Source organism: Bacillus rossius, chromosome 5 (genome assembly GCF_032445375.1).
Source record: "Bacillus rossius redtenbacheri isolate Brsri chromosome 5, Brsri_v3, whole genome shotgun sequence".
NCBI lineage: Eukaryota > Metazoa > Arthropoda > Insecta > Phasmatodea > Bacillidae > Bacillus > Bacillus rossius.
This window is the reverse complement of record NC_086333.1, coordinates 79,927,471-79,978,900: the sequence shown is the minus strand read 5'-3', so window position 1 is coordinate 79,978,900 and position 51,430 is coordinate 79,927,471. Positions and strand designations below refer to the sequence as shown.

The window sequence follows — 51,430 nt, the reverse complement described above, 5'->3', positions numbered from 1 at the left end:
TTTTGCTTTGCAGTAAGGTTTAAAATAATATTAAGATGGGAACTGTATTTTTCTTTCAAAAAAATAATTTACCGCTGGAATAAACTTTTCTGTGCTCTGCAAAAACGAAGTGTTTTGAGCACGCATGCATGTGCTGGTCTTGTTTGAATATTTTTTCCTCCGTAATTTAAAACATTCTGTTTTCCGGAAAGGTTTAAAATTTGCTTGTCTGTAAAGTCGGTTTACAAACGATAGTTTAACGTGACAACGTCATAACAAAACATTCATGAAATGATTGCATACTTTTATGAATAAAATTGAATCATTTTTATTTTAATAATAAAAGAATAAATACTTAAAATTATACTAGTAATCATATTTTTAAAATGCAAGAATAATTAATCTTTATCGCCGAAATTGTTGTTGTAATAAGCAATGAAAACTACATTAACTATTCACTTCACTTTATAAACAGTCGACGAAACAGTTCACGTGTAGATGACTTGTCACTAATTTTAAAAACTGGCGTTTAGCTATATAAAGTTTAAATATAATTATGAACAAGTATTGATATAAATAAACTGTAATCAAATATCTTTGATCAATTATATGAATCACCATAATTTTTTAGTCAATTGTAACATAACATATTATTACTGCACTCGCCGACAGCGTAACGGAACAATGAGCGTAACGGGACACAGCGTAACGGAACAATGTGCGTAACGGGACACTTTTTCGTGCGTGCAGCCGGCGTTCATCTATTTATTAGACGTTGTCACGTCAAAATCTATTAAATTTTGTCACCTTATTTTTATGGACATAAATAAAACTATTCGAAAGGGTGGCCACACACTTACACTGGATTTTGATCTTGTGGTGGATGTTTATAGTCTTTCGTGGTTTGTTTTGCTAGATAAGTTGACAATTCTGATTTAATTTGTTTCGAAAATAGAAAATGAGCCTAACATATGTTGGTACGAGTGATCATTGTGGGAAAAATATATGTAAGAAAATGCAGTCCTGCATGGCCGTAAATATTTTATTTTTATTTTTGAGAATACTGATGTAAAATGTATTTTGAGAAAATGAAGACACAAAATATTTAACACGAATTTATTATTTGTTGGCATTAGTAAGCAGGATATAGACACTACTACAGATTGTACGTATTATTTAATGGTTTTGTTTCTTGTCTGTATTGACTGGTGTTGGTACGAATACAGACACCTTCCACCCGCCCACCTGGCACAAGAGAATATCCCACAAGGAAATATCACTGAAATGTGACGTCTGTATCTGCTGCTCACTCACGTGACACGGTCTGTGATGCTGTGTGGCCGCAAACTCCTGTTCAAGTCAGTTAACGGCTCTAAAAGTCAGTCGTTTGAAAAAAAAAACGTATTTATTGAGATACAAAAAATAAAATGAAATGTGAGCAAGTCATTCAGAGTTCCTCGGTAACGAGCAAATTTTTGTGTTCTCACTTTGCAAAAAAAAACTTTTAATACCAAATTCAGGCACGAAATTTAACGTAGAATTCTTTAAAATAATCCCGAGCGTGATGAATATACGCAAATTCGCGTTTTCAACTGCATTTCTTGACGCGAATCACACGTAGTTCCCGCAAACCGCCGCGAGAATTCGCTGCCGCAGCAGCTGCGTCGATTATCGAATCATTCAAACTGCAAAGAGAAATTTTTAAACGGCTCCCATAAAGAGAGAGAAAAAAAGAGTTGTCTGTAAAGTCGGTTTACGGACGATAATTTTACGTGATAACGTCATAAGAAAACATTGATGAAAAATTGCATACTTTTTAATTTTCAAATATTATTTACAGTTTTTGCAAAATTAATGTAATTTAAATAATTTGTTTAAATATAATCACGAACAATTAGTTAAAAGAAAAGCCCGCCTTAACCTGTTTGATATTATAGAAGATTTTCTCGCACGGTGGTTGGCCGGTTCTTGCACGCTCGGCTCAGGCGGAACGTGACAATTTTTTTTCGTGCGTGCAGCCGGCGTTCATCGATTTGTTAGACGTTATCACGTCAAAATAATTAATACACCCCGCCTTCGGACCTAAATTTACGACAAGGAGTTTTGTTAAAATAGTGACCGTCTTGTTAAAAATTCGTTAAACAGTTAATACTTTAAAGTTTCCCTTTGGCTTTGTGAACTCTGGTTCGCGCCACCCGCCGCAGATGGCAGCACCGCTCCGTCCAGGAGAGGGAATACTTTTCACAGACGATGGAGCCAAACGACTCGACCGTGCATCTTCGGTTTTTTTTGTTCATTGTAAATAAATATGGCGGTGTTGATAAAAGGATGCTAATGGTAAATTAGGTTAGGTTAGCTACATTATAAATACTTTAAAACATTGTGGACGGTTGATTTGGTTAGGATAGCTACATTAAAGATACGGAAAAAAAGCATGAACTTCGGGGAACTTCGGGCTTTGACTCCCGCCGAATGCCGAACGCCGCGAGCAAAGACGGCGTGTACCACGTGATGCGCGTCACTAACTCACGGGAGCAGCGCTGCGGCGGACAGCTTCATAATTAATGCCGTGTACAATGGGCGGGTCGTCAGGCGTGGTTTCCGGGCCGCCGGGCGCTGCCAAACAACCCCCCTCCCCCCACACGGTGCTGACTGCGGGAGTGTGGCGTCTCTCAGCAGGGGCAGGTGGTTTCCGCGCGCCGCACTTGTGGAACTCACTGCTTAGGTACAGCAAACATAATGATCTTTGGCTGAAGTCGCATATCAAAACAAATATGTATGCAAGTATGCGAGCGCTAAATTACGCTGTTGCGCAAGTATGCGAGTGTGCAAGTATGCGAGTGTGCAAGTGTACAAGTGAACAAATTAAAATTAACAATTTTATATATATATATATATATATATATATACTAGCTGCCCGACCCGGCTTCGCACGGCTATACTAATGGAAAAAAAATTAAGCCACATCTCCCATTTACAGTAATGGTAAATAAAGAAATATCTGTGAAAATATATTACAATGCTGTATAATGTACCGGAGAGAAAATGAATAGCACCGATGGTTTCCCGACTCGTGCAAGCAACGTACAACTGATGTACCCGTACTTCGCTACGGCAGTCTACAGGCAGATCACTCTTGCGCCGCTCATTATACATGCCCCTCCTTGTGGGTACGCCACTGCCGCGTGATGCCCGTTGTCATGGAGACGCAGAAGGCATGAACAATGCAAAATCCTGTTCTCATGCAGACAAAGTACCCACTGTTGCCTGGTTTTAACCACCCATGGGATCTAATTTTCGGAAAATGTCATCCTGCGTAACATAAGGAACATTACTGTGAAGTTTCAAGTCTGTAAAATATATATACTTGAAAAAAAGGGCAATAAAAACAAATTAAACACAGAGAGAGTAAAAAAAAAATAGTTTAGGTTTGCGATTTAAAGTGATAAAAAGTATTTAAATACTAATTGAACTCTTATGAGGGTACTGATTGCTTCGTTGTTAATATCACACGGGTGTTTTTTTACTTTTATGGGAAAATTAAGAATGATAAGGCATCTAGTGCGTGGCAACAATGTTAATAGGCAATAGGAAATAAACTTCTAGCGCCTGCGGCATTGTCAACACACACTTCGTACGTGTACTGCATGTTGTATCTAACCCCCTCCAACGCATTTGATTCTAAATTGGATTTTTAGTAAGGATCCCTAATGTTATTGATAATATAATAAAGCCTATAGCCTTCCTCGATAAATGTACTATCCAACACTGAAATAATTTTTCAAATCGGACCAGTGGTTCCTGAGATTAGCGCGTTCAAACAAACAAACAAATTCTTCAGCTTTATAATATCAGTATATATATATAAGTAAGGACAGGTAAAATTCGCGGGTTCAATGACCTCCAGGATGAACTCCATAGTTCTGCGTACACTCGGTCAAATGCCACCCACTCATTGGCTGCTGTCTTGTGAGACCTCCCAGCGTAGCAGCCTGTGATTTGATAAAGCTTTGGTTGGGTGTTTCTCATTGGCCCAGCGTCATCCAGGTGAGTAGTTAGCCAATAGCAGAGGCAGCATTGAGGTATAACTATTTGTATTTTAGCCTATCGCGATATGAATCCGCGAATTTTTCCGGTCTATATATATATAAGTCTTTGTTTGCATGTGTCTGTTTCCTCGTCCCGATGTTTATTTTTTTTTTGTGCTTCCGACTTGATTCCTTTTGATAATTCTGTATGTTTTTAAATACAAATATTGTTTGTAATTTCCTTTTGGTTCAATTGATTGAAGGTTATATCCTGAGCTTGTAACCACACACAGCATAACCCTTCACTGGCAAATCCATGTAAAAAAAAATTGTTCAAAGAGCTAACTGCAGACCCTCTCGTGTTTGAGGATACTTTTGCGAAGCAGATTATTAAAGCTCTATGAATGATCACGAGTTTAACAACCAGAGGGGAAAAATAACGTGGGTAAAACATAATGATAAATACTGAATGCTAATTCATTTCGAACGAAGAACGAGAGCCTCGAAAAAGAAATTTCAAATTGCTTACATAAAAATTAATGTAGCTAGAATTTAAGTATGAACGCTGCAGCGTTTTTTTTTTTTTAAATTTCACTGTCGTGCTTTAGAAAAATAAAATTTTTGCGTGTACGAAGTTAGTCTCTTGAAAATTGTAAGGAACTTTAACGTATCACATTGAGACACTGGTGGCTTTTATTCTGCTCTTAGAAAAAAAAAACAGCCATACGAAGTCATTAACTCAACCTCTAAATGGTCCCTTTATACAGCTGACTCGGCTAGAAGGCAGCTTTTGAGCTCGGAAGAAATTAAAGGCAAAGAAAACGTTTACAAAACATTCGACTGAGAGCCGCCACGCGAAAGCTGCTTGAAAGGGGCGGATACCGAAATGCTTTTCAACTCCGCGAACTTGCGAGACCGTGGACGATGGAGACGGTAAACAGCCGTCAAGCTGTCCGCGCATGCGCACGGCACAGACACCAACTCCATACAGAGGCGGAAACAACCGTTAAGCCCTTCACTGCACGCACGAGAACCCCGGAGCTTTTAACAGGATTACGTGGCCAGAATGAAACAACTGCCGATCTTGTACAAGTTTGTGGTAGTAGATACTCGTTGTTAGCTCAGAATCCAGAATTCGGAATAATGCAACGCATAAAGTTGCTTGGCTTCTGGGTTTCTGTCCGCGTCGGAGGCTAAGTTTTCATCGACGTTTCGTTGAGCCTTGCAGTCACCATCTTCAGGGTAGCATTTACCTACCCTGAAGCAAAGTAACTTCAAACAATGGCCTTTAAAGCCTGCGATCCTTATTAGTGTAACATATCCTTGCAAACACTCTCGAAACACTCTCCATTGTCTCTAAAGCAACATAATTTGCTCTATGTCATTTAGCAGTTTAACTAGTTGCATTGAATTTTGTCAGTTCCTGAGATGTAACTAATTTTAAAATTGTTATTGTAACCAAATTATTTATTTAATTTTTGTGTGGTTATAATCTTACGCTATAATTATGATACTGTATAATTATTTTATAGTAATTAAACGAATTAAAATAAAATGCATTGTTCCAAAGCCCTAGAATATGATGTCCACTAGAATGTAGGTACATTTTAACACACACATTCAAGGTTTGATAAGTTCCATGTATCATCGCTACTAATATAATAAATGCGAAAGTTTGATTGTCTGTTTTTTTCTTCTTCCACGCAGCAAATTATGAAATTCCATCCATAAGGGAGTGAAAAAAGAGGTAAATTCAGTTTTATAATAGAAAATCACGGGACGTAGGTCATAGACTCACAAATAGTGAGTCTGTGTCAATTCTCTATGTCCACCACACGGTCATATAGTAAGATCTGGAAACTTCCTATTCTTCTACCTGGCGAAACCTACTCGCTTAATGAAGCTCGCGGCTGCTAGTGAACTAAAGGCGCTAACAACAGTTTATTTCAAAACTTCGTCAATGATGGCGTTGCCTGGAATAAGTAACGCTCTATTGTTTGGTGTGTCCGTCACTTTCTTTCCTATAAAATGAAGCTGAAGATTGGCGTCCCGGTTTTGTTGATGCGTAGCCTTGATGCACCGAGATTGTGCAATCAATGGGACTTTAAAATTAAAATTTCCCGTTTTTCAAGTGAATGTCCTACAGACTTGAAGTTCGGTAGTGATGTTACTTGTACCATGATTATGACGCCCCCGCAAGCCCCTAGGGAACGTCGTGAACCGCGTAAAATTGCCGGGAATTACCTGGTATAGTGTATCGCCATCCGACATATCAGCAAAATAAGTTACGGCACACAATTCACCCAAACCTCTCGGCATTCAACGCGGGTATAGAAAATATCAGGGCTTAATTTAAACAACAAAAGAAAGGAATTTGCTTGAGAAAGCACAACTTTTGCGGCAAATACGACAAGACAATATTTATTAATCTGAAAGTCTGACATCAAACTATTACAAGCATAAAAAAATATAAGCATTCGCCGGTACCTATTAATTAAATCGGGCCCGATGCTATAAATTATATATATATATATATATATATTCATACCCAACACATGATAAGGAAATATAAAAATACCCTAATCTTAACATCAGTTACCAAGACACTTTATATTTATTTAAAATCTCAAATAAACCAAGTTCCAGTTAGTAAAGGCCTTCCTGGTTACGCGACGTGCTCAAGTGTTCGGGGGACAGGTACCCTTAAAACGTTCAACGCGAGTCTCTACCATTTGAATTTTATCAATTATTTACTTCACGTGTCCATATCCGAAAATTGTTACATGTAACTGGGGGAAAAACAGACCTCCGATGTAAAATGACACTCTCAGGCTTGATGTAATTATTTCTGCCACCAATCTCTTGCAGTATAACTCCGTGGCACAAGGGGAATCACAAGGGAAGTCACTCACGTATCGGCTCGGCGTCTCCGTATGGTTAGCAAATCCTCGCTAAACCCCACTGGTCCTCAGGCCAGTCGGTGCTGACGGCTATACCAGCTGGAAGGAGCCTCGTTCCGCCGCGATAGAACAGCGGCTATCATCTTCCCCAGCTTTACAGCTACTCTTCCACACACATATCAACGAGTTATTTGCCGCCCAAGCCGGCCCCACACTCGCCAAAATCATTTTTAGCGAGGCCCCTGGCGCGAACCGAATCACACTCGCCGGCCCGTCGTACAGAACAGCTGATCGCCTGCCATTCCCCTCTCCTCCTTCAACCAAGGGAGAGGAAAAAAGTCTGTCCCTCACGCGCATGCGCGCCGTGCTCGTGAATTGTTTCATTTTACCCCGATCACAATTTGTCCAACTTTGCTCTGTCGCCTTAATAATTAAAATACTTTTATACAAATGCAAATATATAACTACATTATAACTATAGCTAATAAACACAATTATTTAATGATATTCAAACTAACTGTTACCAGGTGCTCCCAGGCGACACTAGCGCTGAAAAACGTTACCAACATTTCAAAAATACCGCCGTACGGATAACACCAATACTCAATATAAACTATACTAAAGGAAAACTATACTATAAACTTCCTTTTAATTTTCTAGTAAAACAGTACCCCGAGAAAAGGGGTACAATTAGAGACCTGAAAAATTCGCGGATTCATTTCATGAAACGCTACAATTCAAATAATTATACCTTAGTGCTGCTTCCGACATTGGTTCACTGTTAATCTGGAGGACTGAGGGCCAATTAGAGACCCCTCACTCATAGAAGTATCGAATCACAGGCCACCCAGTCGAGACAACTCACAAGTCAACAGCCAATGAACAGTTGGCATTTGCCCGGGTGTGTAGAGTGTAGTGGAGTCTATCCTGGAGGTAATTGAACCCGCGAATTTTTCCGGTCTTTAACCATTATGCGTTTAGCCCGGGCAGCGCCGGGTACTTCAGCTAGTTGAGATATAAATAAATGTCCACTTCAGTGGAAGAACGTGCTGAAAGGGTTCAGTGGTCGACTTAAAACACAAACATACTAAAGCTCGTTTGCGAGCTGCTTACATTAGTTGAGGCACGAGGTTGTCTCGTTTCCTCGGGCGGCGGGGCGGACACAGAACAACAACCTCCCCAGAAGCGCATGAGAAGACAGCCAGCACACATGGACGTTTGTCAGCTGTCAGTATGCTCTAGTGGCTCGAGTGTTCGTCGATAGCAGACCACCCGTCACTAGGGACCGGACAACAGTTTCGCGGATTCATTTTGTTTCAACTATTAATTTTGTTTGATCCGTCATGTTCTAATGCACGCCGCTGTCAGCCCGCCAATCACGGGCCTTCCAGCGCGGGAGCAGGCGTGTTCTGAGTGGCCCGGCCGAGCGGCCGATCGCAATAACAGCTGCGTGTCGTTATTCGCGCCCTAGCTGCCAGCCTGTCCGCGCCGAAGGAAGTGGAGGAGGGGGGGGGGATAAACTCGGTCACAAGCACCCAGAGCAGGAGGCAGACCTCGGCGGTGCAGCACTCTCGTCACCCACATGCCGGCGGCCTTCCGCACCGAGGTCACGTGGAAGCGACGCCGTGGCAGACCGCGGCGACGGAGATCCGGAGCCACAGCTGCTCGAGGACGGCCAGTGTGCAGACAGCCGCGGCGCGCCCCGCTAATTGCGCCAATCAGCGCCCGTCTCGCAGCCGCCATGCCAGGCCCCAGCCCACCGGGTGAGTGAGCACGTCTAGTCGGCTCTGCGTCGCTGCAGAACAAGTGTCCGCGGTCACACTCAGGGCCGCTTGCAGGGTCAGGTGAGTCAAGAAACACTTGGCAGGTTAATCAAACGGAAGAATACTCCACTTCGTCTCAAGTCACGACTGTGCAAGCCGGCCTTAGAGACTTGAAAAATTCGCGGATTCATTCCGTGAAGCGCTACAATTCAAATAATTAAACCTTAGTGCTGCTTCCGACATTGGTTCACTGTTAATCTGGAGTGATGAGGGCCAATTAGAGACCCTCACTCATAGAAGTGTCGAATCAGAGGCCACCCAGTCGAGACGACTCACAAGTCAACAGCCAATGAACAGTTGGCATTTGCCCGAGTGTGTAGAGTGTATAGTGGAGTCCATCCTGGAGGTCATTGAACCCGCGAATTTTTCCGGTCTACTACTACTAATACTGGGCTCGGGTTCCTACCCGGGCATTGTTGCTTTGTGTTGTCCCACTACCTTGCAACAGTTCAAGTCATTTTTAAACCATTCCCTGAATAGCTTTCCAGGTTAAATGCTCACATTAATGAGTATATAAGGTCAAATTACGAATATTCAATTATCTTTTCTATGGTTTCCAAATAGTATGCTTAAATGACAACATAAAATTATTTTTAAAAAATTAATGCTCGTTTTTCATACGACATACTCAGTATTTTCTCGTAAACCTTATATCATAGGTGCAAAAATAACCATAGTCATGTGTTGTACAAAGTTGCAATATCTTTCTTGTAGTATTGCAAGCTATTTCTTGGCAACTGGTTCCCCAGGGATTCTTTTTTGTAAAAGTACAGTTCCTGTGCTTTGATTGGATGGCTTCACCGCTATTATACAGAAAATTGCTCTAGTACTAACATATTGAGGCGCGACTAATAGAGCAACCAACTGTGCATGAGTAGCGACTTTTCAAGCGACTACGCGCAGCCACGTGATAGCACAGGTCAGTAGTGACATGGATACTGAAGAAGTTGCAGTTATAATGCTGCAACTCATCCGTCGTCGATGGAAAACAAACAAAAACTACGGTATTTCGTGTGAGGAATCCCTACACCGGCAAATATTACACGCCATGAGTAGGGACCGGAAAAATTCGCGGGTTCAATGACCTGTAGGAATGAACTCCATAGTTCTACATACACTCGGTCAAATGCCACCCACTCATTGGCTGCTGTCTTGTGAGACATCCCAACGTAGCAGCCTGTGATTTCATAAAGCTTTGGTCGGGTGTTTCTCATTGGCCCAGAGTCATTCAGGTGAGTTGTAACCCAATAGCAGAGGCAGCACTGAGGTATAACTATTTGTATTTTATTTAGCCTATCGCGAAATGAATTCGCAAAATTTTCCGGTCTCTAGCCATGAGATATCGCAAGAAATACGAGACATTCAATGTCCCACCGAGATTTATTTCCTCAGTAATTTTTTTTTTGTTTGCGCAAGGCAGGTATCGTGACAAAATAAATACACAAGAATAAAAGTATATTTTGACACATAACCAAGCTTAATTAGTCTTCCATCGCCAGATCCTGTCACGCTCTCCAGATCCTCTCTTGCTATTTTCTCCCATTTTTTCTTCCCTTTTCTTTTCTGTAATTTGTTTTCCGTGTATTCTTACTGCTGTCTCATATTGCTGGTTGGTACTCAACACCCACAATACCACTCTCGGACATTGCCATGTCGAACATAACCCTTCTCCAGGACCCGTCAGGCACGAGTTTCGTGCGCGGTTTGCAGCAGCGACGTCAGGGAGTGACACGTCACATAGACCAACACAACTAATGGCCACGCGCAAGTCAGTGGGCTATGAGCCTTGCCTCTGAAAAGATTAAGTACTCCATCCATGAGTACGTATGACACAAGAGGAGCAAGGCTTGGCTTCCACCCAGTCGACTTGGCGGCTAGTCAGGGGCAGTTTCACGTCTCAACATGCTAGTGTTGGAACAAGTGCCATCTTCTCGATTGGTTGACTCTGAAAACCTATGACATTTACTGCACCAGGATCCTGAGTGAGTGTTGCATTGCTGTGTCTGCGAGGACCTAGCAGTTGCTTTGAGAAGCTGAGTACGGGTGTATCTTACAAGACAAGAGTCGTTCGGGTATGCCTCTTTATCTTCCAATTGAATTTGTTTTGCAGGTCATCAATCATTGTTCTTCTTACTTCTTCCTTTGCAAAGTATGCATTAGTATCCATAGGTGCATTTCTTATCACTACATAGTATAAAACAAAGTTTCTTCCCGCTGTCTGTCCCTATGAATGCTTAGATCTTTAAAACTATGCAACAGATTTTGATGCAGTTTTTTTAATAGATAGAGTGATTCAAGAGGAAGGTTTTTATGTATAATACATGCATAATATAGTAGAGAAACACTGATAATTTTAGAGGTTTCTAATGTGATGTCGTAAATAAACACAATTTTTTTGCGCTTACATTGCAAATGCTGAACCCTACGAGATAGATCAAAATAATGTACTACAGTATTGTACACCTTAAAAAGGTCTACAAAAAAGTCCGCGATGGTATATGTCTATCTCTTAGGGATAACCCACAATAACCATTTTTTATCCTTTACTTTTACGAGGAATAGTGTGGTACCGGAGAAGATGTGTTGATCCCCGAATTCCTCTGATATCAGCGGATTAACCATTACAATTTAAACGCCTACAATTTCCGGTAAAGATATATTTGGCAATGACCATTAATAAATTGCAGGGTCAAACTTTCAACGTTGCAGGCTTAGATTTGAGCGTTGAGTGTTTTTCACATGGCCAATTATATGTCGCTCTTTCAAGAGTAACCTCTAAAGAAACATGTTTGTGTTGTCTAATGACAAAAAAAAGCTGTGAACGTTGTATATAAAGATATTCTGTAGTATATTTAGTATCAGCATTGCACCCGTGCGAAGCCGGGGCGGGTCGCTAGTACATAAAGTGTACCCGAGGTGTATGTTTGTCGGTGCCACAGCGGAGAGTTGGCGCGGCTTCACCCGCGCGGTGTTGGCGAGCCTGCTCCTGACCCTGGCGCGCGCCTCGAGCCTCGACGACGCCCTGGTCAGCATCCTGGTGGAAGACGCCGCGGACCGTCACGGCTACTGGCGAGCCAGCGTCGCCGACCTGGAGGTGCGTCAGGGTGTAAACCATTTGTCCGAGTGTCCACTTCTCCGAATGACCACTTGTCCGAGCTCCTTTTGTTCGAAGGACCACTTGTCCGAGCGGCCACTTGTCCGAGCGGCCAACTCTCCGAGCTCTGAGGGGCGGATGGTGTCTCCCACCCGCTCGACCTTGCCCCGCCCTGCCTCCTCCTTGACAGCCAATCCCAGCACGGCCGATAGGCCGCCAATCAGCAATAGTCATACCTCGCCGCTCCAGCCCGGCTCAGCTACTCTGGGCCTTCACGCACAAATGGGGCCGTGCGGCATTGCTCACTCCCTATTGGACTCCCCCAGAGGTTGTCCACTCCCTCAGGCACACCTCAGGTACATATCGACCCATTCGGGAGGTCACTCAAGTTCCTGGCAGCAGTGGGCTGGTACTTGCTTGGAAGGCGTGTTCATGCTTGATCAAAACTGTGTAGTAGTGGTGCTTGCCACGCGAACTAATAGTCATCTTGGAGATGTGGTACAACGATCATACTAGAATCTTGGCGCTGAGAGCTATTTAGGTCTCTTAAGGCTATCGAATGTGGTGTAGGGAATGTTGAGTGCTTAATAATGGGGCAGCAGCAAGGAAAACCTAGTTTTAACATATCCCAATGATTCTTTAAGACATTCATGAACTATTTCCTCAGTAAAAGCTACGTGCGTCAAGTAAATACCAGTAGCTCACACGTTACTCTTTTTAAATGCAAAATTGGTATGTAATCCGCGAAAAAATGTACACTGTGCCAAGTGGCGTCGCGTCGACATCAGGACTTTCGGGAGAAAACTGCACGAATAGTCTGTTCTCACATGAAGTTAACACCAACTGCATAAGAGCAATACATGGGCTCATATCCTAGTCTGAGAACCAATTTACAGTCATCAGCAAACACCTGCGCTCTTTTACATTTGAACAAAGCTTTTAAATTTTGTTGTAACCACAAAAAAAAACACCCTACAGATCCTAGTTTTAGACATATGATAACTTCGAAAATTTTGACTTCATAGCTTTGCACAAAGGCCAGATATTCAACTGTAGTTTGGCGGCCATGGCTAGTGTAAGGCATCTCCACTTTCCAATTGTGACTAGGCTACATAAAATGCAGAGCATCCCTACTAATATTATAAACGCGAAAGTGTTTATCTCTTTGTCCTTCTTTCACGCAGCAACGGAGCAACGGATTGACATGTATAAATATATATATTGCATATAGAAAGTTTATGGGCCCGACAGTGACATAGACTACATATAAATATGAAATTCCCTCCCTAAGGGAGTATAAAAGGAGTAAATTCAGTTTTATAATAAAAAAAATAATAGGAGGTAGGTCATAGATACACAGAAAGTTTGCGTGATTTCTCTATGTTCGCTACACTGTCTGGCAACTTCTTTACTACCTCCTTGGCGAAATTCATCCTCTTAGTGTAGCTCGCGGCTGCTAGCGAACTAAAGAAGCTAATTATGTTTTAGTTCAAAACTTTGTCAATAGATGGCATTGTCTTGAATTTGTAATGGTAGTGATATTATCTTTGAAAGATTTGTGCAATGGGAGTGCATGACTTGATGTAGGCTTTTGGACATACGCCATTGCTTAGCACATGTATGTCTGTAGAAGAAAACTACAAAAAAACACAAATGACAAAAATCACAAATTAAGCAAAAATTGCTGCTGTCAGGATTTAACGCCACACAATATTCCACAACAGGAATATGGTCAACAAACAAGGAAAAAACAAAGAAAAATGGACTAACAGAACGAAAAAAAAACCCACAAATGATGACAGCACAAAAAATATTGAACCCAAAAAATTCAGCACAACAGTCAAAACGAGACAAAAACACGACCAAACGAAAAGACGAAACAAACACAACAGTTTTCTAAAATAGTTTTTTGGAAAAATATTGTGTTTGTTTCGTATTTTCGTTTTGCTGGGTTTTTTGTCTCGTTTCAACTGTTGTGTTGAATTTTTTTTTGGGTTCGGAATTTTTGTGCTGTCATCATTTGAGGTTTTTTTTTCGTTCTGTTAGTCCATTTTTCTTTGTTTTTTCCTTGTTTGTTGACCATATTCCTGTTGTGGAATATTGTGTGGCGTTAAATCCTGACAACAGCAATTTTTGCTTAATTTGTGTTTTTTGTCATTTGTGTTTTTTTTTTGTAGTTTTCTTCTGCATACATACATGTGCTAAGCAATGGCGTATGTCCAAAAGCCTACATCAAGTCAATGGTAGTGATGTTCCTTACATTATGTGTTCAGCCCCTGCAACGTCGAGTTATTCAGCTAGTTGGTTAATAATTATATACCACAGTCACAACATTTTCAACTGAACCATTATATACACACAAGTAATAAAAATGAATGTGTTTCAAATACAGCAAGGGGATAAAAGGGTCTGCGGCATGAACCTTTGAAAGGCATATATTGTTGCAGATGAGCCTGGAGTTCCGGCCCGAGAGAGAGGGAGGCTCCAGCTCTGGCACGTGGAGGGCCTTGCTGGAGCACTGCGTGGACACCCCTGCATCAGTGGACACCCCCGACAGCCCTCCGCCACCCACCTTGCTCCCCGCGGTCCCAGGTGGGCCACCACGTAGTGCCATGCACCTCTGACGTTTCACCGGGACACCTCAGCGTAATCTTACTCCGCAGCATGCTGCGATCCACAGTCGCACCTGGACTTGATGACACCTAGTAAACACCCCTGTATTCATCCCACGAGATTAGTGTCAAGTTTACGTGGTGGGGCGACATCAGACAATTTGCGCTCAGAAACTGTTGATTAAGAAGTTATTCTCTAGGAACTGACCGTAGTGATGAAAGATGCCGCCAATGGTGGGTGCAGGGCCATCGAAGGCACCCAAGTTCCTTCCTATTACGTAATGTACAACTTTCCAAACTCCACAACTTTAAAATATTTAAATAACTCGTAACTGTAAATGTGACCTGCACATATTGCATAACTTGAAAGGTTGTCTATGAATTCTGTTAGCAAACTCAAAAAAAATGGTTCTGGGTGGACACCAGAATTCATACAAGATTCTCTTGACAAGGTCGTCACCCTGTGATTTGTCGTTATCTTCTCCGGCATGAAAGTGTGGAGACAACATAACAACTAGTCGTGAGTCTTGGTAAGGAAACTCTGTCCAACTTGACTAGCCTATAACCTGACCAAGAAAAGGGCCCTTAGATATTTGGCCTAGTAGCCAAAGGTCTTCGCTGTTAGACTAAGTTTAATCGTGGGCGGAACCCATGTTAAAAATTACTGAGTGGTCATTTATGAAATTCCCTACCCGTTGTAAACTCTGCCATATCATTTTCTTAAGCCTTCCTCTGTACAACTGTTAGATAAAATTCCTATATTTGTTCCACATGGAACTAGTGTTTTACCGAACAATGAGAAGTACATCTGAACTTGAGCCAATTAGAAGCCCATCATATTTAAAAGTGACATTTGATAATGCCTTAGGATAAAGTACGAACAAGTTGTAATACCAAATTGAAAAATAAAATGAAGCATTTTCTAGTCTGTGAATAATTTTTAGTAATTATCAGATCACTTTTCATCCACATTAAAAAATCATATTGCGATTTTCGCTGCCATGATTCACTAACGATACTTACTAGTTAGGAAAATAAAGGTTGGTAATGATATTTAAAATGCATAACTGTGCAAAAATTGCACGAAACAAATTAATCATGGAAGTGCCTGTAGTGAATAAAGTTAACCTGAATTTCTCTAAATTATTTCCCACAAAAATAGGCTGTATTTTGGACTACAGAGGCCAGGGGTTTGTTTCATGAATTTCCATCGTGCTGAACGGGAATGTTGTGTATGAAATAAATAAAAGAATTTAATAAAATTGAATTTGCTTTATTTTTGGACGAGAATTCGATGAATGTTTTACTTGATGTGTCTGTCGGGCGGCCATGCTAGAAAAATTACGACACCAAAAATTGTGACCCCATACCGCAACCAAATCAGCTCATCGTTCACAACCACTTTCTCAACTGACTCCATTTCAACATCAGAGAGCGTATCCACGTCCATTACCAAACAATTGTCTGCATTCCCTGTCACTTCTCGCGAGGTAGATGGCTGAGGCTCGCTCGAGCGCAAATTTCGCGTCACGTTCGGGGGCTCGTTTTGCCCCACTGACTCATTTCTTTCGGTTCCTTTTTGCCTCATTCGATACCTACGGCACTTTTCTGTATTTATAGCTGCTGCTGTTTGGGCGAATGCGCTTGTTTTCTTTTTCTCTCTCCGACATAGCCCGTTTTCGCGCAGCCATTTTGAGATTAAAGGTTCCAAAACCAAAGTTAGTATATTTATTGTTATTCCAATCAACTAGCACCTCTCAGTGGTCACTCACGAGCAATTTAAAGTTTAAATCATGCAGTCTATTACTTTTGGAGTTACAGGTCTCACTGGTTTCAATTCGACACTCCCCACCAACTCTCATTACGTCATCACTACAAATGTTTACCGGGTGAGTCATACGTAAAGACCACGAGCAAAGGCTGCTCTTCTAAGATATATTTACTTCAACTCTGTAGCTTTCATAGTTAACGAGTTTTAAGTAGTATTGAATCATCAGCGGAAGTGACACCCATTAGAGACATTCACATTCCTGTCGGAAATTCATGTCAACAATTTTAACAAAAAAAATTGTTTCGGCCTTCCTCCTATTATAGAGTCAATAACCAAATAACGGATTTTAATAAAAAAAAAACATGCATAAAATATCAGTCGTAAAACTCCTTACGTGAGCCATGCTTTTCTAAATCTATTTGTAGATTCTCATGGTCGTATGTGTTACTGCAGAAGGGATCATTCATATGTATTCACGTGTTGATGTCACGAAAATTTCCCTTAGCTTTTGCACTTCAGTAACCGGATCATTCTAACAAAACGTTGGGGAATGTGGCAGTGTTCCTAAATGCTTGCGGAAACGACTCGAGGCGTGTTCCACAAGCGGAGGCAATACTTCGCTAAGCCTGTACTTTTCCGCGACGTTGCGCTGCCCATCAGAGCGCACAACTTCACCGGTGGTTGCACGGGGGAGGGTTGCAGCGAGAGAGGGCGCATTTGGGAACAGGTGTCGGCGCTCTTGCATTGATCGAAACTGAGAGTTTCGAACAATGCATAAGCCCTTCGTCACTGCTGCTGCTGCTGCTGGTCGATGCATTGCCTCCGAGCTGCTTGTTCACGGGAGAGCAATAAACCACGTATGCCGAAACCCTAAGCTAATAGTACGTGCAGGAGTCACAGGATTGCAGCGTGTTTCAAGAATTGGTACATCTCAATGAAATTTTTCTCTTTTTTTTAAAAATCCGAAGTCAGCTAAGCATCCTAGAATTTTTAGTAACAGGCATCTTCGTACAGGCAGCGAGATGACAATGCTGTTGAATGGTGTACTTCCTACTTCATTACCACCTGTCGCCTCGAAACACAATATGAGCTAAGCCAACTCCAATAGTTCACTTGCCAGTCGAATTACTGCTCCCTCCACCCCCTTCCAAACAGAAATTCTAAAAAGAAAACTATCATTCTCACCAACAAATAGGATTATAAAGCTTGCCACATGGTTGGGTCTATTACCCCCCTCCAACCACAATGTGTATTTTACTGAAAATTATGTTGTTTTTACATGAAACAACATATTGTGTTCATGATCTGTTAATGCTGCTTAAACGTCTAGTTCGTTGGTCTTGAGCCTCATCAGGCATTATTAACATGAAAAAATATTTACATTAAAAATATTTTGTTTTAAGCCTGGTTCAAATGAGACATAATTAACTTCTTTATTTCAAACTCTTTTTACAAAAAAATACCATTTTATTAAGGAGATAGATCAAAGCCTATGCGCATTAAAAATATGATCACTGTTTATCTAAAAGATTAAGTATGGAAATATGTGTTTATGTTTATATAATTATGTTGAGGATATAATTAACAACATTATACTTCACTCTAAAAATTATATGTAAAAAGTTGCTTGTCTGAGTAAATTAAAATTCTTGTACACCACTATACTTTGGCCATTTCTGTTTACTTAAAAAATGTTTAACAACAAACTTAATTTTAAAAATATCCTATTACAGAATTTTAACTTCCATTCAGCACATGCAAATAAACATAAAGGCCTGAACTAAAATATGCTAAAAGTTCATATACATTCAATTATTTCCATGTGTAAAAATTTATACATATAACTTAATAAACATATTTTATCCATTGTGTACTGTGTGAAGTGTCTGAAGTGAACTATCAGCTGCTGTTTGTGTTTATTAAATGGGATTTTAAAAGGCAAGGTGGAGTGCAGCACAGTGACTGGCTACGTCTGGTATGGTTCTTGTTGGTGTGGTTGTCCACCTGAACCATTTCTCAGCTGGGAAACTAGGCGGGTGTAAGTCTCATGTTACAGTTACTGTAAGTGCTGGTGATAAGGTAGTTGGCTGTGTGGTAGCAGAGAAGAGCAGTGGCAGTCCAGTAGTTGGCAAAACAATGTCACTGGGATGGTTCATGCTGGTCCATAGCTCAGCTGGGCAACTAGACATGTGTAAGTCTCATGTTACAGTCACTGTAAGTGCCGGTGTTAAGGTAGTTGACTGTGTGGTAGCAGAGCGGGGCAGTGGCAGTCCGGTGGTGAGATATACCTGGTCGCTGGGATGGTTCACACTGGTGCATATAGCTCAGCATGGCAACTAGGTGGGTGTAAGTCTCATGTTACAGTCACTGTAAGTGCTGGTGATAAGGTAGTTGGCTGTGTGGTAGCAGAGCGGGGCAGTGGCAGTCCGGTGGTGAGCTATACCTTGTCGCTGGGACGGTTCACGCTGGTGAGGCTGCCCGCCCTGAACCTCAGCTTCGCCAGGCAGCACTGCGAGAGGGAAGGTGGCCGAGTAGCAGTCATCATCGGGCAAGAAGGCTTGCCGCAGCTGAGAGACCTCATGGACATGTACCCTGCAGACCAGGACGTCGAGCAGCATGATGCCTTTCTCGATATGGCTGGTTAGTGTACTTGATGCAAGATTCACTAAGCATTTGGATGCCTTGTAATTAAATGCTACTGTCACTTCAAGCATAGTATTCATTATCATGTATTAGCTAAAGTACTTGTTAACATTTTAATGGCTGCCATCACTCTTATAGGTAATTTCATAATTGATTTTTGCCATAATTAACTGAGATAATTGATTGATAATTTCTAGTCACTACTAAAAATATTCTAGTTCATGTAAAATAAATAATGCCCCAATAATACAAGTATGATGATAATATATTTCTTGGAATTTAAGGTCCGAAGATAATACTAGAGCAATTGTTATGGTTTCTATAGATGCATTGCAATTTAATTTTTTTCGGTCTTTATGTTCCTTTAAAAAATATCTTTCAATAGCTTCAAGTCAACATTAGTCTTACCTTTATCCGTTTATCGATATGAAAGTAATGTGGAAGCCTTTATATTTATATCAACTAGATAAGTGTTGTGGAAACTACTCGCTTCACGAGTGAGTGACCACAATCCCGACACCCCACTGGAAGTAACTGCTATGAGTTTTAAAACTAAATTATTTATGTCCAATAACTAAAGGTGTTAAATATCTCGAAATAATGTTGACGAAGTAGTAAAAAAAAATGGTTAGTAGTTGTTAATTCAATAATTGTATTTTCGATTACTAAACAAACCAATTATACAATGAAATAGCTTCATAAGATGGGAAAATATTACGATATAAAAATCGTATAAACTTACTGTTACATAAAATGTGGACATCCACTAAATGACTAAATAAAAATCTACAAACAATAATACAATTTTTTGTAAAAACAAAATTAATAAATCAATCATTCTTGCATGCTGCTTAAATATAGCTATGTAAAATAAAAAAACTAATTAAGTAATAGATCTTTTTTTTCGGGCATACAGTCCAACTTCTAGTACATTCTATCTTCTGTCGGTGAACCAAATGTCAATTGAAACTTATGTAGTATGATTCCTCAAAATTTTTTAGTTCAGTTGAATTTGGAGGGATTCCACAACAGTTGCGACTGTTTCAAAAATACAGGCATTAAAAAATTGACCATTTTAATTTTCCACAAACATTTCCGTCACAAAGTAGCGGACCACATGCAAAGTTAATCAAGACATAGGTGAGCGAAAGTACTTCACTTAATAAAAAAGAAGGTATTTTATGACGTGGCGAAAGAACACAAAATTAAGATGAAAACAGAGTGGTTGTCAGGCGGCTAATGCTCCCAGGTTAACGTAACTTACTTGGCGTCTAGTTGCTGACGTTCAAAATGTGTGCCACCAAAGAGCACACACACAATTACATGTGCCCTCCTGCACACGAAGTAGGGGCTAAGATCGCATAGCGCAGCACACACTTGTAGCCCGTAAGGCCCGTTGCACACACAGCGGATTTATCCGAGCGGACACCCCACCGTCGCTTATGGTCGGATATTTTACCGTCGCTAATGGTCGGATATTTCACCGCCGGCAATGGACGGAAAAATTTACGTCGGTACCAGCAGTTGTAGTTCTGGAACCAATTTCAGTTCAGTTGTGTAGTCTGAAATGAACCAAGACCAGCTCCTAGCATTGTTGTTATTCCGTCGTCGAATGAGAAGACGAAGATAATTTCGACTGTTTTGGGTTCATCCAATTAATGAACGAAGAAATGAGGTTTGCGCATTCTACACATTGTTCGAATAGTTGAGGAAAGATGACAAGAAATTCTATAACTATTTCAGGATGTCAATGACTTCCTTTGACGAACTACATGGTCGGTTAAAAGATACCATTCAGCGCAGAAATACAAAAATGAGAAACTGTAATCAACCAGTAGAAAGCTGGCTATAACACTAAGGGAAGTGAAAATAACTCTTTAATGTGAAAGTTGAAAATAATACATGGTAATATAATATAAAAAATCTGTGCCAGAGACTGTATAAACTGTTGTAATAAAAAAACATACAGTATAATATAAAGACTAAATATGTAAGTATAAATTATATAAAAGTACATCAATTTACAATTAGAAATTTATGTCCATTGTATTTGAAGAAAGTTAACTTGGTGTAGAACATCTTCCACAATCTTCATCGCCAACGATCTCGGCAAAATGTTCAGCTGCTGAGGCTTGTGGTTTGTGCTGTTGTGATGGGTAGGGAGCCAGATCTGTGATAGTTCGAGATGTTTGTCTCGGCTGGCATGGTGGTTTAGGTGGTTCGTCTTGTGGGGGAATTAATGATGGAACGTAAGGTGGCACTTGTGGAGGATGGGAATATTGTGGGTTCATTTAAAAAATGTGGCTGAGTTGGCTGTGGAAATGTCTGCGGTTGGGGATCATAGTGTGGTGGGCGGATATGATGCTGCTGGTGAGAAAAGCGTTGCGTAGAGAATCCCTGATAGTAAGGCGTGGCAAAGTTTTGATTTTTAATATTGGAAATCAGACGAAGAACCTCCACTTGGAATTGAAGCCACTCATTGCTATTGAAAGTTTGTGTGAGGTGAAGTAGACTATTAATGGACATTTAGTGGTCAGGTTGTTCTTTTTTCTATAAAATCTTCAAAATTTTCAAATCTACTTCATCCGTCTTTTTTTTTTTTTTTTCGTGGTTGACAAGGAGTAGCGGATTCTGATGCTGTAATTCCGCATTCTTGTACAGTACTTTCAGTTTGCAACGTACCGTCGGTGTCATCATTGTTCTGTTCTTCAATAAAACTCTCTGCTGTGTCTGCATTAGTGTATATTTTCTTCAGGAACTGAAGTTCGTCATTAAATATGTATTTTCTTTTCTTGGTAGCTCCGGAACCGGCGATTTTGTTTTCTTTAATATTCTTCTCGGCTTTGGCAAAAGCATCACGTACATTTGTTTCCAACGCTTCATCACTTCCTTTCCTGGGGAAAAAGCAAAAAAAAATTACTGTCTCTGTTGTACATAATAATTTGGTACCTAGCAAAATTTGAGTGACTTTTGTTTGCGCATGTGCAGCAACTACTAATGTTTCTATTAGGTTAGAATTCATAAACGAATTCCAGGCTTTTTTACTTTCGGAAGTGACAAAGAAAAAATAACACTCTAATTTATTTATAGTACATGTATGTATTCTTAAATAATATATACTATGCTTTTGTGAGATTTTTGTGTGTTTTTCAGGTATCTAGCAAGTGTATGTACTTTCACCTATATTCATTATTCCTTCAGAGTAGGAATCTCAACAGCAAGAGTGTTAGTTAGAGATGTTTGTCAAGCAGTGTGGAGGGACATGAAAAGTGAGTGCATACCATCCCCTACAAAACAAATGTGGGAATCAGTAGCAGACAGATTCGAACATTGGGGCAGTAGATGGAAAACACGTCCGCATCGTGAGTCCAATAGAAAGTGGATCTATGTATTTTAACTATAAAGACTATAATTCAATTGTGTTGATGGGCATTGCAGATAGTAAGTACCGATTTATTTTTGTGTATGTTGGTAGTTATAGTAAGGACTGTGACTCGTCAATTTTCAAACAGACTCAGCTGTGTAAATCAATAGAAAGCAGTTCAAAAATGTTACCTGATGAGAAGGGTCTACCAGGTACAGGAAGTCCGAAAGTGCCATATTATTTTTTGTTGGTGATGCAGCATTTGGGCTACACAAACACCTGTTAAGGCCATTTGCTGGGAAACATTTAACAGAGGAAAAGAGAATCTTTAACTATCGAGTTTGTCGAGCAAGAAGGTACATAGAGTGTGCTTTTGGTATTCTCAGCAACAAAATGAGAATATTCCATTGACCTTTAAATGTTCAACCACAATTAGCTAATGATATTGTTAAAGCCTGCATTGTTCTTCACAATTATGTTAGGGATAGAGATGGTTACATTGTTGAGGATGCAACATTAATTGTAGGGATGGAAGAAATACCAGGACAGAACACGATAAGAGGAGGCCTGATAGCTAACAATGTGAGAAACATTCTCTGTAAATATTTTGTTTCAAGTGTAGGAAGGGTTTCCTGGCAGATGTCCAAAGTAAAAATTGTTTGAACATTTTTCTTGTCACACTGTGTCTAATTTGTGAAATGTTTTAATAATGTAAGATTTTCAATAAAAAAAAAGGTAAAATATTACTTCACTTTTTTTCCAATTAAATATCTTCAATTCCATTCCAAAATGATAGACAGGCACAAATAATTAATGAATTGAATTATAGAAGGAATATGGACTTGACTTATCAAAATTGTTCCTTTCATTTTCTGGCATCTGGTCGAAATCACTTCGTAATTCCACACACACAGCATGCCAAGCGATTTTCGTGGCGTTTCGGTCCTTAAATATGTCTATAGTTTTATCCCATAGCACAAACTTTGCTTCCACTAATGAAATAAGGATTTCATTATCAATTTCGTCACTAATGATAACAAAACACGGGGGAGAGGATACACGATGCGGAAACAGAAACAGTACGGTGCGTGCAGGAGAGTTCAAACCATACTGCCCAAAACAAGACGGTACAATCCGCTGTGTGTGCAAACGTGCATTTGATCACGTAGGCCGCTACTTCGAAGCGACGGTAAAACTTCCGTCGGCTCCAGTGGCACCGGGCGGCTGCACAGCTAACGCCGACGCTAGACTTGCCGATCTTTTTTTTTTCCGTCGAATGTGCAAGCTCCAATGTACTACAGTGGGCTACTAGTGGAACGGCGGCGACGGTAAAACATCCGCTCGGAAAAATCCGCTGTGTGTGCAACGGGCCTAACACTTCACTCTCGCAATTTTTTAGTTCCGCGCGCGGATTTGTTTGCACGCTGTCCGTTGCCCGTCTAGACCAACACCCCCAGCCTTATTTACTTCTCTACTAATAAAATTAAGAGTCTGATGTATGTCTTTAGTTCGTATCTAAACCAACGCTGCCCACTATTGGTTAACGAAGACCCCCAATCTGCCAGATACGACGTAAGTACCAGACGAGCTACTAGGCGATCTCTTCTGTTAGGATTAGTGCAGAAGCAGTGTTCTGTATCAGAGACTACACACTCAATAACACGGAATATATCTAATTTATTTGTCTGTTGAAACAATATTAAACAAAGGTTCAAGAATATAAAAAATTATTTCAAAGCTATATATTGTTCACAATAAATACGTGCTAAAAGTGTAATTAACAGGTGCACGGGGGGGGGCGGGGTATGCGAAGGCAACGATACTTCATTCAGATGTATATTGCGCGACCTCAAATTACTGAAAGGTTTACTCTAGGTTAATTCATCGTTTTACATTTACACGGGATTATGCGATTATACAAAGGCCTGAACAAATATTAAGCTAGCTTATAACACAATGACTAAAAAAGGAAAAACACAATAAATACGATATCTGAGGATCCAGGGAAAGATAAAAATTAGAAATAAAAATAGGGCCAAGAAAGACACAATCAGGATCACTTGCTCTACAGTGGAGGGGAGGAAAGGAGCATGGAGAAGGGAAACTAGATAATTTAACTGATGAAGAGATGGCTTTAGTATTTGAGTAAGTTATATTTATTGTTATAACTCTGTACCTGTACTTTACTTAAATACTAATTTTTATTTAATTATATTTTCATTTATTCATGTAACAATGTTATAATGTATACGTTTTTTTGTTTATACATTATATTGAATTTTAATAAATTGCTCTTTCTAACTTTCATCTTTATAAAACCAATGTAAGGTTTCTTATGTTATATTTTATACATTTATTTCTCAGTTATTATACATTTACAAATGTTTACATTTATCAAAATACCGCATTTAATTTTAATTGACTAGATGTACTCACACACAAGCTGGCTTTCGTGAGTGCTAAATTTCCTGGTTAATTAAATGAATATTGTTAACAAAGTGTAAAAAAATTAATGAATAATAATTATTATTATTATTATTATAAACGAGTGCCAAAACGAAGAAGTCCGACTATCGCCGAAGCAACCCGGGCAGCACTAGCGCTCAGCAACGTGCAGTGAAGTGCGGAGGCAGCGGGTACTAGAACCGTGAAGCTTGGCACGTGTGTTCTCCATGAAGGGATTCGTTTGTAACTCGAAGAGCTTTTTTTTCAAAATTCGATTAAGTTTTTTAACTTAATTTTATCCAGAGATTTCCGATCACATTTTTTCCCCCCAATAATCTGGACGGTAACTGGCATTGCATTGATGATAATGCTTTCTTCATCTGGCAACATACATTGCACTACTGACACTCTCTTCGTCTCTTGGCATTAGCTAACATTGTTAACGCTTATTTACCATTAGCATCTTAACCAAAACTTTCTATAATAATATTTATCATCATATTGACACAGTTTTAGTTTAATAAATGCAATTTAAAATGCGATGTAAAAACAAGATAGCATTTTCTGTTTATTTTTCCTCCGTCCTCTTAGTTCCAACAATGGTTTTGCTCCATAAATTGATTTTAAAAATTATATTTGGTTGTATACCCCATTCGAGGCGTGGCAATGGCGTACACGCGAGGAGGGCCAAGTATGATGAGCAGTGTTCTGCCTGGAGCGAAGCAGCTTGTGGTTGGATGTCTGTAGGGATAGGACTGGTGTTCGCAGACGGAACAGGACTGCCCATTGAATGGAGGGCGGACGAGCTGGGGGGAAGCGCCTGCCTCGCCATGAGCCGTGGAGGGGACCTGGTTCTGCGGTCCTGCTCGCAGCGGCTAGCCTTCTTCTGCGAGCGGCCAGAGGAGCCGCCAGCCGCCGGGTGGGTTCCGATATGTGCTGGTCACGACTTTGCAGTTCCAGAGTGTTCCCGAGTGTTCCCGAGTGTTCCCGAGTGTTCCCGAGTGTTCCCGAGGCTGGTGCATGAGTGTGAGGTGTGGAGGTACCTGGTGCTGCGGTCCTGCTCGCAGCGGCTAGCCTTCTTCTGCGAGCGGCCAGAGGAGCCGCCAGCCGCCGGGTGGGTTCCGATATGTGCTGGTCACGACTTTGCAGTTCCAGAGTGTTCCCGAGTGTTCCCGAGTGTTCCCGAGGCTGGTGCATGAGTGTGAGGCGTGGAGGGGACCTGGTTCTGCGGTCCTGCTCGCTGCGGCTAGCCTTCTTCTGCGAGCGGCCAGAGGAGCCGCCAGCCGCCGGGTGGGTTCCGAGATGAGCTGGTCGCGATTGTGCAGTTCCCGAGTGTTCCCGAGTGTTGCCGAGTGTTCCCGAGGCTGGTGCATGAGTGTGAGGTGTGGAGGGACCTGGTGCTGCGGTCCAGCTCGCTGCGGCTAGCCTTCTTCTGCGAGCGGCCAGAGGAGCCGCCAGCCGCCGGGTGGGTTCCGAGATGTGCTGGTCGCGACTGTGCAGTTCCCGAGTGTTCCCGAGTGTCCCCGAGGCTGGTTCATGAGAGTGAGCTGTGGAGGGGACCTGGTGCTGCGGTCCTGCTCGCAGCGGCTCGCCTTCTTCTGCGAGCGGCCAGAGGAGCCGCCAGCCGCCGGGTGGGTTCCGAGATGAGCTGGTCGCGATTGTGCAGTTCCCGAGTGTTCCCGAGTGTTCCCGAGTGTTCCCGAGGCTGGAGCATGAGTGTGAGGCGTGGAGGGGACCTGGTGCTGCGGTCCTGCTCGCAGCGGCTAGCCTTCTTCTGCGAGCGGCCAGAGGAGCCGCCAGCCGCCGGGTGGGTTCCGATATGTGCTGGACGCGACTGTGCAGTTCCCGAGTGTTCCCGAGTGTTCCCGAGAGTTCCCGAGTGTTCCCGAGGCTGGTGCATGAGTGTGAGGTGTGGAGGTACCTGGTGCTGCGGTCCTGCTCGCAGCGGCTCGCCTTCTTCTGCGAGCGGCCAGAGGAGCCGCCAGCCGCCGGGTGGGTTCCGATATGTGCTGGACGCGACTGTGCAGTTCCCGAGTGTTCACGAACTTACCCGAGTGTTCCCGAGGCTTGCGAATGTGTGTGAAACGCAGCCCACGCCAATGCACGTGACTGTCAGCTGTACGCTACTCCAGTAAAGTGCACATTAGTATACGACTTGCTGTCAACAGATGGTGCTAGCAGTAAAAGAATTCGGATACTAGCCGTTGTTGCTCTATTTTCTAAGGGATGTAGGGATATGTGTGTGTTAAGGACGCATCCCTCGCTCTGCTGCTGACTGCCTGGTCCGACACATGGAGGCTCCTGTGTTCGGCCAGAGACCGAGAAGCTATTGTTAGCTGTCGGACCGCGACACGAACAGCAGCACAGACAAAGTCTTTGCACTTTTGCAACAATTTACTATGTAAACCAGCTGCCAAGAAATAGTTTGCTATAATGAAAGTAAAATACTGTTAATTTGGTACAAAACATTGTTAGTGGAATTAAGTATTTTATAACAATGTGGAAACAATATTGACTACTTCTTGCCGTCACGCTTACGAATATTTGGGGCATAATTTGAATTTTTGATTGTTTATTATACAAGCAAAATGTTTTAAGCCATTAAAAGGACATGGAATATATATAACAAATGGACTACATTTAGTGTTGTTACGCTTATATATGTTCCCAGGAAATACTTTGCTTTCATGAAAATTTAAAAAAAAATTCTTCGAATTATACAAACATCTATCACTTTATATAATTATTTCAGTGGAATTTAAAAAATAAAAAATAATAATTTTTACTGTGAAGCGACACAGGTAGTATTTGTGCAACAAACACATGTTTCTCAGTCCGCGAATAGAGCTCTGAATGCCACTAACTAAGAGTACGTGTATGCAGTAACGCGCAATACACTTCGGCATTTGTATTGCTTCCACTGTGAGAAAAGTTTTGAATAATGTATTGTGTTGTATATATTTTTCTTTTTGTGCCCTTCTCAAAGTGTGAGGAATTTATATGTTCAAGATACGTCACTTTGTAGAATTTTTTTTTTCCATCATAGGTTATTGAAGGCAAACTTCTGGAACGAAAATTTTTATATGGAAAATGAAACAGTTTTAACAGTTTTGAAGAAGATAGTCGAAGCTCGAAGGCACACACTGCGCGCTCAGCCACGGAAGCTACGACGAAGTTCGGTGGGGTGTTATCTCTCCTTTGATAGCCGGGAGGGTTCCAGCAGAGCGAGAGGGAGGTAGTTGGCAGACTCCCCGCCAGAGGCGCACAAACACTTCCCCTCTAACTCACATCGGCCGTTCTTACTCCGGCCGTGGATCCACGCCCTCAGACGCCAGTTTCACGAGCATTCTGGGGTTTGCTGTACGGACAGAAGATTACACCTTCTGCTACTGGTACTACGATAGACATTTAATTTCAAATAATTAATTTTAACTATCTTTTTTTTCATAATAACTTATAAAAACTTGAAATGGTAACTTATTTAGTATTGTTTGGTATTAATTTTTTTTTTATTCTCTCTGTTAAACTTGGCCTGCGTAATTTCAAAAATATTACAAAAAACCTGCAGGCCTAGGTAGGGCAAAAACAACTATTTCAAATCTCAGAAATACGTGAAAAGCTTCTGTTTTAGTTTAGCAAACGACCCTCCTGTTAATGTTGGCTGTACGTATCGACACAACACCTGCTATTAGAGCAAGATTTGAGTGCTGCGATCTTAAGAACAACAGTCTTTGCCTGTTTTGCAGTCTTCATTGTGTAAGCTAACGTTACCAATCAAGTATTATCTGTAAAGATGTATGTGTGTACTCAAATAATAACACCACGAAATACAAACTCTTTACAGTAAATTATATATATATATATATATATATATAAAGATAACAAACATTTATCTTGTGGATTTTCGTGACACAGTCTTTGGTTTTAAATAGAATATACTTTTTTTATTTCAACTAAAGAATGAGATCAAGTCTTTTTTTTCTATCTCTTTGGGATGCCAATCTAGATTAAATATGTGATAATGAACACAAAACGGTGTTTGTATATCAATTTATGACCAAAAAAAAAGGTGCCTAAAAGATGCATTTAACAAAATATCAACGTATTAGATACTTGTAACCCCAAGGTCCTATTTGCGGTTGCAAATATTACAGAAATTTCCGTTAAACACAAATCATTTTAATTAATTACAAACCAAGAAACATTATTGAATTTGATAAAGTACATGCGTGTAATGTGAATATTGGTGAACAGAACATTTTGTTATAAAAAGTTGTCTTTCTAACAATGTTGTTTTTTGTTTGTTTCAGATTACATCCTTAACTACAGTGCCCATTCTTATGAAGTTTACATTTCAGTTCAGATGAAATATTAGTTGTATTAAATAGATATTCAACACAATCCTTTATGAAATTGTTTTTTCATTATTGTATTTTATGAAAAACTTTTTAAATAGCTCTGAATTTTTTTTGTAGAAAGCACAACTTACCAGAAAACAGTTAAGAAAAAATTATTCTTATTGGTTTGCTAGATTCAGCAAAGGCAATTTTTTCTCGTTTTACATAGAACCAAGTTATCAGATTGAGATAGATGTTTTGTTCACGTATTATTAGCTTACACATATAAGGTTAAATTAGATATGAAAGTAAAAATGCGTGTAACCACTGCTGTAAACTTGAAACAGTGAGAATAACACTGTTAAAGATTTAACTCGACAGCGAGCAAGTTCTAGCTCAGTCAGAAAGCTGAGTGGCCAGTTCACCGATCTCACTGGTCACATCAAGCTGTGGCAATTCCCTACAGTGTGACTGACAGCTGGCATGTAGGGTTCACAGGCATAGCGTTTCATGAGTTGCAATAAATGACTCGTGTTTAAAAAACAAAATGGCGACGATGACGTTATCCAAGATGGAGGATCCAAGATTACCGCCAAGGTCAAAGGTCAAGATAATCCAAGATGGCCGCCGTGACGTCACAATCCAAGATGGCGGTCGGCACCACGGCACCACACCCAGAACCCAGTCCCCGGACATACATTCGTATACTACTAACGAGTGGTCAACAAACTTCGGAGAACTTCGGAACTGCTCGGTTATGAACGCTATTCCTCGGAAGGGAACGTAATTCCTTGGGGGAGAAACTCCAAATGCTGAGACTGAGACCTAGTTTCTAGAAGTAGTTTTGGTCCCATCCGCTAGATAATGCATAAGTTGTTATCAGGCAAAAACCCAGTGAAAATTAATTCACTCTATTTTGTAAGCCACGTATTTTGTGGTGTGGCAATCCAGAAATTTTTTCATCTTCTACTCATTTATATATAATATGGCCTTTTTTTATTACAAGGCAGCATTAAGTGTTTTCGCACATTAAAAAATCACTTTTACTATACAATTAATCGTCAACATTATTAACCTAAAACTTTGTGTTAGAACCTCCATCCTGGGTTTTTTCCTAGTAGTTATGGGCCCACCCAACAGAGAGCGCCACATGTCGTGTGAAACATGATTTCAGTTTCCACTGTAAGAGTGGCACTTCTATATGCCTCCTTGTTCTGTGCGTAATGCGACGAAGAGGGAGTCTCGCTACAACCAGCGCTCCTAGGGGCCGCCTTGGGAACTATAGTCTGTGGGAGAAGGAGGGGGGGGGGAATTATTCACACTTCGTTCAGGGCCGCAGTTCTCCGGCGCGACGAGCCGTGTAACCCACGAGTCAGTCGATTCCGATTACCATTTTTAACTGGCTCCCGGCTGGCATGCAGGTTACACGCGTGACAGAACCAGCCGGGCTCCTCTGTGTCTCTGTGTGTCTGTGTCGTCTGTGGCTTCCTCGTGTGAGACGGGGTTGCGTCCAACCATAGCGTGTCCCACGATTAGTCTGCAGTACAAAGTAGATAGATGGCTCCCACTATCCGCCTTATTAACATGAAAAATTTATTTTTTTATACCATCATTAACTTCAATTTTGATCATTTTTATTTCACTATTTATTGATTGTTAAGACCGTACAAAAGTGTGTATTGGCTATTACAATTGTAGTCATAATGAAAAAAAAAAATTCTATGTTAAACACCGATTATTAGCGGCATGTATTTTTCGCGAAAATATTTTGAGAATTGCTGAGAGTTAAAACTCCGTGCTTTCACGATTGGTATATTTTCTTTCAGGTACAGTTGACTGTTAGCTCGCGAAACACGGGAAGCCTACGATTCACTCGTCCTTCTGGACATACCCGAATACTCACGTTGGCAAGCCTTCTTTCAACAGACGAGAGAGCCAAACGCCCGATCGTGCATCTTCGGTTTTTTTTTTTTGTTAATTGTAAATAAATAGGTAAGCTACATTATAAATACTTTAAAACATTGTGGACGGTTGATTTGGTTAGGATAGCTACATTAAAGATACTGTGAAATCAAATAAATACACCTGTTGTGGTACGGAAAAAAAAAGAGCGAGCATGAACTTCGGGGAACTTCGGGTTTGGCTCTCTCGTCTGTGAAAAGAAGGCTTGCCAACGTGAGTATTCGGGTATGTCTAGAAGGAAAGAGTGAATCGTAGGCTTCCCCACGAAACACAGGTTTTCAGTGCGGAAGCCAACGCGTTCTGAATAACCCTGTCATCAATTACGAGGAAGACACCACCCGGGAAGTATAATGAGCTTTCAGTTACGAAAAAAAAAAAAAGTTAGCGAGTCCTCCAGTACTTGCCAGTGATGTGTAACATCCTGCCTCGGTTAACGAGCAAAATCCCGGTTACTTTTATTGAGTTACGTGCACTTTTTTTCCCCGCTTTCTTTCAGTTGGCAATTCTTCCCTCGCTTCCGCTGCCTGTGTTCTTGCATATTCTCTTCTCTTGATTTACCATCATTGTACATTAAAAAATTAACAATATCTTATCCATCCAGAAAATTATTATTAACGAAGTTATTTGTTCCATAAATAATTCGTTGTTTTCTTATGTACCAATTCTAAATAGATTAACTAACGCAGTACAGTTAAATAATTTTATCGTTAATTGTGAATACAATTTTATAAACTCGTACAATCGCAAAAATAATCATAAACACATAAGAATAATAATTTCCGAAAGCATAAAAAAAATAGATTTTCCGACCAGAGATTGTTTTTAATATTTCGAACAACTTTATTCTATTAATTTTATCGTTTATTGACATTGGGTTGATTCTTTATTTCCTATTTTTGTCGTTCTCTATCATAACCTGCTTTCCCAAAGAAACATTATTTTGCGCCAACGACACATTCTACTGTGTTCTGATTAGTGCTTCATATAATTCTCAAGGAAAAAATATAAAATATAACCATTTCTGTAAATCATAAGTCAATAGCTGATTCGCACACGATCCGACACGACATCTACACGACAATAGTAAACTACTATCTTTGTATAGGTACATAGTTATATCACAAGCACAAGACTAAATCTTAATTTTCAATCCAAAATCCAATTTAACGGCCATAAAATGTTTCAGTAGCTCTAGCAGTAAATCACTGCCATTTTAAAACAAATAGCTGCGGGTAAGTTAGTCATTCACTTCGCCGAGAGTAGAAAGTAGGGTGAAGCGAACTGTAGTTGGTCTAGTTCTACACAGAGGGAGCACATTTACTCCTCCGGTATACGTGATGACACAATACGTCAATCGCAATTCGTCTGTTTTCTATTCATTTCGATCCACCGACTGTGATCATTTCTTTGCAAGACAAAAGTTATAATTCAAATGTTTTATTTAATCCGCCTTATTCATTATTCTCCGCCCATTGTGTCACTTTCATTTAGCCTCGCTGTTCGAGTCCTCTCGCTCGCCATTGTGCCGTGTGCTTTGTTCTCCGTCTAGCCTCGGCGCGTTCCTCCAGTTCCTGTTCCTTGTTTCTCTACCGCCTCATTTCCCTGCTCGGATACTCTCTTTCTCTCGTTTCCCCTCTTTCTCTTAACTTCTCTCTACCACTCCGCCTCATTTCACTGCTTGGATACTCTCTTTCTCTTTCTCTCCTCACTTACTCTTTATCTTTCTCTATATTTATTCCCCTCTCTTACTCTCTATTTTTCTCTCTCAATTTCTCTCTCTTTAACTTTCTAAATCTTTCTCTTTCTTCCCCCCTCCCTATCTCTCTCACCCTCTTTCCCAAAACGTGGAATGCTCGGTTCCGAATGATGCATTAAACATTAATTTATCGTAAAGACATTTCTCCCCATATTTTTCTAGATGAAAATTTTCACAGAGTACCAGCAGACAGCAGTTTCATTACGTTTCCGTCATTCCTTATTACTTCTCCACTGCTATCTCTCGTCTGTATTTGGACATGGAATAAAACACTCTCAGCTAGCTGTGTGTACAGGTGTCAGCTGCGCGCAGGAGAGCGATCCTTAGTCTGTTTGCAATTCTTTCTAAACGTTGATGAACGTATTTACAATACAAAAAAATATATATCGTTTAAAAATTACCAATTTCCCCGAGCAACATGATCACCCTGGAATTACTTCTGCGTGACAAACTGATTTATGAATTGGAGCTTAGAGCACAGGCTTCCACCAGAGACGTCCAAACCCTTCAGAAAAAACTCGTCTGACTAGCTGATAAAAAAAATTGGTTGTCGTAAAGTCGGTTTACGGACGATAGTTTAACGTGACAACGTCATAACAAAACATTGATGAAATGATTGCCTACTTTTGTGAATAAAATTGAATCATTTTTATTGAATTATCACTAATTTATATAGATACAAAGAAGGAGTGAAATTAAATCTACAATTTAATTGATAAAAAATTTTCTTTTATTTGCACTCATTAATTCAAATATGTTTATTACTTTAACGAACAGATTATTTTAACTTTAACTTTTATACATGTTTGCTATTTAACTTCTTCCAATCTGTGTTATTCTGTTAAGGATAGGACGATGATAGGAAAAGTAGGAAACGAATCGGAGTGTTTCAAGTTTAACGTGCCTCGAAAAAAAATCAAATTGATGGTTGTTCCAATCGAGTGGAAGAGAGATAAATGCGGTGCAAGTGTACAATGAGCGTAACGGGACACAGCGTAACGGGACAATGTGCGTAACGGGACACTTTTTCTTGCTTGCAGCCGGCGTTCATCGATTAATTACACGTTGTGAAGTCAAAAACCTCCGTCGACACCATCTGGGGGGTTGAATCGGTTCAACAAAGATTTCTAGACTTTTCCTCGACATTTCCTTCATGTGTCTGTCCCCTCTTCCCCCTCTAACCACCTGCCGCTCCCTTCCTCGTCTTTGTCATCCCCTCTTCTGTTTTCCCGTGGTCAGCACATGCGTTCTAGATGCGCCTTAATTGCTTAAATAAGCTTGTGTCTCCGGGGTCCTTCTCATAATAAATCTCATAAAGTTGGGTTAACGTATTACAGTCTGCGGCGTGCGCGTAGTGAGGTAAGTCGTGGCAAATCATAGTAGGGGAAAAGGAGGGGAGGCAGTACAGGCCACCAGGGAGGGGGCAATAAGAAGGAGAGGAGGAAGGAGGGAAGATTCTTGTTTAGCGATGACGTCACACTCATAAATGTCTTCTTGCTGCCGGCACATCGGTATGCGGTGGACAAACCTTGTGGTGTAAAATTTTTATTTCAGTAAATGTTTTTTTTTTTTCAAATTGTTTGTTTCGGTAAGCCACCTTCAAAATTTGGTTTCTTTAAAATGTACGTGAGAAATTAACGCTGTTTAATGTCAAGTTTGCCATGATTACCCTCTATACGGCGCCTTGGGAGGCACTCCCACCTTGTTCGGTATCTGGCTAACGTGCTTGATTAGAGCTCGCGTTCGCGATGTTTGTTTTGTTATTCCGTTTAATATAAGTGCTCTCTTGCGAGCCGGTGTTTTGCGCGCATCGCCCTGGGAAGCTTGTACTGACGTCTACTGCTAAATTTGTAACCTTGCATGTTGGCTTATGAATTCTGCATTAGAACTTTAACTCTAGTTTCTGATCATACTGTAGCTTCCCTTAGCTTCATTTTGTACTGTTTACAGAGCGTTAACGTAAAATCGGGTTTAAGTTGAGAACTCTCGAGTTGTTGTTGCTCAGTAATTCTACGTGTTTTTTTTTAATCTTTATGTGACACTTTAATAATCTGAATATTAAAATGTGGTATTTTTGACGTGACAACGTCTAATAAATCGATGAACGCCGGCTGCACGCACGAAAAAGTGTCCCGTTACGCACATTGTCCCGTTACGCTGTGTCCCGTTACGCTCATTGTACGCTTGCGCCGCATTTATCTATCTTCCACTCTATAGGAACAACCATCAATTTGATTTTTTTCGAGGCACGTTAAACTTGAAACAATCCCATTCGTTTCCTACTTTTCCTATCATCATCCTATCCTTAACAGAATAACACAGATTGGAAGAAGTTAAATAGCAAACATGTATAAAAGTTAAAGTTAAAATAATCTGTTCGTTAAAGTAATAAACATATTTGAATTAATGAGTGCAAATAAAAGTAAATTTTTTATGAAGAAAGACCGGGGACTGGACACTGCAGACTAAAAAAAAGTCAGCCTTGACGAGATCCTGAAAAGCACAAAAGTGCATACGTGTAAAGAAACGCGAGCTTGGAACCTGCGTGGTTAAGTTTACAAATTGGAAAATACGTGCCTGCTGAGGTGGCTGTAAGACCGCGCTACTGACAACGCTGTGGTATCACACAGTTGACTGGGGGGAAGCCTGCGTTTCACAGATGAGAGAGCCAAAACCCGAAGTTCCCCGAAGTTCATGTTTTTTTCCGTATCTTTAATGTAGCTATCGTAACCAAATCAACCGTCCACTTTGTTTTAAAGTATTTATAATGTAGCTAACATAATCTAATTGACCATTAATATATTTTTATCAACACTGCCATATTTATTTATAATGAACAAAAAAAATTTGGTTATCTGTAAAGTCGGTTTACGGAGGATAGTTTAACGTGACAACGTCATAACAAAACATTGATGAAATGATTGCACACTTTTATGAATACAATTGAATCATTTTTATTTTAATAATAAATACTTGAAATTATACTAGTAATCAGGTTTTTAAAATGCAAGAATAATTAACCTTTATTGCCGAAATTTTTGTTGTAATAAGCAATGAAAACCACATTAACTTTTCAATTCACTTTATAACAGTCAAGTGGAAGAGAGATGGATGCGGCGCAAGCGTACAATGAGCGTAACGGGACAATGTGCGTAACGGAACCATGTGCGTAACGGGACACTCTTTCGTGCGTGCAGCCGGCGTTCATCGATTTATTAGACGTTGTCACGTCAAAAAAAAACCGAAGATGCACGATCGGGCGTTTGGCTCTCTCGTCTGTGAAAAGAAGGCTTCCCGTTGACTGGCGGCCGCCGCGCCGTCGCTCCGTGTTTGTCCGCTCGCGACGGGGCAGTCCCGGCCCACGTGTCTGTCACGTGGTTACCACGTGTCACTCGGGCGTTCGGAACCGTAACCCATTTTCATAACCGGGAGTTTCGCCACTAGTCTTCAACGGAACCGAGAATTCCCGGTACTTTCGGTACTAGGTAAAATTTTTTATTAATGGTGCAGCAGTCGGTGATTGTAGTAGTACCTAATAATTAGTTTGGAAAGATTAAACAAGTTTTAGTGACCAGAAGTAAAAAAGTTTAACATTTGTGTTACAATTTTTTTTATTGCAAAAACTATCTACTAACGTGAACAAATCACTTTATTTTCATTCTTACTCTCAGAAAAAAAAAACATTTAAATAAATAATCGTTTTAACGCATGCAAAACCACAGAGTGAATAACTAAAAATAGCATTTATTCTTTTAATACCGAATTTAAAAGTAATAAATGTGGTTATTTAGAGAACGACGGTCACAAACACACAGCAGACCGAACACCGACAGTGACTCACACCCCGCCCTTAGCCTTAGTGGGCAATAAAACGAAAATATTATGCTGTCGATTTCAAGTCACGAAAGTACCTGGAATCGATTTTAAATTCCCGGTTCTTTTACTATATCCAAAGTACCAGGAATTCCCGGTACTTTCGGACCGGGATTTCCCGGTTCGGAACTCTACATGTCACTGCTGCTACTGTTTATCACTGTGGCGTGATCACTATTATGCAAGGATTAGCTCCCCCCTGGGACTGACAGGGTATGCTGTGTGGCGACCACTCCTGTGTTGCGGGTAGCCTGCGCTCTCCTGCTAGTGAGGTGTGATGGTCGATGGAGTCTTATTTGGTAAGCTACTTTTGTAGAGCCAAGGGCATATTCTACTCGAAACAGGGGGGAGGGGGACATTTATCGGAATCTAGACACAATTTTGAGGGGAGGAAGTCTACAAGACCATACACAATAACAAAATAAAACATTTATTTTTAAAAAGATTCAAAACAATACTTTGTGAGCATTAGTTACTTTACATTTTACAACAGGCCCTTTCAAATTTTTTATTTCATTTTTCCACTTCGGAAAGAGAGACAGCAGCTGCCCCCCCCCCCCCTTTTCCCATTGGCTGCCCGACATACGCCCATTGATAGAGATTCGAAACATAAGTTGAACCAGTTAGTGTTATTATGACTATGACCAATTAGGTTCTTTCCACGAAAACATTTTCACACTTACTGTCTGTTTTTCGTGGTTGATTGGGTTTACGTACATGTCTGCTGTCGACACACCAATCATAATCATCCAGTGCGTATGAAAACGCGTCCTGAATGGCTCGGCCAAACAGGCTTCTCTTGCGACTGCCGCCAATTATAAGGGAACAATCGCTAGCGCGGGCATGCCTTATTGGAGTCTAATGAGTAGAGACCGGAAAAATTCGCGATTTCAAATCCCTAAAGGATAGACTCCATGATCCTCTATGCACTCGTGCAAATTACATCTGCTGATTGGTTACCGACTCGTAACACCTGTTGACTGGAATAATCGTAATTCGCTAATACTTCTGGTAAAGATTTTTCATTGGCCCAGAGTCCTTCAGATAAACTGTAGCTCAATCACTGCAGCAAAATAATGTCCAAAGTATTTGGACTCTATCCTATCGCGAAATGAATCCGCGAATTTTACAGGTCTCTACTAATGAGTGATCAGATAATTTCGCGAAAAATACATGTCTCTAGCCATGATCACTAAGGCTCCGCGTCGTGTGAAGGTACCGGTGTCGATAGTTGGATCCCAGAGCCCACGGCGTGACAATAATTATTTTAAGCATCGTCCACTACTCTTGAAAGTCCCGTCGTCTTTCTTAACGTGCCAAGCAAATTACTCAATATTTTTTTATGAGTGTCAAAAACGTAGCAATGCGCACTCCAACAGAATGGCAGTAAATTAAATCATATCCTTTACTTAATTAAATAATAATTATAAGAGTAATATAAAATCGTTGCTCACCTCACGTACCTCTTCATTTTCTATCGTTTCGGAACTGCAGCGCGAACAATTTTAAACTGTCTCCCAGTTTGAAAGTTGCACTGCAACAACAATGTGATATACAGTTATATCACGTTGAACGCGCGAACGCTAACCATTGACACGTGTTTACGAGACAAGCGCGTGTGAGGTGCGTCGGGATTGGTTCGCGGCGCGGGAGACGTTACAACGAGCAGGCTTGCTGAACGCGCCCGTTGTGTCAGCAAATCGCGCGGTCTGCGGCCGGGCGCTGATTCGCCACGCCGCCAGATGCGCTAGTGTAGTCGCTGCGCACGCACTCTCTGTTCCGAGCGCTGCACCTGGTTACCGCCACGCCGCCAGGAGCGCTGGTGTAGTCGCTGCGCACGCACTCTCTGTTCCGAGCGCTGCACCTGGTTCCCGCCGCGCCACCAGGTGCGCTAGTGTAGCCACTGCGAGCGCTGCACCTGGTTCCCGCCACGCCACCAGGTGCGCTAGTGTAGCCACTGCGCACGCACTCTCTGTTCCGAGCGCTGCACCTGATACCCGCCGCGCCGCCAGGTGCGCTAGTGTTGCCACTGCGCACGCACTCTCTGTTCCGAGCGCTGCACCTGGTACCCGCCGCGCCGCCAGGTGCGCTAATGTAGCCACTGCGCACGCACTCTCTGTTCCGAGCGCTGCACCTGATACCCGCCGCGCCGCCAGGTGCGCTAGTGTAGCCACTGCGCACGCACTCTCTGTTCCGAGCGCTGCACCTGGTTCCCGCCACGCCACCAGGTGCGCTAGTGTAGCCACTGCGCACGCACTCTCTGTTCCGAGCGCTGCACCTGATACCCGCCGCGCCGCCAGGTGCGCTAGTGTTGCCACTGCGCACGCACTCTCTGTTCCGAGCGCTGCACCTGGTACCCGCCGCGCCGCCAGGTGCGCTAGTGTAGCCACTGCGCACGCACTCTCTGTTCCGAGCGCTGCACCTGGTTCCCGCCACGCCGCCAGGAGCGCTGGTGTAGTCGCTGCGCAAGCACTCTCTGTTCCGAGCGCTGCACCTGGTTCCCGCCACGCCGCCACGCCGCCAGGTGCGCTAGTGTAGCCACTGCGCACGCACTCTCTGTTCCGAGCGCTGCACCTGGTACCCGCCACGCCGCCAGGTGCGCTAGTGTAGCCACTGCGCACGCACTCTCTGTTCCGAGCGCTGCACCTGGTACCCGCCGCGCCGCCAGGTGCGCTAGTGTAGCCACTGCGCACGCACTCTCTGTTCCGAGCGCTGCACCTGGTTCCCGCCACGCCGCCACGCCGCCAGGTGCGCTAGTGTAGCCACTGCGCACGCACTCTCTGTTCCGAGCGCTGCACCTGGTACCCGCCACGCCGCCAGGTGCGCTAGTGTAGCCACTGCGCACGCACTCTCTGTTCCGAGCGCTGCACCTGGTACCCGCCGCGCCGCCAGGTGCGCTAGTGTAGCCACTGCGCACGCACTCTCTGTTCCGAGCGCTGCACCTGGTACCCGCCGCGCCGCCAGGTGCGCTAGTGTAGCCACTGCGCACGCACTCTCTGTTCCGAGCGCTGCACCTGGTTCCCGCCACGCCGCCAGGTGCGCTAGTGTCGCCACTGCGCACGCACTCTCTGTTCCGAGCGCTGCACCTGGTTCCCGCCACGCCGCCAGGTGCGCTAGTGTCGCCACTGCGCACGCACTCTCTGTTCCGAGCGCTGCACCTGGTTCCCGCCACGCCGCCAGGAGCGCTAGTGTCGCCACTGCGCACGCACTCTCTGTTCCGAGCGCTGCACCTGGTTCCCGCCACGCCGCCAGGAGCGCTAGTGTCGCCACTGCGCACGCACTCTCTGTTCCGAGCGCTGCACCTGGTTCCCGCCACGCCGCCAGGTGCGCTAGTGTCGCCACTGCGCACGCACTCTCTGTTCCGAGCGCTGCACCTGGTACCCGCCACACCGCCAGCAGCGCTAGTGTAGTAGCTGCGCACGCGTGTTGTGCTCCAGCAAATGTTCAGGGAAGCCTTTTTTTCACAAACGAGAGAGCTAAACGTCCGTTCGTGCATCTTCGGTTTTTTTTTTGGTTCATTGTAAATAAATATAGCGGTGTTGATGAAAGGATACTAATGGTCAATTAGTTTAGGTTAGATACATTATAAATACTTTAAAACATCGTGGAAGGTTGATTTGGTTAGGATAGCTACATTAAAGATACGGAAAGCGAGCATGAACTTCGGGTGTGACTCTCTCACCTGTGAAATGAAGGCTACCCAAATGTCCACCTACCGAAGTATATATTTACTATTGTTTATTATTCCACCCCGTTTTTACTTCACAGGGAACTATAATAACAGCGTTGAAGTAAAATTTTAAAGTAAAGTATATATATCAATTGGGGGAAAAACAATGTTATTTGAAAGTCGGGCGACAAAAACTACGCACATGCTTAGCGTTCAAATTTAACGCAACCCTTAGTATCTAAAAAAAAAACTTAACTGAATCCTTAGTATTTATAATGAATATCAATATGAAGACACGGAAGGACAAACTACCAACACAATATTTTAATATATAAGTCAATATATACTGAGCCTGATCCATTCTGAATCCTAATGAATCAGCCTAGATCCTTATCGTAAGTAGCCGATTTCATTGACAGAGAATAAATAGTAAGGAACCATATTTAACCTGCGGGAGTGAAATCGCTGTTAATACCCCCCCCCCCTCCCCCTTGTGACATATTTGAAAGCAGATAGTAGGCAAAGTGGTTATATACCCCCCCCCCCCCCCCCAAGAAAATGTGCTATATGATGCGACACGTGGCACTGCTGGCCCCCGTCCAAGGATCACGGCTGGGGCACTCCGTATACTTGGCTTTGTTCCATATTTGATGGGCAAGACGCGTGTGTATTCCGTGCACTTGGGAAGTTGGAATGAATGCCAACAATAGACCACAAAATGTAACGTTTAGTTCTTAAAAAAAATTGGTTGTCTGTAAAGTCGGTTTACGGACGATAGTTTAACGTGACAACGTCAAAACAAAACATTGATGAAATCATTTTTATTGAATTATCATACAAAGGAGTGAAATGAATTTTACAATTTAATTGAAAAATTTACTATTATTTTAACTATAACTTTTATACATGTTTGCTATTTAACTTCTTCCAATCTGTGTTATTCTGTTAAGGATAGGACGATGATAGGAAAAGTAGGAAACGAATGGGAGTGTTTCAAGTTTAATGTGCCTCGAAGAAGTCAAATCGATGGTTGTTCCAATCGAGTGGAAGAGATATAGATGCGGCGCAAGCGTACAATGAGCGTAACGGGACAATGTGTGTAACATGACACTTTCTCGTGCGTACAGCCGGCGTTCATCGATTTATTAGACGTTGTCACGTCAAAAACACAAGACATACACATCAATGCGACAAAACACGAAACAACACAACACACAGATAGATAATGTTAACCAATTGGTTTCTTTGGTTTTCATAAACCGAAAATAAAATGGTGTATGCCTATACTAAATAAATATGAAGATTACAAAAGTTTTACCAATGAATATTTGTAGACTATTCAAAAGGAGTTATAATTTTTTACACATATTTTAGTTACTAATGGTTTTAAAAGTGTCACTAATTCTGTAATGCAAGTTGTAATTCTTAATCCAAACCGAGTCATTTTGTCTGAACCAATAAAAATGGTACTGATCGAACGTCTAATAAATAGAAAATGCTAATATGTTATACCTATATGAATTTAGCGTATTCAAAATAATTTAAATACCTGACATTTTAAAATATTAATTTAAGAACTTTTTCTGCAAACTTTCAATTATTTGCTAATTAAAATCATTAGGTGCAGAGAAAGTTTTAAATTAAATAAGACTTAAATATCTTCATGTGTTGCTACATCTACATGTTGATGGAAATAAGCTTGGCATTAATATAACTCGAAGGTATTAAAAGTGGACACCAAGTTTAATGTCATTACATTTTACTAAAGTATGCTATAGTAATTCAGAGACGTTTGTTACCTTGAAAATCAGATCCGGACAGCTGAAATATCTTGCTGAATAGTTTCACAAACATATTTCCCAATTATACTTTTTATCAGCATATTTTCTTGATCAATTCTGATTACTGTTGGAATATCATTTATTAAATATTAAAGAGTAGTTGAGATAAACTACTACTTTGCGAAACAGCTAATACCATGAAATTGAATCTATTAGTAACATATATACCACGCATTGCTTGACGAGGCCTAATATTGATGATTTTTTAATCATAAGATTATGTTGGAAAGTATCAAAGGCTTTGCTCATGTTGAAATAAATATACATCTGGATTTATACTGTTACACATACTTATATAAAAATAAGCGTTTTTTATAGACGATATTCCTGATTGAAAACTATGTGGTTTTGCAGAAATTATATTTTTAAGAATAAAATGTATGTGCCTATAAATATTTTTCGTTAAAAACTTATAAAACACTACAAAACCAAGGTTTCTGACTAATATTTTACCGTCAATAATATTTCAAGTTATAAATATAATAAAAAGTTAAACACACAACATCGGTATACAACCACTCACTGACTGATACCTACACACTTAATTCAAATATTTTATGTCCAAAAGCAAAATTTTTCAAAATGTTTGTTTGAGATTTAGTTATAACATGTTGGAATGATAATGCTACAGTTACTAAAAACTAAAACGCTACAAAACGTTTAACAAAATTTTTTTTGCAAAACTCCGTTCCCCCGGAGAAACCCCCGGAATGGCCACCGCATGGGGAGCCCAAGATAAGAAACGGGCTCCCCATTTGGAAGCCACCTGGAAGGTTTTTTTCTGTTCCACCCACCGTTTCTTTTGGTAGCCTGACTTGTTGCAAGGGATTGTATTCCTACCAGAGAAAATGCCACCATTTTATCTGGGCAATCCGCCTTGGAGGAGCCGGGGCGCGAACCCGGGTCCTACAAGTCACAAGGCAGGCGCTCTACCCCAGAACCAGAGTGGTAGAGCGGATACTTGCAGTCTTCTTAACACTTACATGATGTTATTCCACGAGTTTACTGTAGTTTCGTGTGTCATTAACATCTAACCTCGGTAACGAACTAATTTATGTGTTCTTATGTTGTTCGTTCAGCATGAATAATGTAATTTCATAACAGTGAAATATAATTTGTCTAACTAGTCTGGCAATTTATTAGTTGATTTCCTGCAAACAAACTTACAGTCCCGCTGTACAATAATTATATAGAAATATATACTAGTAAAAACATATGTAAGAGTTTGCACTGTCGATGGTAAAGTTTTTTTGATGTAAATGTTAGATATTAAAAGAGTGTGTTTAGTTAAAATATGTGTGCTTACAAGCATGAAGTTATTGTATAAACATGTTATTTATTTGGTTTTAAAGTCACATAAAATTTAACTTTTTTATATTAATTATGGCTTTCTTTCTTTTTTTTTTTACCATTTAACTTGCGCAGCTAATACTGGAAAGCTATTCAAACAACTAAATATTAGAGGTACTGGGGCAACACGACGCATAAATGGTAACAGTTATTTACATGTAAATTTACAAACGAACAAATATTTCTGGTGCACAACGACAAACAGAATAACTCAACAATGAAACTTAACAGATAAAATTTAAAAAAAAAATAAAAAACGGCTCTACAGAGACGCACAGGCGAACCCAGCGATTTGAATGAACAGTGATGATAGCGCAGACTAACACAGTATATGATTCCTTAAGAGAACAGTTGCGACGTTTCGGGAAAGAGATCTTAAGGCACAAACAGACTGAGGTTTGTCATGACATACAGTTTAATGAGTGATGGCATATGTCCGAAACTACATCTTGAATTAATTTACCTATTATTAAAAATGTTGTTTGTCAGTGGAAATTTTATTTAATGAACTACGTTGAATTTGTTGAAATTCACGTAAATACTGTCTTACTTTAAAAAGATTTGTGTTTTGTTTGTTTTATGTGTATATTTGTTTACACTTCTGTTAACAACAGGTATAAGTGCAGAGAAGCTTATTCAAAAGAGGAACCCGTTTCTGTAACAATAAGTGTCAAGAGCGTAGTAAAAACAAATTTTTGGGTGATAAGGGGGGGGGGGGGGGGGTAGAGTTGCCAGATTTATTTAGACAAATAATTTTATTTTACAAAAATTACAGCGGCAGGAATTTCAAAAAGTACTTAAGGGATCGTCAACTAACCTTAAAAAAAAATTGGTTGTCTGTAAAGTCGATTTACGGACGATAGTTTATAACGTGACAACATCATAACAAAACATTGATGATATGATTGCATACTTTTATGAATAAAATTGAATCATTTTTATTGAATTATCACTATTTTGCATGGATGCAAAGAAGGAGTGAAATGAAATCTACAATTTAATTGATAAATTTACTTTTATTGGCACTCATTAATTCAAATATATTTTTTACTTTAACGAAGAGATTAGTATAACTATAACTTTTATACATGTTTGCTATTTAACTTCAAGATCGTCGAGAATGTTTTACGCTTTTTCGCAATTACACATTTAACTATGAATGTGGTTCGTCGTGAAATTAAACGTAGAATTTAATAAAAATTTCCTTGCAGTTAGTAAAATAAGTATTAGTAAGTTTAAGAAAGAATTTCGGCTTTAATCTCCAACTCAGACGCTCGTGGTGCGCTGGGGCCGAGATTAAAATTCGTCGAGAATATTTTACGTTTTTATGTCTTTCAGTGCTCAAAATTATATGCAATTGTGGCCCCGGGCACGAAATTTTATTTATAATTCATTAATAATAACGCCCCTCGCGATAAACAAAGGAAAATGTGTATTAACGAGTGCCTGGTTGCCGCGGAAGCGGGTAGATAGCACGATTCGTTCGGTTCGCGTCCGTCACCGTAGATAGCAGCACCGTAGGGGAATAATATTATTTCGTTTTTATTATACGATTTTATAACCAATAGGCATCCCAAATACACCAAACTTATTTATAATGTGTTACAATATTTTTTAAGACATTGTGCAAAATATCCCGGGTGTAATTTGAATTATTATGTGTAACTGTAAAACACCATTGTTCGTACAAAAACGTATTTGAAAATTCAACATTACTTTTAAATAACCGTATCGATTGTGCTGAAAATCGGTGGACGATCGTTAAATTATATAATATTAATGATTCAAATGACGAAAACATGATTGAAAAGTCAAATCGATGGTTGTTCCAATCGAGTGGAAGAGATATGCGGCGCAAGCGTACAATGAGCGTAACGGGACACATCGTAGGGGGACAATGTGCATTACGGGACACTTTTTCGTGCATGCAGCCGGCGTTCATCGATTTATTAGACATTGTCACGTCAAAATGTATTTTCAAGTATTATCTTTGTAAAAGAGTTTCTGGAAGAGGGACTGGCTACTGCCCTCCGCTTCCACAAATACTGTCTACACCCATTATAAATGTGTAAACAAAATCACATGTAGTTACACGCACTAGTACACGATATACTCAAAAGACGTGAATTAAAATTTTGGAGACCGTAATTTTTGATAGTTGTGTTAATAATATAAGATGTCAATATTTTTTCAAGACATGTGATGATAGCCTACATGGAGTACTATAGTCTGAAACTATGTATTTGTACTGTTATGCAATAATCGTACACTCACGCCTGTAGCATAAGGAATCACTACAAGGCAATGAAGATGAGAAAAGATACACCATCGAAGTTTATGGACCGAGTCGTAAGACACTATATTCGTATTCCAGAGAACATAAGTTCAAATCCCGACTGGTAATTGTCATATCAATTTAACGTGAAACATCTTAAAAATCACAGCGAAACATATGAGTACCAGAAAAAGTCTGACGAAAAGGTCTGTATCATCTTGCTTTAACATTTTCCTAACTGTATAGGCTTCGGCCTTACCTAGACCTCCCAAATTAACTTAGTTCTAATTTAGGTTCGGAAAAAAATGTATGTTCAGTGTAGCTCACGATTCAGATGTGATAGCGCGGTGATTCGTGTGATTGTGTTTAGAGATCTGAAAACACTGGGCAATACAGATTGTATGTTCACCAAAAAACATTAATTTTTATATAATGCCTTCGGTATCTCATTTATCATATCACAGGCCAATCTTAAACAGAATTTTGGTCGAATATTAATTGAAATTAATAGTAAGCTACCATTTAGTGTCTGTTTTGAATAATCAGTTTCTCTTCTTTATTGTTTTTATTTTAAACCACTACACTAAAAGCGACTCGCTGACATAGAAGTTTCATATGAAACCAACGGCCGTGAGTCTCGATACAGCCCCACCGATTTTTTCTAGAAAATTGGTAGGATGGTTCCTTACTGTAGGTCATGGCTAATTCCTTTCATATTGTCGCTCTACTGTGGCGTTGGGTTTTGCCGTCTGCATTGACCTCGCTATTAATATGTTTAAGGTCAAGCAAGCATTTCAGAATAAGAAGAAAAATAATATCGTAAATAGGCTATTCCCCTGGTAAACATACTGTTACTATTTACCGCGGTTCGTAAAGGATAGCCCAATTAAAGATTTTTATCACACACAGTTTTATTTATTACCACTATTTACATTAATAGCTAATCATCTAAAAATGCCAATTAATCAATTGCACTTAAAAATGTTGCTTCATCCAGTCACTCGTTTCTCACTGGGCACCTCTGGCGCAACTCTCGCCGCAGCACCCCTCGTGGTCCTCCGTCGCAGAACTCCGTCGCCGCACTCCGCCGCCGCCGTCGCACTTCCCCTTCGCCCAGATCCCACTCGATGCCTCGCTCGGGACTCCGCCGCACCCGCGGCACTATCGCCCAGAAACTTCGCCGTGGGAAAACTCCCGACTCCACTCACTCACTCGCTCCCTGCCCTGGAACCTTCGTCCAAGGACTTCGCCACTCTGCCGCACCCGCGGCACTATCGCCCCGGAAACTCCGCTGCGGGAAGGCTCCCGCCTGAACTCTCTCTCTCACTCTCTCTCTCTCTCTCTCTCTCTCTCTCTCTGAACTCCACTGACTCTCTGCCCTGACGTCCTCGGGCATATATATAGGTCCCGGTGCAATTCCAGAACTCACGAGAGCGGCCGGGGCCAGTCGCGTCATTCCGAACAGTCCCGACGGCAGAAATCTCTCGAAAACACGTGTCGGTGACTCGCGTAACTCCGCAGCTGGCAGGTTTCGGATGTCAAACTAACAGTGCCGCGCGGGGGGGGGGGGGGGAGCGTGGGGCTGGAGGGAGATAAAGCAGCGACCCAGGTGCGCACGGCACATCTCATATTACGGTGGCATGTGATGTCAGCCCAGCTAGCTCTGCACCTGCGCGGTACGTCGACTTGCTAGCATTTGTAACAATACATAAAAATGATTTCAAGGCTTTCATAAACTAATATTCTGAAATGTTTTCACATAACCAGCTCATTACAGTATTTCTAAATTATTTCTTAGTCATTGAGGCAGTTAAAATATAGGTCTAATTTCACAACTACTTAATCTGTAAAACTTAAACAGCAAACGTAAATCGTTCTCAAGTAACGTATAACAAATATTCCGTATTCACAGTTCACAGGTTGTAAATGCTGTGATTGTTTTTATCTATTCTTAATGGCAATTTTTTTTCCATCTATATCTTAAAATACTCTTCTAGTGGTTTTCACAGCACATGCTAAAAACATAATGCTGGAATCACAATAACCTGTAACATCCCCAACATGACAAAAACAACACCACAGCCATTAAGAAGTAAGGTATTAGTGAAGTCAGCCCACGAAAAGTGAACCCCAATAGCCCATCAGAAACATAATGTGGGTATTATTAATAGTGTAGGAACGTAAAAATATATTTTTTGTGAAATCATTAATGTTTAAGTTTATTTTATTGTTCTTTTGATAGACATTACATGAAATAAACTCAATTGAATTGCCACCTCAGTAGTATAGATGACTATACACCTAATGGTGATAATCTGTCGTAGTATTTTAAACATATGATATAAAAATGCAATATTTTACTTAGGTACTTAACCGTCGGTTGTCAGGAAATTGTGATTTTCGGTCACTAGATTGTATTTCATTTCAACTAGTGGCCTGGAGTTAAAACATTAATTATAATCACAAGACTTTTTATGCTGCTTACTTATACAAATTCTTTCTAAGATAATCGATATAATTTACTCATGTCGTTCGAGTATTAGGACTGTATGGTCACGCTTTAACTTATGGTAGTTTTCCGTTGCCCCCAGGCGGAATTATTCCATTACAGTAGTACTGACGTCGTCCGACCGAAGGCCACCCTAAAGCCCGACCTGCAACCGCCAGTATTCAACCCCACTAACGGAACGCGCCCCTAGCCATGGCCCACCCGAGTCAGGCGAGCCACCAGCAACCAAGGTAGAACCCGCCCCCCCCCCCCCCCCCCAAATAAACAGACTGTCATTACAACCAACCACGTTATAAAAACAAACACAGATTATTAAACAGTATTTCGTATTAATTTAAAGTCGGTTGACGAAAATGCGACGTAGGAGTGCCCGGGCACTCACGTGTGTGATACGTCGATACGTGTGTGAGTGTTACCCTGGCGGCCTTCTGCCTGTATTAGTCAATGAAACCATATGATCTAATTATTCGTCCCTCGTGTTACGTTATTACCCCCACCAGAGCAATCCGGCAAGAGACGAACAGTCGCTGGTGTGACATAAAATTTAAATGAAATAATTCCTAAACATAATAACTTCAATTTGTAGAAGGGACGAATGACCTTGATTCAGCTTTAATAATTAACGTAAGAATTTAACGCCCTTAAATTCTATTATTAACATATCATATCAGAAACTAACGTAATGAGGTCAACCCTGGCGCGAGGGCCACCGAGCCTCGGCCGGACGCCATGACATGACGCCAGTACAGCGCGGCTCGTGGACCGGGGCGGACGCACGTCCCACGGAGAGACATCATCCTTTGTCTACATCGAGCTCACTCTGGTAAATATAGTCACTTCTTAAAACCTCTTTTTTAATAATCTCTCCGTGCGTACCCGGTCCAATTTTCGGTCCAGGACCTAATCCGGCCGCATAAATCTAAAAAAAACCCTGCACCACACCTGGTCCGCGGGGTAGGTTCAGCATCCGGCACGGGCCGTCTCCCGAGGAACAGAACTTTACTTAAAATCAGTCGCTCCGGCACTGACACCACCCCGCAAGGGAACTTTGAGCGAATTTAGCCGCGGTCCGCGCTCCACGACCGTGGACGCGAGCACTGCCTCGATACGTAGATTTACGGGATTGGCCGCCTCCAATCACCCTCACCCCTCGTTTGAGTAACCAGGCTCAGAAACGCCTAGTGCCACGCTAATACGGAATATTTAGTGACTTTGTAATGCACCCTCGTGTAACATTTCTTTTGTAAACTTGTGCAACGCAACTCCACGTAACATTCATAAAATTGTGTAACGCACCCTCGTGTAACATTTCTTTTGTAAACTTGTGCCACGTTTATTAAGTAACTTTCAGACTCAGTTGTGTGTAATTGTGTAGTTTTTTGTATTTTGTGACATCACCTGTTGTACGACGTGGCGTGTAACCAACGGCGTTACACCTAGACCACAGTCGTCTGAATAAATGATGCACGTCATTTATTGCCTCATTCCAGCGTATAATTACTTAACCCTACGATTCCCAACCACCGCCGAGTAGGGAATTCCTTAAACCCACGCAACTTCGCCGACGGTCCTAGTGGGCCACGCAGGGCAATCGACCCCACGACCCACCTACCGACTAGCACCAGAGCTAGTCTGGCGCCCATCCGGATACATTACATTCACAACAGCCACTCCCGCTAGGAAACGCACCGGGACTCGAGCCCGAGACCCCGGACGACGGCAGTACTGCAGTATGGCATTAGCCATTATGGCAGTATTCCAGTATGGCAGTCTTCCGTTAAAACAGGAGGAAAAGTGCCATAATTGAAAACTACCATATTTTTAATTTTACAGATCGTGGTTATAAGTTTTTTTTTTTTTTTAAATGGGGGACCCCCCCAGGGGGTCCACCCTGCCAAAAAATTCGCGTCCTTTAATAGGATCACTTGGTAAGGTACACACATGAAGGGTAACATTTGACACAGATAACATATACATGGTATTTACAATTATTTCATTAGGTACACGGTAAAACTCCTTCCAACTCATTGAGTCCTTGGAAGTTAATCAATTTTTGATGGGCCACGGGGGTGAAGGTCTGGAAGATCGTTCCTGGAGGCGGGGGTGGGCCCCCTTGGCGAGGGGCCAACCTTCAGTAGTCGGTGGCGGAATCCTGCTGACGGGTGTCAGGGTGGAGCTGGTTGGTACCGTGAGTGATATGTCCCACAGTGCTTTTCTTGTCGGAGTGCTGGTCCACGCTGTCATCCATACAGTGCTGCTTTCTATAACCCATCTTTGAAAACATTTGTTTCTATTAGTGCGTGATCTGTTGCGTTGATTTATGAATTAAACTACATAAAGTAACTGTCAGAAGCGATATCTGTAGCCTTTTAAGTTAAACTAAGAAAAGAGCTAGGGGATTAACAGTGCTACCTATCGACATATTCTATACACTACTTCGAGAGTAAAGCAGCTGTACTCATTCCATGAAACGTATAAGGAAATATGGTATAATTCTGCCTCGTTCTTTTAATTTATGGCATATTTCCGTTATGGTAAGATGCCGTCCCCGCTACCTGATCTATGAATAAATGAATGAAAGCTGTGGAAATTTAGAATTTTAACTCGAGGGCGGGGTTCTTTGCCTCGTGGCTGCAGGTAGGGAAGCGTCGACAAAGGACTCCTCGGGCTGTTTAGGCCACCCAGGACGCCATAACGAGTAAGAGAAAAAAAGTGAATATAACTGAATTTATTCACACGTCACATGGTACATGGCGCCGTTACGTAACTGGCCGTATCATCGTCTACCTTTTAATCTCCGCACACGCAGCCCTCGAATGGCGGCACTGATTCATGGCTTGCGGAACGTCACGGAAATAACCAACCAGGGGTTGCAGGCTATCCTGAGACTAGCGATAGGACAGATGATGGTGCGTAACACATCGGGAAGCTGCGATTAAGGATGCGCTGGATGGCGAAGCAAGTGAATGTCCATGACTAACTAATTAAAATACCTTTTAATTAACCTCGAGGATTATGTAGTTGCGAAATTACACGGGCGGCTACCTCCACACTTGGCATGCCCTTGGCATAGGTAGATAACACATGTGGCTGATAGCTGAAACTAATACTAAGATTATTACCGTAGGCTAAAGTCTGACCGGGAATTGTTCTGCAGAGCGAAGTGAATTAATTACAGAAGTACAGTTCAGGTTAGAT

At 41.3% G+C, this 51,430-nt stretch overlaps 1 protein-coding gene across 1 annotated transcript; it reads left to right on the top strand.

The window, feature by feature from the left end:
- Window positions 1–8,549: 8,549 nt before the first annotated feature.
- On the top strand, window positions 8,550–29,060 carry LOC134532394 (uncharacterized). The gene is made up of 6 exons (XM_063368833.1): window positions 8,550–8,670; window positions 11,670–11,824; window positions 14,272–14,416; window positions 18,617–18,847; window positions 25,428–25,578; window positions 28,970–29,060. The coding sequence occupies exons 1-6, from the start codon at window positions 8,649–8,651 to the stop codon at window positions 28,980–28,982; spliced, it is 717 nt and encodes a 238-aa protein (XP_063224903.1). The 5' UTR covers window positions 8,550–8,648; the 3' UTR covers window positions 28,983–29,060.
- Window positions 29,061–51,430: the final 22,370 nt, after the last annotated feature.

Excerpts from the sequence above, each read along its gene's own strand:
- LOC134532394 (XM_063368833.1), top strand. The coding sequence starts at position 8,649 with ATGCCAGGCCCCAGCCCACCGG. Across the intron at positions 8,671-11,669 it reads GCCAGGCCCCAGCCCACCGG|CGGAGAGTTGGCGCGGCTTC; the intron begins GTGAGTGAGCAC and ends TCGGTGCCACAG. Across the intron at positions 11,825-14,271 it reads CCAGCGTCGCCGACCTGGAG|ATGAGCCTGGAGTTCCGGCC; the intron begins GTGCGTCAGGGT and ends ATATTGTTGCAG.